This window comes from Pyrus communis, chromosome 17, assembly GCF_963583255.1.
Source record: "Pyrus communis chromosome 17, drPyrComm1.1, whole genome shotgun sequence".
In the NCBI taxonomy this organism is placed as follows: domain Eukaryota; kingdom Viridiplantae; phylum Streptophyta; class Magnoliopsida; order Rosales; family Rosaceae; genus Pyrus; species Pyrus communis.
In genome coordinates, this window is record NC_084819.1 from 15,908,339 (window position 1) to 15,978,736 (window position 70,398).

The 70,398-nt window shown below is 38.0% G+C and overlaps 7 protein-coding genes and 2 pseudogenes across 8 annotated transcripts; 7 read left to right on the plus strand and 2 right to left on the minus strand.

Annotated features, from left to right (window-relative positions):
* The first annotated feature begins 6,287 nt into the window (after positions 1–6,287).
* Positions 6,288–10,195, plus strand: LOC137722379 (chlorophyll synthase, chloroplastic-like). 2 transcript variants are annotated; one of them, XM_068461367.1, is made up of 15 exons: positions 6,288–6,497; positions 6,702–6,746; positions 6,844–6,935; positions 7,379–7,466; positions 7,746–7,831; positions 7,925–8,011; positions 8,100–8,165; positions 8,252–8,335; positions 8,439–8,500; positions 8,820–8,895; positions 8,984–9,046; positions 9,129–9,210; positions 9,382–9,458; positions 9,623–9,670; positions 9,886–10,195. In XM_068461367.1, the coding sequence occupies exons 1-15, from the start codon at positions 6,392–6,394 to the stop codon at positions 9,946–9,948; spliced, it is 1,125 nt and encodes a 374-aa protein (XP_068317468.1). In that variant the 5' UTR covers positions 6,288–6,391; the 3' UTR covers positions 9,949–10,195. The 2 variants fall into 2 exon arrangements, with proteins under 2 accessions (XP_068317468.1, XP_068317469.1); XM_068461368.1 differs by having other exon boundaries at positions 6,847–6,935.
* Positions 10,196–10,320: 125 nt separating this feature from the next.
* Positions 10,321–12,110, minus strand: LOC137722380 (em-like protein GEA1). The gene has a single exon (XM_068461369.1). It carries the CDS (start codon positions 10,937–10,939, stop codon positions 10,499–10,501), a length of 441 nt encoding a protein of 146 aa, XP_068317470.1. The 5' UTR covers positions 10,940–12,110; the 3' UTR covers positions 10,321–10,498.
* Positions 12,111–14,137: 2,027 nt separating this feature from the next.
* LOC137722381 (late embryogenesis abundant protein EMB564-like) lies at positions 14,138–14,926 on the minus strand. Its single transcript, XM_068461370.1, has 2 exons — positions 14,755–14,926; positions 14,138–14,497 (listed from the first exon to the last, which is right to left on the minus strand). Exons 1-2 carry the CDS (start codon positions 14,885–14,887, stop codon positions 14,331–14,333), a joined length of 300 nt encoding a protein of 99 aa, XP_068317471.1. The 5' UTR covers positions 14,888–14,926; the 3' UTR covers positions 14,138–14,330.
* A 1,707-nt stretch (positions 14,927–16,633) lies between these two features.
* Positions 16,634–18,779, plus strand: LOC137723416 (mitochondrial succinate-fumarate transporter 1-like). Its single transcript, XM_068462610.1, has 2 exons — positions 16,634–17,202; positions 17,940–18,779. Exons 1-2 carry the CDS (start codon positions 16,789–16,791, stop codon positions 18,477–18,479), a joined length of 954 nt encoding a protein of 317 aa, XP_068318711.1. The 5' UTR covers positions 16,634–16,788; the 3' UTR covers positions 18,480–18,779.
* A 2,821-nt stretch (positions 18,780–21,600) lies between these two features.
* LOC137722555 (ERBB-3 BINDING PROTEIN 1) lies at positions 21,601–25,744 on the plus strand. Its single transcript, XM_068461587.1, has 10 exons — positions 21,601–21,760; positions 21,869–21,996; positions 22,073–22,157; positions 22,326–22,475; positions 22,608–22,761; positions 24,087–24,302; positions 24,397–24,533; positions 24,625–24,716; positions 24,795–24,971; positions 25,072–25,744. The coding sequence occupies exons 2-10, from the start codon at positions 21,906–21,908 to the stop codon at positions 25,152–25,154; spliced, it is 1,185 nt and encodes a 394-aa protein (XP_068317688.1). The 5' UTR covers positions 21,601–21,760; positions 21,869–21,905; the 3' UTR covers positions 25,155–25,744.
* A 1,748-nt stretch (positions 25,745–27,492) lies between these two features.
* Positions 27,493–31,591, plus strand: LOC137723746 (dnaJ protein ERDJ3A-like). The gene is made up of 7 exons (XM_068462938.1): positions 27,493–27,695; positions 27,976–28,031; positions 29,018–29,091; positions 29,253–29,773; positions 29,858–30,193; positions 30,516–30,869; positions 30,997–31,591. Exons 1-7 carry the CDS (start codon positions 27,606–27,608, stop codon positions 31,279–31,281), a joined length of 1,716 nt encoding a protein of 571 aa, XP_068319039.1. The 5' UTR covers positions 27,493–27,605; the 3' UTR covers positions 31,282–31,591.
* Positions 31,592–34,655: 3,064 nt separating this feature from the next.
* Positions 34,656–39,703, plus strand: LOC137722092 (pyruvate decarboxylase 1-like; annotated as a pseudogene).
* Positions 39,704–51,808: 12,105 nt separating this feature from the next.
* LOC137723666 (pyruvate decarboxylase 2-like) lies at positions 51,809–54,664 on the plus strand. Its single transcript, XM_068462865.1, has 6 exons — positions 51,809–52,512; positions 52,697–52,860; positions 52,963–53,613; positions 53,701–53,818; positions 54,024–54,212; positions 54,318–54,664. Exons 1-6 carry the CDS (start codon positions 51,991–51,993, stop codon positions 54,486–54,488), a joined length of 1,815 nt encoding a protein of 604 aa, XP_068318966.1. The 5' UTR covers positions 51,809–51,990; the 3' UTR covers positions 54,489–54,664.
* A 3,483-nt stretch (positions 54,665–58,147) lies between these two features.
* Positions 58,148–69,260, plus strand: LOC137722093 (pyruvate decarboxylase 1-like; annotated as a pseudogene).
* Positions 69,261–70,398: the final 1,138 nt, after the last annotated feature.

Below are 70,398 nucleotides of genomic sequence, written 5' to 3' on the forward strand. Positions count from 1 at the left end.
AGTTGAAGAAGAAGAGAAAAAAGAAGTGGGGAATAGGAGAAGACAAGAAAGAGAGGCTAGTGCCCAATCAGAAAGAAGAGGGAGTGAGTGACTAACCAGAAGAAGGAGGTGAGGAGATGGCCAATCGGGAGAATGGAAGAGAAGGCCAAGGATGGAACGAAGAACAGGGGATCAAGAACCATTTCTCCTTGACTCGTTTCGGACCACGACTTGCATGTAGACCCGACGGCTCCAATCCAAATTCTAGGGTCCTCTAGCAATTTTTCAGGCAAAATTCACCGAGCTTTCACCTGGGAACTTGTTCAGGACCCCTCCTTTCCTATTTCTACCAAAAACCTGAGTCAATTGGGGCTCCAATTTGTAGAAATCGAACCGGGAACCCGATGGGTGCACAACGGCGAATCTGCCATTCCTACAACCATTTCCTTCGATGACCACCACAGTTAGCCTTCCCTTGGACCCAGGAATACGACCTAACCGGTGGTTGGGGCGGTGGAGCTTCGGAGACGACGAATTGACAACCACCATTTTCTAGGGTTTCGGTGGGTTTGAGCAAAATTGGAGCTTTTTCCGGCCAAATTAGACTTGGCCGCAGGTATAAATTTTACTTTACTCATTAAGATCTTCAATCCTATAAATTTTGGTAATTTTTGGAAATAGTTGGATTTTCCGGCGAGTCTGGGTGGCTGACCGCCACCCACCGCGGCGCATGGCCAAGGGGCCGTCGATGTTATTCTTAGGCTAAATTAGATGTCTTGAGTTCAGTTTTGGTAATTGTATAATGTAGGTTGATCGTTTGGACCTAAATTCATAAAGATACGTTACTTAGTAAAGATGTGAATCGACGATCTGACCGTTGGATTGTCACCAAACTTTAATACGTTATAGTACGTAATATTTGAAGACCATAGGAACTTACAGATCGGGAATCCGATATACGGATTTTCCTGAATTGGATTTGTAAGTTCATAAAATAACATATTAACCGCCACTTGGTTTTGGCAATTGGCAGAGATCTGACCTTTGGATCGTAATGGAACTTTAGGATGTTGTTCTAGAAGTATAATGTGGATCTTTGGAAGTAATGGATCGGAAATCCGTGATGCGGATCTTCCGAATCGAACTACATAGGGATGTGTGTTATGTAAGTTACGTATTTTATTGATAAGAATTCTAAGTTGTGATTTGATAATTGTTCTAGGCGCCAATCGTTCGTAACGCCTTTATGGTTATGCTAGGGAGTTGTAGCGTGAACTCCAGGTGAGTGGGCTTTTATTTTCAGTATATATATGTGGTAGTTTTAACGAAAAACCCGTTGTATTGTTCACTTTAACGAAAAATCACATTTTTACACTAAAAAGTCAATCCTGGTACTATTCACTTTACCCTTTATTTTGTCCTTATCGTTAAAACTCAAAGTTTTCAAGCTCTTTTCATTAGTTTTCCTTATATATGTATGCTTGGTATTTTTTCCAGAAAATGCGTTTAAATGGAATTATGTTTTGAAATGCTATGCCTGATGATTTATACTTAGATTATTAGTTAGTAAAGTATGCATATTGTGATTTGATGATGTGGACGCTCAGGTAAGTACCATGTGAGTTATAGATTGTTAATCTAAGTTGATGAGTATGTTGTGATGCATTGAGTGCTCATAAACTTGCATCTCGGTGTTAGTGCTCCTGCCCGTGGTTAAGGCACAGTCCTTCACGTGATGTTCACCTCCCGCACCATATGCTCACCTTGGATTCAAGTTAGGTGCACAGACCTATTGTACAGACCACTATAGGTGGTTCCGATTCATAGGTGATCCGCAATTATTCGCACAGTCTTCACGTGATCGTAGCACTTGAGCGTATTTATTTACACCTAGTCTTGTTGTACAGATCACTATAGGTGGTTCTGACTTGTGTACAAGCATACTTGATGAGCTATGGGTTCAACCGTACATGCCACAATAGGTGGATCCGGCTGACATATTACTTTCATTGATTTACTACACCTGGTTTACTCGTTATTGATGCTGAGATATTTGACATGGCATATATGTGGATTTTTCTAATTCGAGTATGGTTTCGATATATGTATATATTATATTTTCTGGGAAATTATACAGGTTTTATGGCGAGGGGTTACTAACTTTGATAATTGAAATGGTTTTTAAAAAGCTTTGTTTTTGCCCATTCACACTTTCTGTTTTGCGCCCCTCCAGGTTTTAATTGCTGAAAGTTCGTATCGACGAGGATTCTTGGCCAATCTCAGGATAAGTGGTTACTTTTGAGGGTATAATTCTTATCCATTCCACTGTACTTACTTATGCTTTAACGTCACGTGTAAAGTTGGTTCATTCTTGCTCTCCAACGCACTTTGGTATTTAGGCACTCTTAGGTTTAAATTTATTCACATTTTTCCACATCATCACACTTTATGGCTTCGACACCTTCCAGGTGTCGGCTAGCATAACTCGATTCGGAGTCTTAGCGGACATTCCGGGTCGGGGTGTGTCAATAGCCCCATGTTTTGGGTCGTCACTCATTCTTTTCACACATAGGTCCCGAAGCTATTCCCGTTCACTACATATGTATATTGTGTTTGTTTGCAGGTATCATGAACCTAGAGTTCGTACTTAAACTCAAACTTGAAGTTTTGAAAATAAGTGCCATAGAAATTCGAAGTTTCATACAACAATACACCCGTAAAAATCCGGAGTTCTTGTAGGTGATTTGTTAGGACTACATATAGATAATGCTTTTAAAAGCAACTGTAAAATTTAGTTTGTGCAAATTACTTTATTGTCCATAATTTTATTTTGTGATAGAAGACAAAAATGTTTTTTCACCCTCTTATAGTTGACAAAAAGAGTTTCATTAATATGTGGTTTAAATTAACTTCTTCCTTACAAATCTGTTATGTGTAAATAAACTAACTTGAAATAGGTCCAATTTTATGGAAAAAGATCATCTCCAAATCCATTCCACCAAATCCACCCAATCAATCAATTCATGCCTTTGAAATTTGATCCAACGACTACAAACATGGAGCCCTTTAAAAGTTATAATAACTTTAGCCGTTGGACTAAATTTCAAGGGTCCAAATTAGATGATTTTGTGGATTTGGTGGAAGAGATCCGGAAATGATCAATTTCCCAATTTTATGGCCTAACAATTAAATTAGTCCAATTTTTAGTTATTTTTTTTATTTAGGTCCATGAATAGGATTCCATGTGTCAGCACTTTTTGTTGTTAGGTTGATACTTTGCATTGTGATTACTATTTTACTCTACTATAGCTATTCAATGGAAAAAGAAAAAAAAGAAAAAAAAAAAAGAAAATGATACGATCGGTACTTTGCTAGCTATTCTACTTGAGAATAATCGGTAAAAAGATAGCGACCAGTACCCCAAAAAGTCGCTATCTTCATACCGATCCCTCCCTTTTCAATTTTTTTTTTTTAGTTTTTTATTTTTATTTTTTATTTTGTTAATGTTTCTTTTATTTCTCTTACCATAACAACAAACTATCATATTCGTGTTTTTCAAAATATATTTTTTCCGTGCAAAATATATTATAATTCATTTTTAAACACTTGTAATCAATGATTTAAAACCTATATTTAAAGATTTTTTTTCTCACTTTAAGAATCAATAAAAAATAGTTTCAGGACCTAATAATCGATATGATCACATCTAAAGGTTTTGCAATATTTTTCTTAACTCCAACGCAAAATATTTCTTAAAGCTAAAAATTTCAATTTTTTTTTTCACAAAAAACTGTGTGTTATAAGCCAAAGCTAGAGTTATTCTATTCGCACCACATATTTCCTAAAATTAATTTAGGACATTTCCAAAATTTCGGACACCTATGAATCTTTTGGGGGGCCTTGCTAATAGTTCTATTATTTTTCTATTTTTTTTTCAACTCAAGTACCCTATTAGTCGGTATAAACCCATATTTCAGCTGATCTTTTACAATCTAAATTACCTATCATATAAGTACTTTTACAGTCTGAACTACATGTCATATAAGTACTTGTACAAGCTAAACTACCTATCATATTATAATATTAGTTGGCATAAACTTAGATTTCAACTGATTTTTTATAATCTAAACTACCTATTATATAAGTACTTTTACAGTCTGAACTACATGCCATATAAGTACTTGTAGAAGCTAAACTACCTATCGTATTATAACTACCTATCATGGTGGAATAAGTAATTTTACATGATTCAAACAGTAAGATGTAGCCCTCCATCTTGGTAATGTTAAAAGCCCCCGAAGCTAACACAATCAATGTCAAAAACCTCTTGAGCAATTACTTACATAAGACAATCAATGTATAATGCTAGCAAATCATGTAACAAATACCAGCAAAAATGAAGCTTACTGTTGTAAATGACTCAACGAAAACATGTAAAATTACTTGTAGTTCTCATAGCTTTATATGAATTCAAATTCAAATTTGGATACTAATCTGCAGGAATCACGAGGAAAATTCAAAATAGGAGTCGGATAGAGTTTTTGATGAAACGACGAGATTTTATGAGTAACCTTTTTTTTTTTTTTTTTTTATAAATACAACGATATATTTTACACTAAAAAAGATGAGAGTTTTTTTTATTTTTTATTTTTATGAAATGATGAGATTTGATGTGTAACTTAAAGTTCCATGTTAATTCTAGAAGAGTCATGATAAAACATTCAACGACAGTCGGTGCAATTTTGTTTTCAAATTATGGACACTTTAATTGCTCTACTTATTAGACCCTACCTATGACTGTGCAATACATTAGACCCATACCAAAACATGCGGATCAGGATCCTCTTCTGAGCAAAAGGTGAGAATCCTCTTGACCAAGCCTATCGAACCGTTGAAATTTTATCCAATGGCTACAAACAGGGGGTCCCTCTAAAAGTTATAATAACTGTAGCCATTGGATAAAATTTCAACGGCACGATGAGCTTAGTCGGGATGATTCTCACTAGGGATGGACAAATACCCATTGGTTATGGGTAACCGCGGTTATCCGCCAATTTAAATTTGATGGTTATGGTTATAGGTAACCGTTTAGATAAATAAACGGTTATGGGTATAACTGTTTACCCGTGAAATTTAAATGGGCGATTATGGGTATTACCCGTAGTTATAAATGGGTACCCATTTAACCATTTATTTAAATATATGTAAAACTATAAAAATAAAAAAAAATTAGTTTCTAACTAGGGTTAGTATCCCAAGATATATTTGTTAGTTGATAGAACGGGCTAATGTTTAATGTATGTGATTGAATGTGCTAAAGCATTAGTGTTCGACAGTTTTGTTTTAGAGTCTTTTGGAGCTTTGACCAATTCGAGATAATGATTATCTTGAGCATTTAGAAACATGTTATTATTAAATGATGGGTACCTATATATATATTTAATTGGCCTCGAGTTTTCAATAAATATTTGACCTCAAAATTAGAAATCGATTAAATGGCTTGAATCGATGAACATATGTTTCTAAATAAAAATCCAAATATTTATCAAATTAGCCTATTACTAGACTGATGCGTACTTACATACATATATATATATATATATATATATTTGTGTATACAAGAGTATTAATTAACCTACAACCATGCATGATTCTTGTAATAGATTGATTGTCAAATAATTGGGGGCATATGTTCATAAATAATATTGCCGTTAATATAAAAATACATGTTAAATGTACTTATAACGATATTTAATAATTAGAAAAAAAGAAAATTATGACAAATTTCATTTTAATTTTCAAGTTCTTAAGAAAATAGGTAGACGGGTAAAAAAAAAAGAAAAAAAAAAAGTAAACGGGTGCGCGATTATGGGTAAATGGATATGGTTAACCATTTATAAATGGTATTAGTATGAGTATACCCATTTAAGTAAATACCGAATAGGTAAACGGTTATGTGGGTAAAAGTTTAAACGGTTATGGGTAAATAATCACGATTACTCGTCCGTTATAACCGTTGTCCATCCCTAGTTGCAACAGTAAATTATAATTTCAATCCAAGAATCCAGCATTGGGATTTACTCTTTTCTGGGATCTTTTCTCTTTTTATTTCCTTTTTATTGTTCTGGGAAAAATTGCTTTAACTATTAACTTTGAGACGACAGAGCGCATCAACGGTTATGGTACTTCGTCCAAGGATTTATTACATCAGCCTCGTTCGATCCGCCACGTGAGCAGTCACAGATAAAACTCCGTACACACATCACACCGGAACTACGCTCTTTTTCTCAGCTTCGACAAACATTTATCACAGGTAGGTAGTAGGTACTAGAGTTATCAGCTAGTCCGTGCAGTAGCTCGTCCGCTTCTTCTCTCTCCGTGCTCCGCCAGTAAGCTCCGTACAGCTCCATCAATGGCGTCCGTACTCAATATGGTGTCGTCTATTAGCCTATCGAACCTCAACGCCGACCGAGTTCGGACTCAGTCCGCCTTCCCGCCGGTTTCGGTTTCGTTTACCAGTGAGTCCACTTGCTATTACGCTTCGTTTGGTTGCCGAGAAATTCAAATTCCCCTATGAACAGCGTTCGAATTGCTTTTCTATCTTTCAATTCAATTGTTCCTAATTTGATTTAACTTCGGTTTATTTTTCCTTTAGCAATCTATTGACAAGTGAGATTTATTGGTTGAGATTTCTAAAATTTTGACATTTTTGAAATTTTCAGGAAGGAGGCTTACGGTTAGGGCTGCGGAGACCGATACCAACGAAGGTTTTTAATGATATTAAACTATTAAGATTCTACATTTCGATTTGTTTTAGTCAAATTTGATAGAATTAAAGTGGATTATAGTGAGATTTTGGTTTAGCAGTTGAATCTTCAGTGCCGGATAAGGCACCGGCTAAAGCCGGTTCGAGCGTCAATCAGCTTCTTGGGATTAAAGGAGCTTCTCAAGAAACTGTAAGTCATCACTGTTAGTTTAGTATACAAGTTCAAAGCTTGAGTCCCTTTTCTCTATGTGCGTTGGTGTTTTTGCATAATGTGGGTTTCCTCAGATGATGCTAGAAGCTTAACTTTGTTGAACCGAGCTCGAAAATAAATTCTTTTCGTTTTATGGTTGCGGTTGGAAATTCGTTTACATGCATTTTGTGTAAGAAGCGGGTGAATGTTTAGAATTTCTTTCGGAAAAGAAAAAAGAAAGTAGAATATGGGTTTTTTGGAATAGTTTGATTAATATTACACAATGGCATATTGTTTGCTGCAATTATGATATCGAATTAGTAAAGTGGATGGTTTGATTTCGGGTTTTAGTTAATGTGCTTTTTTTAGTGGATAGTAAGTTGATAGAATCATAGTGGCAAGAAATGTGAGACAGGAGTTGATCTGTGAGTTAAACTGTGCAGAACAAGTGGAAGATTCGTCTTCAGCTGACAAAGCCTGTAACTTGGCCTCCACTGGTATGGGGAGTAGTTTGCGGAGCTGCTGCTTCTGGTATGCTCGTCTGCAAAAGTGGTCAATGAAAATTTTTTCAGTCTTGTAAAATGTAGGAGATCCGAATCATGTTCTGAAAATTCTAAGATAAAACCAACTCCGAAATTTTCGATAAATTTCGATAATCCTAAATTCCAAAATTGGAACTAATATTTGATTCCGAAAGTTTTTCGGATTGGCATTGGAATGCTTGTTTCCGATCGGATCCGACCGAAAATCACGCCTATATGCTTATACTCTGTCCATGAATTACTTTTGAGAAAATATTTCACGTTGCAGGAAATTTTCATTGGACTTTTGGAGATGTTGCTAAATCAATAATGTGCATGTGTATGTCCGGCCCTTTACTCACTGGCTATACCCAGGTATGGTTTACTTGGGATGGAAAGTTCATTTCGGTTTTTGGTTTTGGTTGATGAGATCTTTATAGTCCAATAACTCCATGGCCTTTTCTTTAGACCCTAAATGACTGGTATGACCGAGAGATCGATGCAATTAATGAACCTTATCGTCCAATTCCCTCAGGGGCAATATCTGAGAATGAGGTAAGGGTACTAGCTGTATTTTGCTTTATTGTATAAAAATTCTTTCATGAAGATTGCATTTTTAATCTGGTTCTTTGTTTTTCTTCAGGTTATTACTCAAATCTGGGTGCTGCTTTTAGGAGGCCTTAGTTTCGCTGGCATATTAGATGTGTGGGTAAGTATTTGCATGATGGACTGGCTCTTTCTTACACCTTCAAATATTTAGATCAGATGTCAATCATGAATAGCTGTCCTTTTCAGGCAGGACATAAATTCCCAATATTATTTTACCTTGCTGTGGGTGGATCCTTGCTATCGTACATTTATTCCGCTCCACCTTTAAAGGTAGTTTTTTACCCCACCTATCAACAAATCAAACGATTTGCTTAGTTTGATGTTTGAGAAGAAACTTTGCTTAAGACTCTGCTTCATGAGTTATTGCTTGCAGCTGAAACAAAACGGATGGATTGGAAATTTTGCCCTGGGTGCAAGTTATATCAGCTTGCCATGGTGCGTATTCCCTGCCTTATCCTTCTTTTGTGAACTTACAAGAATTAGATCTTTCATATAAAGGGTCAAGAACTCTTGATTGAGGGATCCTTCTGTAATTCAGATTGATATTAATTGTATAAGAAATGCATTGACTTAATTGTTTATCATCTTTCCTCGCTCACGTAATTGGATACTTCTTAGGAGTCTTGTTATAACAGTCTTAAAGTCTATTCAAGAACCGTGACCAATAAATTCATATGATTTGGTTGAATGTTAGAAACTGTTTTGATGTCCATAGTGCTGGGTAATGGATTTCAGTTCAATCTCTTATTGATAGGTGGGCTGGTCAGGCATTATTTGGGACCCTTACGCCCGACATAATCGTCCTCACACTCTTGTACAGCATAGCTGGGGTATGTTTCTGAAAGAAGCATCTTAACATGTGCTTACATAGCATGCTCCAGTCCAACTGACTGCATATTTTTTCTTCCCACATTTCAGTTGGGAATTGCTATTGTAAACGACTTTAAAAGTGTTGAAGGAGATAGAGCAATGGGGCTTCAGGTTTTAGTCTTCTCTATTACAATATTGTTAACAATCTTAGTTGCAGCAAACGTAACATTATTTGTGGCAATCCTGTTTGCAGTCACTCCCTGTAGCTTTTGGTTCTGAAACTGCCAAATGGATTTGTGTTGGCGCCATTGACATCACTCAGTTATCGGTCGCTGGTATGTTATCTTCGTTAAGCAGACCGTTGAAGCTGATTGCTGTGACCATCAGACTTTTGGATTGTGTTGTTTATGATAGTTCCGATCGTCCTGTGATAGTTTTGAATACGAATTAGAGTTAATCGTACAAATGAAGACGATTCATCGTGCTGTCTATTGACTGGTTTGCAGGTTATCTGCTATGGGCTGGTAAACCATATTATGCATTAGCTCTCCTTGCTTTGATAGCTCCCCAAGTCTTTTTCCAGGTAGATCTCTTTTTCAAATACTCTTGATTCTGCTGAATGGTGAACGTAATCTTATGCTATTTTTATATTAAATCTTAAATGTTTCTTTTCCCGGTTTTATAAGACAGATTTTGATAGACATCATAGCTCATAAGTACTTTGTTTATGCAATTTGTGCTGTGCAGTTCAAGTACTTTCTCAAAGACCCTGTCAAGTACGATGTTAAATATCAGGTATTCTTTCAAGAGCTTACGTTGCCTTTTAAATGGCTCAGATTCATCCGTTATTTTCATTAGATTCTTGAGCGCATGTTCAGCCGTTAAATTCGACAATTTATGTTATCCATTGATATGTTCTAGGATTTTCATTCCTTCGAACCCCTACTTAAATATCCAATTTTGTACCATCGAAGAATGAGATATTCAAATTTGCTCTGCGTGTATTCCAGGCAAGTGCGCAGCCGTTTCTTGTGCTCGGTCTTTTAGTAACAGCGTTGGCGACAAGTCATTAACATTTTGAAGCACTTGGGCAAAAGATGTGAAGAAAAGAGAGAGAGATCGAAAATTACACGACCACCTGATGCAGTGCTATGCGAGTCAGGTAGAAGAATCAATGTCAAAGTATGTCTTCTTCACTTGTAGTAGCAAAGTTATGCTCACGCCGACGATTAAGAATTATCATCTGTTTTTCGTTACTGCCTTCTCAAATGGAGGTTGCTGCTGTAAATATCCCAAACACAACTTAGGCCTTCTTCGGTAGCACTCTCTTGCTTCTCCCAATCCCCCATGCGGCGCCGATGGTGCTAGCTGTATAGCTGGACAAGCCCAGGTTTAGACACAAAGAGGATGCGTCGTGTTGCATGATTTCCGACACTGAAAACATACTTGGACAACAATCACTCTTACTACAACCACATACGAAGGACAAAGACAGTAGACACCATGCACTCCTACAACCCTGGTGAAACCAAACTTCGTAACCCTAATAAAACTTAGAAACCCTAATAACAAAAACTACAAGTCGGATGCCTTGAGCTTGGAAGCACTGGTTAATGATCCATATTAGCGGCTCTTCGTTTTGTACTTGGGCTCGTTAATTTTGATGCCTTCCTCGGCAGCACGCTCTCCTCCCAACTTGTTCTTGGTGCTGAGCCCTCCCTTTTTGCCCATCCCCTGATACCCTTCCTGTCCAATCTGTCCGAGCTGCTTCTTCCTCGCCTCGCCTGCACGGTGGCCCTTCGCCTGGTACCTTTCATGACCGAGCTGCTCCTTCCTCATCTCGCCTCTGTGGTGACCCATCTCCCGGTACCCTTCATGACAGAGCTGCTCCTTCCTCGCCCCACCTCCGCGGTGGCCCATCTCCTGGTACCCTTCATGACCAAGCTGCTCCTTCCTTGCCTTGCCTCCACGGTGACCCATCTCCTCGTACCCTTCACTTCCCAGCTGCGCCTTCCTCGTCTTGCCTCCGCGGTGGCGTCCTTCAGGGCCATGCACACGCATCATTAGGCAGGTACAAAAAACTACACATAGTAAATGGTAATTTAGGGTGCATGTTTTAAGATTTACCTTCACCAAGGTGCTCCTGAGCGTTGAGGGTTTTGCCGCCGGATCCACCGGGGACAACGGTGGCTCCCTGCCTTGCCTTTTGGTCCAGTTCTTGCCTTATGAGTTAAATTGGATGGAAATGGTGGTTACGGCTGAGCCTAGTACTTCACCATTGGACCGAGCCTCGTAGCCTCATTTCTAGGTTGTTTGAAAGGCTGTCAACCAACTCGAACCAAATCCAGGCCTCAACAGTTTGATGAAATAAGAAGATCGATATATGAAAGATAGGATGTTGGATTCTGCGATTAGATTGTTTCCATTTAGATTTAGAGATTAGAATCTTTTGCTATTATCATAGATACAGATTGTACAACTTTGAACACCAACCCCAACAATCTAATTACACTCTTACGATGGATCGTTAGCTTGATTTAGATACAAAAGACGACGCAGTGGATGTATGATTTCTGGCGCTGGACATGCTTGGACAACCAGCATTCTTTCAACAACCACCTACGAAGAACAAAGACACTAAACGCCGTGCATCCTAAAAACCTAGTTAACCAAACTTAGAAACCCTAATACAAAAACTACAAGTAACGGACATGGAGCTAGAAAAACTGCTTAATGAATAATGATCCATATTAGCGGCTCTTCGTCGTGTAATTGGACTCGTCAATTTCGATGCCTTCCTCGGCAGCACGCGCTCCTCCGGACTTGTCCTGGTACCCTTCCTGTCCAATCTGCTTATTCCTCGCCTCGCCTCCACGGTGGCCCATCTCCTGGTACCCTTCACTTCCCAGCTGCTCCTTCCTTGCCTCGCCTCCACGGTGGCGTCCTTCAACACCATACACACACATCATTGCCCAGGTACAGAGGACTACATATAGTAAATGGAAATTGAGGATGCTTGTTTTTAAGATTTACCTTCAGCAAGGTGCTCCTGAGCGTCGAGGGACTTTTTGGTCCAGTTCTTTCCTTTTCTGAAGGTCTCGCCTTTCCTGTTCGGAGGCCATTACTCTAGTTCACTCTTTTCTTTTTGGTCTCACACTTTTAAGTTAAATTGGATGGCAATGGTGGTTTTTATAGGCGTAGGGATGGAAGGAGAGTGAGAAGGCCAAGGGAAGGAGGAAGTGACACGTAGTGGGGTAAATGCAGTTGATGGGGAGGTTCGGAGCTTTGGGTTTATGCCACGTAGGTGTTTTGGTCAGTGAAGAAGTTGCAGGGAGAATGCCACGATCCATGGCTTGATGGTCATCCCTGCTATAACTCTATATTTTCGTTTCACAGTAACCAATGTGCAGCTACAGTGCACCCACACGCTTGCCTATAGATTCCAAAATGATTATCGTTCTCTCTTTAACGTATCTAGTACTGAGTGAGTAGTAATATAAATAAATGACAGATTAAAAACAAAATATTCAGTTTGTGAATCAAATCTAATGAAGGAACCGAGTCGGCAAAAAATAGTCACGGATATTAGTGCGGATTCAATTTCAATCTGTTTTTTTAGTAACTTGTAAACCTTTATTTATCATCATCATAACAATCAAGCAATTAATCTACGTTTTCATATTCCAATAAACCCTAATTAGAGAAGAAATTAACTTGTAGTTGAAGACATCACAATAAGGTTGAGTGTTTGATCTTCCCTTCTCCAAAATTCTTTAGCATTCCTTGCTCTCAATAGAACTAACAATCATATGAGAACGACATTGATTTTAGAAGAGGGATCAAACTAGTTATACGATGCAACTGCTCTTTCTATTGTAGAGACAGTTGCCATCAGTTTTAGAGAGTTTGTAACCAACTCTAATTCTAAAAATTAATTATATTAATTCATTTTATTAAAACTTTTACATAACCATCTATCACTCTAGTTTAAAAACAAACAAAATTACATGTAACCCAAGTGTTACGTAGCATTGAAGTCATTTTTCAATTGAAACGAATCTGAATCTCCATAAGAACAAATGAAATCATAATCTCAAAACCTTAGACAACCAATAAATTACTTTAAAAAAGTAATTACCAACAACACGGTTCTTTTTATGGATATCGGTTTTCTGATGAATATGAGTAGAGATTTAACCATTTTTGTTCTCCCCCGGACCCCAACTAGTCGTATAGGGTGGGGTGCTTGTGGTAAGCTGCCTTGGATATGAGGAATTCTTAAAAAAGGTATGTGACGAAGATCTTTCTGCTCTCTCTAAAAAGAAAATGGTTAAATCTCTAAAAAGAATTTAGTGTTCGATACAAGGGAGAAGATCCATCTGCTCTCTCTAAAAAGAATGGATGGGCTCTTGATTAACCTTTTGAATGAAAAAAAAAAAAATTAAAAAAAGGTAATGGGCATTGATAAAGAAAATAAACATACAGGTTCATTGCAGATGTGAGTTAAATTTACTGGCTAGTATTTGTTTTCCTGAGCTCCAAGTTCTTTTTCTTCACAAAATAATTTAAAATATCTCATTGCTTTTTCAGAAAATTGAAAAAAATAAACATGTATACGACATAATCTGCAACATATTGTAGTCAACTAAAAGAAAATATCCCTGACATATACCTTTTTAAAGAAAAATTCTATTCGCACAGTCGTCACTATCAAATCCACACTTGTTTAAATAGTGTCGGTTCAATTCCTTTCATCTTCCTCAACGTAAGGATACGCTCTCATATCCATATTTTATGCTGTGTTCTGTGTCTTGTCGCCTGAGTTTGACGAGATAAGAAGAAAGATGTATGAAACATGGACTCATGTGTTCAAATTTCTTCTGCCTTGCCTTTGTAATGCGCTACAAAGGTTTCTTCATCTGCCCTGTACACGATAAATTTTTTGTTGTGACGGGAACATAAATAATACACTACGTGTTTTAATAATAAGAATGATGAGAAATTTTAATTTTTAAGTTATTAAAATTTTAGCACACATATCCCATCATTTGTTTAATGATACATGATATACTATCTCGTATAATGATCACACTGAAAAATCTCTCCTCATACACAATGTTCGTTCAAGAATTCCCCGACAGCTACAAACAAAATTTTGTTGCACACGAAAAAAGGCTCGGACGTATGAAGAAAACATATTATGAAACCATGGAAACATGCCATTAATTAAACAAGAAGGAGATTACAAGAGTGGTCTACTACAAGGGCAAAATAAGCAAAACACCGTTCCTAGCTACAACTTCATGCAAAAAGACACTATCGGTAACACTACTACAAGGGAAAAATAAGCAAAATAGTATAACTTTATGTTACAGACACTGACGCAGCAAGAAATATCAAAAACCAAAGAGGGTTTGGAGTTTTGGGAGCCACCCATGCTGCTCCAAAATCATGATCAGCGATTCTTGGTCTTGAACTTCGACTCGTCAATCTTGATGCCTTCCTCAGCAGCACGCTCTCCTCCGGGCTTGTCAGTGGTGCTCAGCCCGCCTTTCTTTCCCATCTCATGGTACCCCTCTTCCCCTATCTGTTCCTTCCTCGTCTGCCCTCCACGGCTCCGCCCTAATCACCGCACACAAAAAATTCCGACTACGTAACTAAAGTGTCAAAACTTACTTTCACCTGGAATGCAAAGGGAGCAGTACACACACACACACACACACACATAACCCTTATCACTCACTACCACGTAAATTACCATATGTTTTTTACTTTCAGGTCTCGAGATACTGCTACCCTTGCATATAACATACTATGTGCATGAAAAGTTCTCTCTCTCGGGAGAAGTCGAAAGACGAGTAATTTAATGAATTAGTTACCTTCAGCAAGGTGCTCCTGTGCTTCAAGGCTATGGCCACCAGTACCACCGGAAACGACGGTCTCTCCCCGCCTTGCCTTCTCGTCGAGCTCCTTTCTCTTCTGGGGGTCTTGTTTTTCCTGTTCCGATGCCATTTCTTAATTTCCAACCTCTAGTTGTTCTCACAAAGTTTGATGCAATGAAGTAAACACTCTTTTTGGTATTCGGTTTCTGTTTGGAGGGAAATCAGGGTTATATAGAGGGAGGGTTGGAAGGTGAATGAGGAGGCAGAGAGAGGAGGATGTGACATGTGATGGGGTGAACGTGGCTGATGGGGGACTCTAGAGGTTTGGCGTAATGCCACGCATCTGCTTTGCTATGTCAAAACGGTTGTTTAACTTGCAGTAAGAAGGACACGAGTCCATTGCTCAACTCGGTCGCACCGTTGCCAAGGAGATGATCATATGCAAAATCATCGTCTACATGCATATCCACTACACACCTTAAGAATACCAAAGTGATAGGGAGTTACAACAGTTATCCCCAATTCAATGAGTTTTTTTTTTTTAACATGATATTATCTTCATTAAGGAGGAGAGAGTGAGCTGAATCTCACAATAAATTAGTAATAATGTGGTTCAAACTCACATCTCTACTTATAAGAAGAATACCATTAGATTGTAGTACTAAGTGGCACTTAATTCAAATAAGTTTTGCAACAGCTTTGAATTTATGCTGTAATTAGTGTAGGGCTGTTACCATAGTTAAAAGCTGGTTAAGGATAGTTTAAAGTCAATGAATGCATGCATATATTATTTTGTCATTGATGTTGTTATAAGGCCATCATTGTATGTTTCCGTTATGTTGTAAATGTTGAGCCAAAATGCATATAGTTTTCTGTGTAATTTGTGCATCAATAGATTGTAATCTTACTTTGATAAAATATAACGAAAGTCAATTTCTACATAAATATTTAGTATTCTGTTAACGTGCCTTCATGTAGTGCTCGTCCATAGAGCACTATGCCTAACAATGCATGCACAGCACTGCATGCACAGTACTACATTCCTAGCACTGCATGCCTAATCTTCTGCTTAATATTGCGATCTGGTGGTCTAATTAGAGCACTCTTTTGGTGGTTGGTGGTCAAGTTAGAACACCCTTCCAGTGGTCTAGTAGTCTAATTAGAGCATCATTCTCTTGTCGTCTCGGTAGAGCATATCCTCGTCTACCTAGCACTGTGCGCCTAAACATTGTAAAGAAGCTCTATCATGTGCCAAAAGGGTCCCCTCGAACTCCTTCTTGGGCCTTGGTCCTTGGTCCTCCTTTCTTCCTTTGGGCCTTGGTCTTCCCTTCTTCACAAGTCATCAAGTTCTTTTTTGGGTTAACCATAAATCATGAAGTTTGAAAACTCTTGCAGGCTTTTATCATCGGGCCCTAAAACTTCCTGCACACCAAAACAAACGGGCCATCAGACCCAGAAACACAGAGGCGACCTGAATTTAGAGGGCTGCCGAATGTCAAAATATAAATAGTTCGAAACTTCGAAATACTTTTTCTCTTTTAAGGGCTTGTTTTTTTTTTTTTTTTTTTTACTAAACGGTAAATTTTATTAGATTAGAGATTAAGTTAGGGATCAATATGATTTGAATCCATACATTCCCACTATTATAGTAAATGGTCACTTGTGTTTCTCTTCAAATATTAAACCCTTTAGATATAACACTTATTTTTAGCACCCTAAAAAATATCTCATGCATTTGGTCAAATGACGTCTCCAAGTAAAAGATTCCACCCTTTTATTTGACATCTGTTTATGCAGAAAAACACGTGTTTATATTCTAATCCACGCACTTTAACTACTAATTAATTAGCCCCTAATTATTCTGACAATCCCTGCATGTTCACTTTGAAGAAGTGACGTTAGCGCTCATTAGTAAGAAGAAGAAGAAGAGAGGGGAAAGGACTAACTTCTCCTCCTCTTCTCCTTCTTCGCAAAACCCAGATTTCAATATCCAAATCCAGTTCGAAATTTGGAATCCAATTCCCGAAAAGCATGGATGAAAACCCCAACCCGACGAGTCCGCCACCGCCGCCCAAGAAGCCGCCCATTCCGCCGTATGTGAAGGCGCTGTCGGGCTCGCTCGGGGGCATCATGGAGGCCGCATGTCTTCAACCGATCGATGTAATCAAGACCAGGCTCCAGCTCGACCGGACCGGCACCTACAAGGGAATCGTCCACTGCGGCGCCACTGTCGCCCGCACCGAAGGCGTCAGGGCTCTCTGGAAGGGGCTCACCCCATTCGCCACCCACCTGACATTGAAGTACGCGCTCCGGATGGGCTCCAACGCCATGCTGCAGGGCGCGTTTAAGGACGCGAAGACCGGGAAGGTCAGCAACCACGGCCGGCTCATTTCTGGGTTCGGAGCTGGAGTTCTCGAAGCTCTAGTCATTGTTACTCCTTTTGAGGTCTGTGCATTGTTTTGAAGTGTTCAATTGAAAAAGTTGACAACTTTTCTGGAATTTCGTAACGTGGATTGGATTTGTATTTTGGATTTCAGCTGGTATTTTATTCATTTTATACGAGCGATATTCTACTTTAAACTAATCGTAAGTGGACGGGGATTCGGACTCAGGTGCATATGTAGCACATTTGCTAGAGCCATTGTAGCTATGTCAGAATGCCTAAATTTGATTTGTTACTACTTATGGATTTTGTCTACGATTGACAATGGGGTGGTTTAATTTAGTTAATGAAAAGCTAAATTTATAAATTTTGAAGCAAGGCAGTTGGGAGTGCGAGGAGTGCGAGGACTTTGAGATTTTAGTGACTGATAGAGAATTCGGGGAAGATACTGATTCAATTTGTTTACTTTGGGACCGAGCGTCTTTTATGTTTTCAATCGCACATTGCACTTAATTAAGTTGTACTGTTTGTTGTTAGTTTTTGTCCAAACATGTACGAACTCTAAGCATCGATCTGGTATTGTTTAAAATTGTGCTGTTAGGTGCATTTTATACTCGGTTTACAGCTGAAATGGTTGGCTGGTTATATGGCATTGTTGGCTTGAGTCGGTTAGTTATACTCTTGAGAGATCTCCTTTATGAATCTTCGTGTGCAGGCTAACATAGTTCATTCAATACAACAAAGATATCATGCGTGTTCATTGTCGGCATGGTCTTGATTTGGAATTTAATTGATGCAGGTGGTGAAAATTAGACTACAGCAACAAAAAGGATTGAGTCTTGGGCTTCTGAAGTATAAGGGTCCTATTCACTGTGCTCGTACAATCATCCGGGAGGAAGGTCTCCGTGGGCTCTGGTCAGGTGCGGCTCCAACTGTTATGCGCAATGGGACGAACCAGGCCGCAATGTTTACAGCCAAAAATGCGTTTGATGTCCTCTTGTGGAAGAAACATGAAGGAGATGGGAGAGTCCTGCTGCCATGGCAGTCCATGATATCGGGTTTCCTTGCAGGCACAGCCGGCCCAATTTGCACCGGTCCCTTTGATGTTGTGAAAACTAGGTTGATGGCTCAGAGCCGAGGTGTTGATGGCAAGATGAAATACAAGGGCATGGTCCATTGTATTAGGACAATATACGCAGAGGAAGGGCTTCTAGCTTTGTGGAAGGGACTGCTGCCTCGGCTCATGAGGATACCACCCGGGCAGGCCATTATGTGGACTGTGGCTGACCAAGTGATAGGACTGTATGAGAAACGATATCTTCCCAATGCATCCTTATAGGTATCATCATTTAATTGGTTTGCTTGTTCCGGTTTTCAATTCCATTGCAAGAACACATTCCTCAATCATCTTAATTTAGCAGTTAGCGTTTCTTCATTGTGTTTCTTCGGCTTCCCCAAATGTACACCGGTTCTTTAAGACCTTATCAATATTTTTGATGATCGGTAGGAGAATAGGCAACTTCTCATCTCAATAGAAATAAACTCCATATGTAGCAGATATGATTGCAAGGATGTCTCAACCGAATCACAATTTTTGTGTTCTCTGTTCAATTTTTATCAAGAATCGATTGTTATAGAACCATCATCTCCAAAACTTTAGAGAATGTTATGAAATTTTTAATGATTAAGTTCTCTTATTTTTTTGTAATCTTAAAGTAACTGTACTTAGAGTTGATGTGTCGGTGTTAGAGTGGGAGAAATTCTAGGGTTGGGGCATCTAGACCACGTGGCTATATGACCACATTTTTGGTGTCCCTAATCCTCGTTTGTTTTATAATTTATACTATATATAGGCGTCCGAACTCAAGAATTGCTCAATAAAGTAGAGAGTAGTAACTAGGGGAAATTTTCTAGTTGTGACACCTGTTAAATGTTCTCGGAGTAGATTATGAGCATGCGTTAAAGCCACAAAAGCTAAGCAGGAACGTGCTATGTCACATGCTACTTGTTTATATTGTAGCACAAACATGCTATGTATATAATTCACGAAAATGAAATTTCCAGCCTAGGATGGTTAAACGATAAAGTATGAAAGAAATTGGGAAATTGGAGTCCTTTTAATAGATTTCAATCCAATATCCAAGCAATTTTCTAAAATACTAGAGCTTAGGCCATCTCCAACCGAATACTGGTAAGATGGTTCGTTTTAGCCCTTTGGTCATTCAAGAAATTAATATTTTAATGAACAACACATGATCATATTTCTTACCATCTCCAACTAAGGGTCAAATGGCCATAGGGCTCGTTTTAGCCCTGTCACAAAAAATCATCTCCAACTGAGGGCCAAATATAATTTATTATTTAAAGACTACAACTTAAATTTAAATCCAACAGCTAAGTAACATCAGCTAGCCGTTGGATTTGAATTTTTTTGGGCTATAAATATGGTAGATATTGGGCTATAATTCACACACATTTGAATTCAATCTATTTCAAATCAATCTCTTTCAATTCAAGTTTACAATGAATTCCAACTTTGGATCATCTTTGGATTCCAACTGGGGGTCCTCATCCAATTCCAAATTGGAAGAATAATGGACACATATGAGATGAGAAGATAAGGAGTCTAATGAAGACGAGTACCTCCGCGAGCCAAATCAAGAAGATCTGGATCGACTCCTTCGCAAAGTTGAAGATTGTGGGTTTCCGAGCATAATAGGGTCATTACACTGCATGCAGTGGGATTGGAAGAACTGTCCCACTGGATGGCAATGAGGCTTATGCAGAAAGTCTAGAAAGTCAACTGTTGTGTTAGAGGCGGTTGCCTCGTACGACATATGGATATGAGATGCTTTCTTTGGAGTCTTTGGATCCCAAAATGACATTACAGTTCTTGGGCGTTCACCCCTCTTCAATAGTCTGACGGAAGGTAAAACACCTTAACTTAACTACTACATCAACAATTGTCAGTACAATATGGGGTATTACTTGGTATATGACATCTACCCAAAGTGGGCAACACTTGTCTAAGCAATTCCAAACCCTGCGAATGACGTCGAAAAGTTGTTTATTTACACCAAGAGGCATACTAGAAAGATGTTGAGAGAGCTTTCGGTATTCTACAAGCACGGTAGAAGATCATCAGCGAACCGGCAAGAGGGTGGAGTCAAGAAAATTTGGACTCTCATATTCTAAGATGAGAATATAAGCTTGTTTAGAGAATGTTTTAAATAATTGAAATATGGTTTTAGATAAAATATTTTTTGAAATCAATTCTTAGTGAAAATGAAAATTAATACTGAAAATACTTAAACTTCTTTTTGAAAGAAGCACACAAAAAACACTTCATGATACACCTCGACCCGATATCCAAGTGGACACCGATATTGAGGCATGATGGCTGACATCTAGGAGGTGACGAAACTATAACATGCAATGATGTGTAAAAAGTGAAAAAATTAAAACCAAAGTCTTAATCTAAGAGTGAGTATATCGCGAAGAACCATGATTACAAAAGCATGTAGTGTCATAGCACAGATAAAAGTACAATAAAGGTAGGAACATTCATATTTTGGGTAGAATGGATATTACACAACTAACAAGAAATGAATTTCCTGCATTATTAGAAGTAGATGCTAGAATTCGCCAATGAACCATTGCTTGCCACATAATATAGCTACTAAGTTGTGGAGGGGCAAGAAAAAGAAAGTGCGAGTGGACAAAAATACAAATTTATTAAAACCTTTGCTTTTTGTAACATGGTAACCCATCTTTGCAAAATTCAAATGGTTTCCAAAATATATTACAAATAAGTATGAACACTACAATAATAAATATAAAAACAGTTATGCTAAGAATACAATTAAATTACAAATATCTCAAGAAATGTGACACTCTATGCTCATAAAAAATGCAAACATACAACTCTCATGCAAAGAAAGTAGCTATATGAATAAGCTGAGAGTAATAATCTACGCTCGAGTACTACATAGACGTAAAATTAGTTAAGCTAATCAAATACGAGTCCTAAATGCAAAAACATCTAGTACAATACTTTAAAATCTGGAATGGATACACTTTGATTTCTATAGATTTTAACTCTTTTAAAATTTTAATTGAGTAACCATACACTTCTATAAATTTATTTAAAATCTTAATTGAATACAATGGACTTGTAAAGTTTTTTAAACTTCCAACTGAATGTTGCATGCTAAAGTAGGCCAAAAGTCTTTTGACTTTTTTTTTTTTCTAAACAAACAATATTAATTTACTGTAAGAGAGAAAAAGATATAAACTTAACATCATAGTAAACTAGTAATAATGTATTTCAAATTTATTTTTGATGAGAATCGAACTGAAACTCTCACATTACAAGTGGGTTACCCTTCTAAAAAAAGGCAATTTTCCGAGTTTTCCCAAAATAAAACCCTAACATTAGCTGCGACGCGAAATCGTATATAAACAAACGCAGCCGCACGTTGAAACCCTAGCTCTCTCTACCAAGCCACCTTCGTACCGGTTCTATTCGTCCTTTTCTCTGCTATATTAAACCCAAACCCCAAACACTCACCTCACCCCCTGTACTCCGCTCCATCGCACCTCAAATTTTCCCCCAATCAGGTCTCAGATTATCCAATCGGTTTTTTATTTTCGAATTGCCAATGCTAATTTCACAGCAGTTCTTCGACTATGGCTTCTCGATTTCTCATCGGATTTTTGATGTTGTAGGTTTTTGAAGTCGGAGAATTCACAGAGCTTCCGAACGATGTCGGACGATGAGAGAGAGGAGAAGGAGCTGGATCTCACATCTCCAGAAGTCGTTACCAAATACAAGAGCGCCGCTGAAATTGTTAACAGTAATTTTCTAGCTCTTTGTATATTCATGTGCTTTTGTGGATGAATGTATTGATTTGCATTTGGGAAAATTTGCAGAGGCTTTGCAGCTGGTAATATCCGAATGCAAACCGAAGGCGAAGATTGTGGAACTTTGTGAGAAAGGAGATTCATACATCAGAGAGTAAGTAATATATTTAATTTACAGTTTTTAAATAACCCCATAAGTTGATTTTTCTTGTTGGCATTGGAAGCTAATTGTTTTTCTTTTGGAAATTTGTGGGATTGTGCTTATTTTTCTCTCTATTGTAATGCGATGGTTTAATGGGTTGTGTTGTTTTTGTGTATGAAGGCAAACTGGTAACACGTACAAAAATGTGAAGAAGAAGATCGAGCGAGGCGTTGCCTTCCCGACTTGCATCTCTGTGAACAACACTGTTTGCCATTTCTCTCCTCTTGCTAGTGATGAGTCAGTGTTGGAAGAAGGCGATATTCTGAAGATGTAGGTTTTGACATATAACCTAACTTTTGTATGTTCTGACATTTTTGAAAGATAGCTTGTGGATTAGATAATTTGATTCGGACTTTTATATCCCAAGTACCAACATACCGATGGAGTTTTGTTCTCCTGCAGTGATTTGGGCTGTCATATTGATGGGTTCATTGCCATAGTCGCGCATACTCATGTTCTTCAAGCAGGGCCAGTCACAGGAAGGGCAGCTGATGTTATTGCAGCTGCTAATACTGCTGCTGAAGTTGCATTAAGGCTTGTTAGGCCAGGGAGGAAGGTAATTTCTTGGATGGAATTATTACACTTTTTCTGTAATAGGTTACTGGATTGTGTGAGGATGGTTAGTGATTGCATTATTGGTTTGCTTGAATCATTATTGATGTGAAATGGAGTTTATTGGTCATTAGTTAAGCGTTTTCGCTTTGTGGTCTTCTATTTGATGTTGTACACTTTTTTGTTTTCGTAACCTGAAAAGATGTGTTTTATGCTCGTTGCACCCCCTGATGATGAAATGTTAGTATAAGCTATGGACTTTCATCCAAATGAAGCTTTTTGTCATAGTTACACTGAAGGGGAAATCTATGTTATTTAATTGTCAAGTTGTCATAGTTCCACCACTTAGATATTTTATGTATTTTCTTTTTCAGTTTTTGCCTTGTCATATTCTCAGATGGTAGCTGGTAGGCTTAGATCTCCACTAGGTTTCCATCTGTCTTTTAGCTAGTGATGTCAAGTTGTTCTACTGCTGATGTGTGTCAATGTACGGTGATAATAACATGTCTTCCTTATGAATGAGGGTTTGAAGGCAACTTTGCCGAGGTGATCTATGATAATTTGATTTCCTCTTTTTCCCTGTTGCCTATATTATGCTTGGCCATAGATGGGCTGCTCTGGTTGGACATATCTACATTGTTCATCTAGTTGTCCTCTGAGCCTACACCACTTCAATCTCCTGGAATATACTTTCTTCACTTATGCATTTTTTATTGTGTTCCTTGCTTCTATATGATGAATACTTGTCGAAAGCTATGGGCTAACGTCCAAGTGAAGCTTCATGTCATAGTTACTCTGATAGGATTATTATGTGAGCATATTTGATAGTTGTAGGCAACTTTGTAGAGGGAGCGATTATCCTATCGGTTTCCTCCTTTCCTTGTTGCCTATATTGACTTGCTACATTTGGTGCGTAGTGCAGATGTATTTCTTGTCTGTGCAATCATCATTCAAATTAGCTTACATTTAAGGTGTGCCTTTCTTCGAATACTTTACTATATGAAGCAAAAAGAGAAACCTAATTGATCAATCCATTTTTGTAGGCAACTTTGCCGAGGAAATTGAATCTCATTGATTTCCTCTTTTTCCCTGTTGCCTAAACCAACTGGCTACATTTTGGTGCTAGTGCAGATGTATATTGTTGTCTGTGCAATTGTCATTCAACTGAGCCTACATGTCTTCCAATTCATACTGTTTGCAATACTTGTAGTCAATTTAAACATGTACATAGGATTGCTGTTTGGTGTTCAGAAAAGCATAATTTTTCATCTTCTAGTTCTTTTACTATACTATATGAATTTTTATGTTTTTTTCTTTTTGTGGCTGCAGAACAAAGATGTAACAGAAGCAATACAAAAGGTTGCAGCAGCTTACGACTGCAAAATTGTTGAAGGTGTTCTTAGCCATCAGCTCAAGCAGTTTGTGATAGACGGGAACAAGGTCATATTAAGTGCTTCTAATCCAGAGACAAGAGTTGACGAGGCAGAATTTGAGGAGAATGAAGTTTATGCGGTTGATATAGTTGCAAGCACAGGTGAAGGCAAGGTAATAAAGGAGTTACAAAAAGCAAGCCCAACTGTCATTGTTATGTTATATAATTATTTGACTTCTAAATCAACACATTTATGTCGATTTGCAGCCTAAGCTGCTGGATGAGAAGCAGACTACTATCTACAAGAGAGCTGTTGACAAGAGCTACCACTTGAAGATGAAAGCCTCTAGGTTTATTTTCAGCGAAATAAGCCAGAAATTTCCCATCATGCCATTCACTGCTAGGTTTGTTAACTTTATGTTATTTCGGTAATTATTTTGTCGTTAGGTCTTCAGCTTTTACTGGCTTTATTAAAGGTATTTTTCTTTGCATTAGAGCTTTGGAAGAGAAAAGGGCAAGGCTGGGCTTACTCGAATGCGTCAACCACGAGCTTTTGCAGCCATATCCGGTCCTGCATGAGAAGCCTGGTAACAATCTACCCGCTTGACTGGCTTTCAGGAAATCCTAGTTCTATCAGTCTGATTCTATGAATTTGTGATTTGCAGGTGATTTTGTTGCTCATATCAAGTTCACCGTCTTGCTAATGCCAAATGGATCGGACCGGATCACATCTCATCCTGTACAGGAGCTGCAGCCCACTAAACAAGTAGATGATCCCGAAATCAAAGCCTGGTTGTCTTTGGCCACAAAGAAGAAGAAAGGTGGTGGAAAGAAGAAGAAAGGTAAGCTAGATGAATCTATCGATCATGGTTTAAGTACGTCCTGGAGAGATCGTAGGGTCATTTTTTAGACTCTGGATTCTTATGTCTTTGCACGGTGCAGGTAAGAAGAGCGATAAGCCCGAGGAGTCTACGGAAGCTGAACCGATGGATGCAACAGCAAATGGTGCTGAATCTCAAGCATGAGCCTTTGTTTTGTGTTTCAATTTTGGTTCTCCCCACCCACTGTATCTGGTTGGAAGTTGGATATGAATGAATTTAATAGTGTTCAGACGTCGATTCTAGCCGGGTTTTCTCTAATATGCAATTCCGGAACTTGCGGTTTTTTGTATGTTAGATTTTGTAGTAGAGTAACGTCAAATTTAAAGTTACATAAAAATGTATGGCAATTTACGACATTTGGGAGTTTGGTTACCGCATGTTGTCCTCAACTTTGGAACACGCTTCATATCGATTGGGATCTTAATAATTGGCGTACGACATTAGGTAAAGCTTGTGAGTTCGAGGTTCTTTGTGGTTTTCCACTTTTTCAGAGGAAAAAAAAATGAAGATATTGGGGTCCTGTGTGGTTCTCTATTGCTTAGTTCTGAAGTATAATAGTAAAGTGATGAGGACAATATTTTGGGGTGGTGGTAGTCACACCTCTTTTTATGTTTTACAGTCTTCTTAATATTCGGATATCAGAGCGAATGAATTGTAAATCAAATGTTGGAAATTAACAAGGCATGTGTAAGAGGTAAAGATATGTGTGTGAACATCATTGTCCTATTTTTTAACTCTACATTAACTAATGGGAAAAGCATGAGGATGAGGTTTTATTAGCTTTTGAATACTATGAGAGCATGTTTGTTCAACAAAGGAGAGGGATGAAGAACTTAGAAATAGTTTGAACTGAGGAAAGCATGTCTGTTTAACAAAGGAGAAGCATGAAGAACTTAGAAATAGTTGGAACTAAAGAAAGAGAATCTGATCAACTAACTTCTTCTAATTTTTGGTATTTGATTATTTAACGGAGAAACGTACACGTTTCTTTTTGCATATGTTAGTAATACAAGAAATGTAAGTGAAAAATATTCATATTTTAATAAAAACAAGAAACTAAGGGGGCATTTGTTTGCCCTCACTAAGTTGGACTGGACTGGACTGGACTAACTATTAGTCTAATACTGTGTTTGTTCCATGCTGGGACTAACATTAATGAGACTAAAGGGGACTAGCATGGACAAAACCCTTCACTAAGAGGTCTTAGCGAGACCCCCCAATAACCATGGGACTAGCTAAGACTATCTTCTCTTTCTCGTCCTCGTCATGCTCAACGACCACTCTCGACAGACTCCTCGTCATCTCCGGTCACTAGATCAATCATTAACTTTCCGACTCTCTTTCAGATCCATTTCACAACCAACTTTCATACAAAATATACCAAATTGAAGCTGGGAGTGACAAAATTACAATTTTACTTGAATCGAGGCCAAAATGTGGTCGAATGTGGCTGGAAAATGACCTGGAAGTCTCGGCCTGTTTGGGCTTCTTCAAATCCATGACAGATTCGAGCATTCAAAGCTAAGATCTCGGTCCAGGGATGGTGATGAATTTTTTGGCGGTGCTAACTTCATCCAATTTAACGAGGAAATGGTAGGAAAAAATGAAGAAAAAGATAAGATCATAATAAAATATTAATAATTTATATATTAAATAATATAATATTATAATTTGTTATTATCCAGCTTCTTAGTCCAATACTGCACCAAACGCTTCACTAAGTTAGTCCAGTTTAGTCTAGTCTAAGCCAGTCCAGCTTAGTCTTTGAAGCTAATCCAGTCCGAGATAGTCCAGCGCAACAAACGCCCCCTAAAGAATTAAAATGATCTTGCAAGTAAATGTGTTGAAAGTGTTGATTTGATGTTTGCATTATCTTATGAAACGTATGAGATAATCTTGGGTCAACCTGCCTGACTTTATGAATATATACCCGTCTAGTATTTGACCTATTATCTATTTCTAACTTCATGTCTATATGATTGTTATGACTATGTTTGATTTATATTGTCGATATTTTTTTTTTGTGTGAAAATATTGTTGATACTTTAATTACACAGATGTTGATATTTTTTCAATCTATATGTTAACAATAATTAGTTATTCACAAAAACTTTGCAGTATAGCTCTTTGATATAATTTTATGTAAGTGAGTAGGTACAAATTCAACTCTTGTAAAAACCAAGTTAAATACATAAATAAGACTAACCTATTGTGTTTGTGACCCCGTGGTTAATTTCAAATAAAATTAGCCGCTAAAATTGTAAGGGCGCGTATGGCACTCCTCTCCGCTGAATCACCCAAACGCAGAGCGTGGAGAACAAAAGCGCGTGTAGGCGGTGCGTTTCCCTAACATTTAACGCAATCAAGAACGCTGAAATTCCATTGGTCAGTTTGCGTGGGAACAGGTCATACGGCCACGTGTACCTAACGGCCTTATAAACCCCGAAGAATCTGGATTCGTTTGGAACCCGCGAAGCACCTTTATAAGCCCTCCATTTCAATCTCCTCCTCCTCCCTCCGTCGCTCTCAGCCGAAAAATCCAACAAATCGCGAAGCTCGCAGCCGAAAAATCTTTGTAAAATTTCGGATTCTGAAATGGAGAACCGGTTTACAGTTTGGATCTTGGTGTCATTGCTGCTCTTCTTCCTCTTAACCATGGAAGCGAAAACGGTAGACCCTTACAAGGTACGGTTTCCGAAGTCTTCAAATTCTTCATTTTTCTTTGTAATTTGAAACTTTTCCTCATTTTCCCGTCAAATGTGAAAGAATTGAATGTAAATCAATCAGATTTAATTACGAAAAGTCCATATGGATTTTGAAATTGGAAGGAAAGGAAAATTTGACGAAACTGGGATGAAACGGTGCAAAAGGAGCAGAATTTGAAATTAGCTGTTAGTCTTAGCAGATGTTAGGGTTTGTACTTATCTACCCATTTTTTCTGAAATTGGTTTAAAATTGTTATCAGGTACTTGGAGTGGAGCGGAATGCAGGTCAGCGTGAAATTCAGAAAGCGTTCCACAAGTATGTTCCGGCAACTCTGTGTATAATGTACTTCATTAATTGTGCTAAACCAAACCACTGAGAAAGTGAAATATATTTTGTATTTTTTTTTTTTTGGGGTTTTGGGTGGGTATCGAAAGTATTAATAATCAGGCTCGTTTGGGATTGCTTCCGGAGGAAGTGCTTTGATTAGAAGCACGTTGACAGTTTCATTAAAAGTCAGTTCTTGGGCTTAAAAGTCCAAGTGCTTCCTGGAGAAGCATTCGGTTGGTGCTTCTAGGACCTAGGAACACTAGTCGCTTTTTCCGTCAAACGGAATACTTTAAGAGTACTGTTGATCTTCAGAAAGCGCTTTTCGCTCTTCCGAATGCGATCCATAATTGGACCTTATTGTGGCTTCCAAGCTCATTTATCATTTATGATATGTGGGCATATATCATTTAGGATGGATGGTATCTGCGAAGCTCTGTTATTGGTTTGGGACGAGTTGGGGTTGGTTCAAGTGACAAACTATAATTCTTCATGCCTAACATTGGCACTGTGGGCCAGTTTTCATCTGTGGTCTTGTTTGAATACATGGTTAATCGTTCTTAGCCATGAAGGCGCATTAATGGTGCTTTTGGGCTATCAAAAATAGTGGTAGTGAAGCTATTGAGCTGTTGTAGGACTTTAGCTTCAAGACTGACTTTTATTACAGCATTTAAGACTTGTCCTTGTGAGTAAGCAGTGTTTGTTTCCTTTTGTCTAATTTGATACTAGGAGACTAACATATGTTTCTCCTCATGCTATTAAAACGATTAAGAGTTTATCTTTGTAAGTTAGGGTTGCTTTTGCTTAAGGGCATTTTTATTGATTCACATTACGTAAGGTCCTGTTCTGGGATATATAATTGGCTCTCCAGTTGTGCCTGTCTATGTGTTTGTGCGTGTGCTTGTGCATTCGCAATGTAAATGCTGGTGTGACATGCTTTTTACCTTACTCATGCTAATGTGAATAATGCGCTCTAGGCTCTCTCTTCAATATCACCCAGACAAGAATAAAAGCAAGGGAGCTCAAGCAAAGTTTGCTGAGATAAACAACGGTATGACTTCTGCCTTCTCTAGTTTTTCTTCATTTTTTTTATTCCTTTCCTGTTTCATTTTTGGTTGAAGCTACTTCAATTCCTAAATACCTATCTTGTTGTAGTAGCCACATCCACAAAGTTTGTACTTAATGTTGGTTAATTTCTTCTTCTTTGATTAGCATATGAGATTTTATCTGATGAAGAGAAAAGGAAAAATTATGATACCTATGGAGATGAGAAGGGAAATCCTGGATTTGGAGGTGGTTCTCCTGGAGATCATGGTGGATATACCTACTTTACAAATGGTGGACCAGGACAGAACCACTTTACCTACGGACCTGGTGACTGGCAGAGCATGGGTGGGCAGGGAGGTTCCAAGTCATTCTCCTTTTCCTTTGGAGGTCCCAGTGGTCCAAGTTCATTTGGTTTTGGCATGGAAGACATCTTTTCAAACTTTTTTGGGGGTAAACCTGGAGGTGGGGGTCAGTTTGGTGGTTTCAGTGGTTCAACTGGGTCTCGACCCGGGTCTAAGACTTCTCCAGTGACCATTACGACCGTCAGTTCACAGGTGTATAAGAAAGAAATAGTTGACCGAGGGATGACTTGGCTACTGTTATCTTACACTCCTTCATTGAAGGGGAAGCAACACGTTGAAAATATCATGGAGGAAGTTGCTAGTTCCCTGCAGGGAGCCTTAAAGGTATTTTCAGATTCTTATTCATTCCTTACAATATGGCTGCTTTTGATCTCTAGATATACTTATTCTTTCCTTTTATTCTGTCAGGTTGGAAGCATAAACTGTGAGACAGAACCCTCTCTCTGTAAGGACCTTGGCATATATCCCAGCAGAATGCCCAGGGTATTTGTGTACAAAGTGAGTGGAAAGGGTTCTTTGGTTGAGTATGATGGGGATTGGGCTGCAAAACCTTTGAAGACATTTTGCCAAGACAATCTGCCAAGGTTTTCGAAACGGGTTGATTTGAACAGTGTTGAGTCTTCCACTTTCACAACCAATAAATTACGTAGTGTGGTGCTTCTTTCCACCAAGAAAGATACACCTGTTATCTGGCGTGTCCTTAGCGGATTGCATCACAATCACTTCATTTTCTATGATGCAGAGGTATATGGTGATTTTGGTTGGCATAATCTACTCAATTTTCCTTTTCTGAATCTTTTCGATGTATGAAGAATGTGTCTTTACCAATTTCTTGACATTCAACCTGAAAATCCGTTCGAGAGTACAAGGGCAATATGTGTGTGTGTGTGTGTATGAAAAGGGTAGGGTGTAATGACGACCCTGGTACTTCTATGACAAAGTGAATCATATACTTTTCAGTTTCCATGAAAAGATGCTATGGTTGTTTTCGTTCACCTTACGTTTTCTTCATTGATAAATATCTGGCATTTTTGTATTAAAAAATCATTTCACAATGATAATGCAGGTCCATGATGCTTCTGATCCAACAGTGAAGAAGCTGGGAGTTGGTGCACTTCCAGCTATAGTTGGTTGGCTTCCGAACGGGGAGAAGCATGTCTTAAAAGCAGGCATTACCCCCAAAGATATGAAGTTGGCGATTACAGAGCTTAGTGCTTTACTTGAAGGCTTCGAGAAAAAGAGCAAGAAAGCAGCTTCAAGTCAGGCCAAGAAAGAACCGACTGATGTGGGGCAGAATCAGATACCTCTATTGACAGAGTCTAATTTTGACGCTCTTTGTGGTGAGAAAACTCCAGTGTGCATCATTGGTGCATTCAGATCTTCCAAGGAAAGAAATAAGTTGGAATCAATTTTGACCGTGGTGAGTGTGCTTTCTCTTATATAGACTCACCACTACTGTAACGAACATCTGGTTTCTCACATGACAATGATATTCTTATGGAAGTTGAAAGATTAACATTCTGAGTTTTCTATATTTTTGTCTTCAGGTCTCTAGGAAATCGCTATCAAGGCGACAGAATTCAGCTCATGGCAAGGATTCTGTTTCCTACACTCTCTTGGATGCCACCAAGCAGGCGACCTTCTTAAATGCGTTTGAGAAAGCAGGATTCAAATCATCAGATAAGCTCTTGGTTGCCTACAAACCTCGGAGGGGGTCATTTGCATCATTTAATGGTGAAATGACTACAGAAGAAGTGGAGAGGTTCATTAGCTCTGTTCTTAACGGGGACATACGTTTTTCCAAAACACTGCAGAAACCCGTGCTCAGGTGAGAGGAAAGTCCGGATCACGTAGTTCCTGGCTTTCATGGACATAGCTTCACTCCTTTGACTATAGAAAAGATAAACAGTTTTGCGGCTACAGTTAAGAACGAGAATGTGAGTTTGGGTCACCATACATACTTGGAGGAGCATCCATTGTTTTGTAGTCTACAAGAAGTGTTCCTCCTTGAACCCTAGGAAAGTGGTTTTGTCTTTGTAATGCCATGGTAAACGTTTCATACCTTTTCGTTGTATGAATCGTGTAATGTATTTTTCTTTACTTGGTGTAAAAATTAAAGGCCAAATTTTTTTATGGAAATAAGATGGATGAGATTTGAAATTTTAGTTCTTGCTTTAGCACTTGCTACGTTTGTCTTGCTGATTTCTTTGCTTCAAGTCGATTTCATTTGTATATTGTAGCAAGTGGCGGCGATGGTTAGGGACTTCATCGTCTCGGGTTCAAACTTCCCCCACCTCTCAATGTGGAGATTGATGTAGAATGGGAGATTTGGCAGAATACTCTTTTTGAAGGTCTAAGAGCATCTTCAAAGGAGATGTTGAAATATTAAGTAAAATGTCACTGTGTATATTCAACCGAAGCGTTGCTTGCTAATTGAATTTGAAGACTTTTTGATTAGGAGTCAAATTTGACATCAATGTCAAATTTATTTTTAATTAATTTTGAATGGTGGGTCCCATAGTTCACTAATATTTTAACCAATAAAAATTTTGATTCAACCTTTTGGTAATAAATACAACCATTTAGAGCTCTATTTTAATAAGAAAATAACATTTGATAATCTGGTGGGAGAAGTATACAATTTGACATAAGAGCATCTTCAAAAGAGATGTCAAAAAGTCCATATCACCAATAACGGTAAAAAGAAGAAGAAGACATTACTAATGTTTTCCAACTAAAATGCCAATTCCTATGTAACATTACATGGAATGGCAACAAAAGGGAGTTGCTGTCAAATTTGACAGCATCTCCAAATCTATTTTTAGTGGATAATAAATGTTTTTTATAATTTTTGTTATTATCTTTTGTTTTAAAAATACTAAATACAATTATGAAAAGTAAATAATATAATTAATAATAGTTTAAATTTGATATATCGACAACAAAATTTACAAAAGAAAGATCAATGTGCCATATAAGCATTCAAACTTGAATTTTGTGTTTAAAACTTAACATTTCATTTGGAGATGATCTAAGATTTTAGATTACCACATAAGCAATCAATTTTAATTTGACCACTATAATTTGACATTTTCTTTATACATGGTCTAAAAAACTTCTACCTTTGTTTTAATTTTTTTACATTTTTGCTGCTTTTTACATGTAAAAAGACTAATTAACCCAATGGTTTTAATTCTCTGTTCCTTCTCCCTCGAAACCAACGTGGAGAATAACCACGTTCCTGCCATGAATAATGATTTGTATGAATTTGTAATGCGCCGATGTTGTGTGTATAACACAATCTTAAACAGAAGGTGCTCAACATAGAGTCAATTATAACCCTGTAAGATAGTCCTTCTTATTAAATAGAGTCAGGCCGTTTTTATATACCGTCTCTAACGGAAGGAGTTAAACAGCCCCTAGATAATTTATTATTTTAAATTTAATAATTAATTTAATTAAACTACTACTTACAATAGTAAAATAAGGTGATCCAGATATTTTTTGAGTTACACATGTTGCTAAATGGTAAGTCTCTAAATTTCTTAACTTTATGTAATGTCAATAATTTTTTTTTTTTTAATAAAATGTTTGAGAGATACGTGACGCTAAATGAGTAAGTCTCCAAATTTTGTACCCTTATGTAATCTCAATAACTTTTTAGATAGGATTTTCAAGGGACACGTGTTGAGATGTAATTGATTATGCAAATTTGTGATAAGATTCTTGTCAATGTGGCACGTCTTTATCTTCAACTTCCAATGTTAATAAATTGATTGGATATTGGTGTAGAATTCTCACACCTTCATCCTTGCCCTCTTGAATATCTATTTTTTTTTTTCTTTTTCAGGGAAGAACAACTCTCATGGTTTCTTGGGTTTGGCAAAGACGTGCATTCGTAAAACTCATAGTATTTTTTAGATGTACTAGTCTAAAAACTCACACTTGTTTGACTAATACTCTTGATACGATCTTTATCATCTATAAACCTTGCAAAAAACTTCAAATCTGGCCGTTAGATCCAATGGCAAATTGCAGCATCTGCTGTTGGGCCCCAGCAAATGGGCTGGGTATTAAGCCAAGTTTGGCCAGCTCGATGCCCTTTGGATCATCTTTTGGCTTGGTGGGCTCTGTTGATTTTTAGCCCAACTTTTGATTGAAGTTAAGAGTGTTGTCCAAATCAAGCCATTTTTGGAGAGATTTTTTAGCATGCAGAGAATACGGTTTGGTATGAAAAGTACCATAATGGAAGCACATATATCATGACACTTGATGCATCAGACAATGTTCTTGGCACACCAAAAAATTTCTCTCTTTTTAACCCTTTAGCCTTTTAGCCTTCTCCATTAGAGATAGCCCAAATATTAAGAAATTTGGCAAGGCGGTGCCATGGTTCACCGACCAATCTAAATAATAAGGTACTAATATAAATATGTAAACTACATCATAGGATAACTGATCACACAAAACCTATGACTATTGTTACAAATCAATGTATTAGCCAAATTTCCAGACGTGAGTCAGCTTAGCTGGGATGACTGCAAAGTACGTCCACCCACCAATCTCTAAACCATCAATCAAAATGCATAGCTAATTAGCAAAATTAACACAAAAACAGCTAGTTAATCACTGCGTCGTGATGTTTTCCTTTTGCATGTAAAGAGTTCTAACCAGTATATGATGTAAACCGACCCTTCGTTAATCTTGTACATCATAATTAACCACATTTGCGTAAACTTTACCTGAATACTTTATGTCCACAACTTGAGGATTTGGATCAACGTAGTGGAAACAATATTTCTGTTATTAACTGAAAAATTGTGTGTCCAAGTGGTGAATTGTTTTGTTAGTCAGTCTTTTTCTTCAACACATTGCATCATGAGTTCAAACTTCCAACCTCCCTCTTATTAGTGTAAAATATCCCTTCTTCTAAAAAAGAAACCCAATATTTTGTGTGTATATGTATAATCCTCCCTCTTCCGTTTTGTCTCAAAACAATTTTCATAACTAAATACTACTACATTATTTTTTGAGTCGTGATCAAATTTCAAATTAGTTTATTACTTTAAAACTGAACTATTGAATATTCCACGCCCCAATTTTCCAATCCAATTTCGAAACCCAAATCCATTTCCACAAAGATCCCATTTCGAGTTGGATGCAACTTGTAAGTCTCTCCCTAAAATTAGACGTCAGTTCCACCACCATGCAGAAATACTGGGGTCCGTCCAACTTGTCCGGTGCCACAATTGGGAGCTACCTCGCGCATCCAAATACGCTTTACGGACGTGCTCTCTGTGCCTGGTGACTTTAACTTAATCATACTGGACTATCTCATCACCGAGTCGGGGCTCACTAACATTGGCTAGTGCAACGATCTCAACACCGGCTATGCCACCGATGGCTATGCGCATTCACGAGGCGTGGGCGCGTGTTGGTACTTTCACTGTGGGTGGACAGAGTGTTCTGAATGCGATTGCTGGAGCCTGCAGTGATGATTTGCCTGTGATTTGTATGGTTGGAGCCTTGGAGGCCCCAACTCCAATGACCATGGAGCTCATAATAGGATTCTTCACCATACTATTGGGTTGCCTGATTTTAGCCAAGAGCTTAGGTGCTTTCAGAAAGTCACTTGTTATTAGGTAATTAGCATATATATATTTGAAAGCACTTTTAAAATTACTAAAAACGCTTTAACAAAAATACGTACTTGAAATATCGGCAACTTGGCTAAGAAGATTCTTTGAAAAACTAGGCATTTAAAAAAAAAAATGTATTAGTTAAAATAATTATTTATTTTTATTTCCAATAAAAAGTAAACATATGTATAGAATACATGAATTTAATGTGTATTATTGAAAAATGTGTCAAAATAACGTGTATTAAACGTGAAAATGTGTATACGTGTATTATATGTTGGAGTTTAAAACAAATGTGCAATTTAACGAATCATTAAAACATGTACGAAAAACGGAAATATTTTTAGAAAATACACACGTACGTATATAATATACGTATGATACGCGAATTTACTGATTGTCAAGTTAAATTAAAAACGTGTTTTTTCAAAGAGCACTTCAGATTTTATCAAGAACTTTTATGCACTTCTACGAAAAACGTTTATAATGCCTTTTTAACTGTTTCTCAAACAACTCTTAACCATGACATAAGTTTAAACAGAGACTGACATGATCAAATTAGTAACTCAATTTAGACTTTAAAATTGAGCATATATATGCAAATTTCACATCTTTTCTTATTTGGAGAGGGAAAAGATTTGAACTTGGGACATTTTCTTATATGTATTGTTGTACCGGTTGTACCGGAAAAAGGAAAAAAAATGTACAAAATTGTGAATGGTCTAAATATGTGAGAGTCTAACGCTATGCGGTAGGTGCTTACAAGTTTTTCTTTCTCCTTTGCTTTTGTAAATAAAAACTTTTTATTTTTTATTTTTTATTTTTATTTTGTGCAAGTACCCCTTTACCACAGTGGTGGAAAGATGTTGAGCTCTTGCATCACGGAGTGGGTTCAAATCTCGGCAGTGATTAATCTAACATCTAATCTAACCAAATTTATTGTTTGACCAAAAAAAAAAAAAACTTTTTTTTCTCTCCAAGGTTTGCTAATTTCGGTACGTTGGGTTTAATTGGTAGGCTGTGATAAATAATATAGAAGATGCACCTGAATTGATCGACAAGGCAATTTCAACAGCTTGGGAAGAAACGAAAGCAATCATGTTTACATCAGCATAAGTTGCAACTTGATTGGAATTCCTCATCTAGCTTTTATCGTGAGCCTATTCCAATTTCATTGCCTCCAAAGGTAATTTTGGCCTGCATTATATTAACAGTTAATTAGAGCTACGATTCTTTCTCATTTAGGACTACTTTCGTTGTAAGCGATTGTGTTGGAAGTGTTCTATTATAACCATGTTGGGTTTTTTTATTTATTAAAACTCCACGTTCTTAATGAAAAATCACTTGGAAGTGCTTCTACGACCTAGAAGCACTTTTAAGTTTTTCTGCAAAACGTGGCCTGCAGCACTTTTGTTTGTCAAAATATACTTTTAACCCTTATTACATTGTTTGTTCGTTCTGTGATACAGGTTGAGTAATCAAATAGCCTTAGAGGCAGCAGTGGGGCCAGCAGCGGACCAGGCAGTGAACCGGTTATGATAGACGGGCTAAAACTTCGATCTGCAGATGCAGCTGATGCCTTTGTTGAGCTAGCCGATGCTTGTGGTAATGCCCTTGCTGTGTTGCCCACGGCATAGGGAATTTTGCTGAAACACCACCCGCATTTCGTGGGGACATACTGGGTGGCCATAAGCACCGCATTTTGTGTTGGGATTGTGGAGATAGCAGATGCATACGTATTTGCTGGCCCAATTTTCAATGACTACACCGCTCTAGTACTCAACCCTAATCAACCAAGAGAAGGCGATTATTGTGCAACCCGATTGTGTGATCATAGGGAATGCCCCTGCATTCGGTAGTGTATTGCTTAAGAATTTCCTCAAAACTCTAGCGAAGCAGCTCAAGCGCAACACACCTGCTTATGAGAATTACGTACAGCAGGATACTTGTGCCCGATGGGAAGCCTGTGAAAAGTGGACCAAAAGAACATTGGGGGGGGGGGGGGGGGGGGTTAATGTTATGTTCCAACGTGTACAAAACATGTTGTCAAGGAAAGCAGCTGTGATTGCTGAGACTGGGGGACTCATGGTTTAACTGCCAAAAACTGAAATTGCCGCCGGGTTGCCAATAAGCCAGGGGAAAGTCTTGTGTTTGATGTTGTTTTTAGGGTTTGGTTTATGGATTGAACTGAAAAATTTGATGATGGGTTTGCAAGTATGAGTTTCAAATGCAATATGGATCAATTGGTTGGTCAGTTGGAGGAACTCTTGGGTATGCTCAAGCTGTTCCTACAAAGCGAGTGCTTGCTTTCATTGGTGATAGCAGCTTTCAGGTAGGTTTAATAAATTTGCTCCCTTTCCTCTAGCGCTTATTAGCATGCTCCTAAACAAACAATAAGCCGGTATATATAATACGATTAAATACATTTCTATTGTCTGCTTAGTGTTTGTTTAGGAGCGTGCAAATAAGTGCTAGAAAGGTATTTAATCATATTATATATACTAACTTATTGTCTGTTTAGGTGCGGGCAAATAAGTGTTAGAGGAAAGGGAGCAAATTATTAAACCTACCTGAAAGCTGCCATAAGCAATGAAAGCAAGCACTTGCATTGTAGGAACAGCTTGAGCATACCCAAGAGGTCCTCCAACTCACCGACCAATTGATCCACATTGCATTTGAAACGCATACCTGCAAACCCATCATCAAAATTTTCATTTCGACTCATAAACCAAACCCTAAAAACAACATCAAACACAAGATTTTTCACCTGGCTTATTGGCAACATGGAGGAAATTTCAGTTTTTGACAGTTAAACCATTAGTCCCCAGTCTCAGCGATCACATTTGTTTTCCTTGACAACATGTTTTGTACATGTTGGAACAGAACCTTAACCCCAAAAGGTTCGTTTGGTCCACATTTCACAGGCTTCCCATCAGGCACAAATATCCTTCTGTACGTAGTTCTCATAAACAGTTGTGTTGTGCTTGAGCCGCTTCGCTAGAGTTTTGAGGAAATCCTTAAGCAACACACTACCGAATGCAGGGCCATTCCCTATGATCACATGGTCGGGTTGCACAATAATCGCCTTCTCTTTGTTGATTAGAGAGGAGTGTCATTTTTCTGGTGAACAATGGTGGATACACAATTGTGGTTGAGATACATGATGGACCTTACAATGTGATAAAAAATTGGAACTACACTGGACTTTTGCATGCCATCCACAATGGGGAAGGCAAACGCTGGACAAACCAAGGTGATGAGTGAGTTAATCATTTGACCAATACTAATCATGTAGGGTTGTGTTTGACAAAACATAAGGGCACCCTTTTGATTTTCTTTCCCTCTTTTCTTGTAGTTCGTTGTGAAGAGGAGTTGATTGAAGCAATTGAGATTGCAAATGGTGATAAGAAGAATTGGTCGTTCTTCATTGACGTGATTGTTCACAGGGAAGATTGTAGCAAAGAGCTGCTTCAATTCGGCTCTAGGGTTGCCGTAGCTGGTGGCTGTCCACCCATACCTAAAGTAGTTTAGTAATTTTTTTTTTTTTTTTTGAAAGCAACGACAGTGAGTTTTAATTGATAAAACGCAATCAGTACAAGGGAGATGCTCGTAAGCACCATTCAGTCAACAACATTACAATCAGACAACAGAGAATGTAAGAGAAAGTATGGAGGCTCTTCGAACCAAGAGCAGGAGATCGAAACCATATGCAGAGCATGGCGGGCCAGCCGGTGGGCTATCGCATTTCCTTGTCGTCAAGTGTGAGTAACAGAGACTCCAGTGATCCTGAGAATAGCTGTTTTGGTGTCCTCAACAATAGGTCCAATAGTCGACATATTGAGAGTACTCTCAAGCAGAGCATTCACAATCTGGAGCGAATCAGCCTCAATAACAATATCTTTAAGACTCATTTCCGATGCCAGGAAAGCACCCACTCTGACAGCCAGGGCTTTCACATGTAGAAGGAAGAGACAAAGGGGAATCTGATGGCTCGAGTTGCCACAAACGCACCTTCATCCCGAATTATAGCACTCACTGCTCCCAATATATTTTTCTCATCCCAGGCACCATCCACATTTAACTTCAGGAAACCCGGCTGAGGGTAAGACCATCGGACGATCGGGGGCTCACTGGGAAGAGGGACTAGGTAGGAAGAGGCATTGAATTCTTGCCAATAGCTAATGGCACGAGCAGCTATAAGGTCGGGTCTCTCAGTTTTTCCATTCCATAGGAGATTGTTTCTGGAAGGCCAAATGGCCCACCATATCATGAGGATTAGCTCGAAGTTCTTCTTTGACAGTGAGGAGGCCAAGAAGAGACCCCAATCGGCTATTGATCAAACATGTGGTTCAGTAGGAAGAGGCCCCAAGGGAGTAGACAACCAGGTGTAGGCGGAGAACAGACACATATGCATAAGATGGAGTGTTGATTCATCGTCGGAATTACAGAAGACACAGGATGAGTCGTGCCCAATATACTTCCGAAGTAGATTAGCACGGGAGGGGATGATATCCCTGCAAATTCTCCAAGTGTAAACCTTGACTTTTAGGAGGACTTGGGCAGCCCAAATCATTTTCCAAAGTACACCAAGACTGCGTCTGAAGAGGAAGAAGATGCCTCATTGGATTTGGATAACACGTAGTTGACGGCTAGATGGTAGGCGCTTTTGACCGTGAATATACCTTTAGGGTCAAGGTGCAAAATCAGCACGGGATAGTAAGGAGAGGAGTAATGAGACATTCCACATGTGAACATCGATAAACTGGTCGACAAATTGGAGGTTGCATTCTGGAGGCTTAGGGGAAAAAATTTGAAATTTAGAAGGGAGGGGGATCTAGCGATCCTTCCAGATGTCGACTTTGTCCCTAGAGCCTATTTGCCAACGGGACCCCAATTTAATGATATGACGAGCAGAACATAAGCTACGCTAATAGGGCGAATGAGAGTTCCCTACCGGAGCCTTTAGAAAAGAGGAGTTCAGGAAGTACCTCGCTTTCAAGACACAGGCAACCAAAGAAGATTGGTCCTAAATGAGCCTCCATCCTTGCTTAGCCAATAAGCTAAGGTTGAAAGCGAAAAGATTTCTGAAACCCAAGCCACCCTCGCTATTCGGATAGTAAAGTTTGTCTTAAGCGATCCAATGTATCTTCCTAGCCTCGTTTGCCCCATTCCACCAAAATTTTGCCACCATACGGTTGAGATCGTTACAAAAGCATTTCGGAAGGAGAAAGCAACTCATGGTGTAAAGGGGGATGGCCTGAGCAACTACTTTGATGAGTAATTCACGCCCAGCCGTGCTTAAGAGTTTGCCTTTCCAGCTTTGTAGGCGTTTCCAAAGTCGCTCCTTTATGTGCCCAAAACAAGCTGTATGGTTCCGTCTGACTAGGGTGGGGAGGCTAAGGTACTTAGGTGTCTGTCTACCAGATCAACGCCTAGAGCAGCAACTATCCTATCTTGTTCTTCCCTTTTAACATTCCTACTAAAGCAAACAACACTCTTTCGGAGATTAACACGCTGGCCCGAGGCTTCCTTATAGTGGTTTAGAATCCGTTTAATCTCCGAGCAATCATTGACAGTGGCACGGGCAAATATCAAGCAATCATCCGCAAACATGAGGTGATGGATTGGCGGTACGTTTCGGCAAATGGAAATCCCTTGGATTAGCCCCATCATTATGGTTTTTCTCAATGATGGCAGAGAGACCTTCCGCAGAGAGTAGGAATAAAAATAGGGATAGGGGGTCTCCTTGTCAGAGACCACAAGAAAGGTAGATGTAGCCACATGGAGAGCCATTTACAATGACGGAATAAGAGACCGTCGAGACGCACGTCATGATCAGATTCACCCAACGGCTGGAGAAGCCCAGTTTAAGTAGTATCCTACATAGATACCCTCATTCGATCGGATCGTAGGCTTTACTCATGTCTAGTTTAATAGCCATCTGTCCTTGTTTGCCCTGTTTCCTCTTGAACAATGAATGGGCCACCTTCGATGCAAGGATGGTATTATCAGATATGAGGCGGTCAGAAATGAAGGCTCTTTGATTTGGTGATATGATCTGGGGCATTACATTTTTAAGACGGTTGACCAGAACTTTTGAAGCAATTTTGTAGATGACATTGCATAAGCTGATGGGGCGTAGCTGTGACATCTCCGTTGGAGTGCTTTGCTTAGGGATCAATGTGATGTGGGTGAAATTAATCTTTTGCAATATTCGTCCAGTCTCCAAGAAAGAAAAAACAGCCGCGGTTACATCGTTGCCGACGATATGCCAGAACCGTTGAAAAAAGATTGGGGGCATGCCGTTGGGTTTTGGAGATGTGGACGGTTTCATTTGGAACACTGCTGCTTTGACTTCCTCCTCTAAGAAAACAGAGTTGAAAGCCTCATTCATGTCGTCAGAGATTCTTTTATTAACAGCCCCAATGATATCATTGAGCTTTCTGCCTTCCCTAGAGAAGATTGATGAGAAGTAGTATGTGACTACTCATTATATTCTGCTCGCATCACTGTGCCATTGTCCCTGGTCATCTAATAGCCCACAGATCCGATTCTTGGACTTCTGGGCATTGGCACGCCTATGGAAGAATTTCGTGTTGCGATCTCATTCTTTCATCCATAGGGCTCTCGAACGTTGGCGCCAAAAGATCTCCTCTTGCGAGAGGAGATTGTCTAGTTCGTGAAGAAGGTTCACCCTTTCCGAGAGAAAGGCATCCGAATAAGGGTGGGCGAGAATGAAGCCAAGTCAATCATGAATCGCATCGATGGCTAGCTGGTGGACCTTGAAGGTGTCTTGATTCCACTTAAGAAGAGCCACACGAACGACCTTAATCTTCCCAGTTACTTGGAACATGGGGACTCCCGAGACTGAAGTGTTCCAAGCAGAGCGAATAACCTTTTCACGGTTTTCATGTCTAATACAGAATTCTTCAAAGCGGAATAGGCGCCTCCATCTGTGAGGAGAAGGCAGATATTCTCTCACATTGGTTTCTTTAACACTGTGAACTAGGGCTGGGCACGGGCCGGGTCGGGCCCAATTTTGAAGGAACCGGACCGGACCGGACCTAGGTTCAAAGGGAACGGGGCGGGCCAGGCCGGGGATTACATTTTCTAATATAAGAACCGGACATTACCCGGCCCGGTTGAAACGGGCTGGTTCGAGCCGGGTCCACAGGTCCTTTTTTTTTTTTTTTTTTTTTTTTGGTTGTTTGAAAAAAAAAAGAAAAAGAATTGTACGGATTGCAGATTGCACAGATTGCAATCTGCACAAAAACTGCACAGATTGCAATCTGCACAAAACTGCACAGATTGCAAAGTGCAAAGTGCAAACTGCACAGATTTGCACAGATTGCAATTGCAGAAAGTCACATACTGCATTTATGCAGATTTTGCACAAATTCACCATTATTCACATCCAATCTAAATACAAAGTCCAACATCCAAGTTCATAGATTAACAATACATCCAAAACAATAATATTACATCTTCCAACATCTAAAAATCAAATCAACATACAAAATAGTATTTGGAGAAATATGCATTTGGATTAGGCTCTGCTCAACCAAAGGCGATTGGATGCTAGGCTACCTCAAAGCTTGAACACAAACCAAGACATAAGATACTCACCAAACTTTTTAAATGGCTCAATTGTTTGCTTAACTTGACAACTTTTTCCTACAATTCATAAATAAGATCATTAGATGTAGTAAAGGGAAAATTAATTCATCTTAAGATTCAAGTGCTTGCATTGCTGATGGCTAAAGGGAAAATTAATAATTGTAATTAGATTCAAAGAAGGCTCCATAAAGATCTGGTAGAAATTGTTTAAGGTGGCTCATTCAAGTTAGGCGGTCCAAAACAAATGTTACGAGGGTCTTATGCAGCTTAAAATCTTGACAAAGACAACGTTGTAAAAAGAGTCAGATCTGCGCATTCAAACTTGATGGGATCAGTTCCTTTGCTGCAAAAAACCCATCCAATCAGAACAAAATCTCTAAACTTTATCCTTCCCAATTTCTCCTCCACCTCCAAACTCAAAACCTCATATTAATGACAACCTAATTAACACTAATTACAATAAAAGATGCTAAATTTAAGCTAAATCAAGATTAGACTGATGAGATGACCTAAAATCCTCCCAAGATGAAAGAGTTACACTTCACACACAAATCTGTTATGTGTAGAAGGGCATGACAGTTTTTTAGATCATATGGATGGAGTTAAACAGAATGAGTTTTTAGGATTATTCAGGGTAGATGAAGTTTTGGATCGATTTAGCTTTTGGTCCCCACCCCCACCCCCGGCGGATTCCTTTCTTGGTTATGCACAGAGTAATTGATTATGATATCCATTGTCACATTACACTTTCAACTTTTAAAACCTAGATATAAATTTGATTGGATAAGATTACCTTTGTTGTCTTTAGCAGAGATAGTCCTTGACCTTCAATCCCAGAAGTCACCCTTAGTGCACCAGATTTCTTTGCGATTTACCTCTGTTATATGCTTCTCAGATCCTAATTTGAAACCTTTAACAAATATGGCAATGAAAATAAATTAAAAATTGAAAAAATGAACAGAAATATAATGGATGTCTCCGGATTGCAAATCAATATGCTTGGAAATACTTCATAATATATGTGAAATACAAGGACTTCTACTCAACATTTGGATGCGAAAACAAGCTAAAAAAATCAGAAAATCCACCAAATCAGCAAGAACAAACATGAACATCCCAATATATTTATTGAGCACAGATTATATACATCAGAGGTTAAAGAACCTATATAAAAAAAATAAAAATAAAAAGGTTCAAGAATTCACCTGAACTGGCAACGGCGATGGAGTGTTGGTGATCGAGACGGCGGTGATGTCGTCAGGAAAGAGAGAACGAGAATCGGGAAGATGGGTGGTGCGAGACTGCGAGTGCCTGGCTCTAGGATGAGATGTCGAGGAGAACGAAGAAGATCAGCCGTGGTGGACCTGGTGGTCGTCACTCGTCAGGGCGAGGTCAGTCGGAAGAGGGGCTCAGGACGAGGTCAATCGGAAGGGAGGTCAGTCGGAAGGGGTGGTCGTCAGGGCGAGATCAGCCGTGGAAGGGAGGGGCTCAGGCCGAGGTCAGTCGGACTTCAGAGACGGAGAGGTCGAGCCGTCGAGGTTGAGGTCGAGTTTGTCGAGAGAGAGTAAAGACTCTCACTGAATCATATTCAATTAGGGTAAAAACCAACGGTCATGATTGGAAGATATGTTTATTTTCAATCTGGGCCGTCCATTTCAATTAAAAACGGGCCGGTTCGGGGCCCCGTTTTTCTATAAATCTGGAACCGGCCCGACCCTAAAATGCCATTACCTAGGCCCGCCCCGCCCCGTTTCCCCTATTTAAAAACAGGACCCGCCCCGTACCCACCCTGAACCGCCTATACCCGCCCCTACCCGCGGGCCCAGGACCTGTTTGCCCAGCCCTACTGTGAACATGTTTTATGTGATCAAGGAGTTTGTAATTTCATTGTCATATTTTCTTTAGATAAATTGCAAAGTCAATTCCCATCCAGCTATGCTATTATATTTGGAAAGTCGCTATGAGGTGAATTTATTATATTAATAGGAAAAAAAATATAATATGTTAAAGAAGACATAAAGTCAAACCCTGACCGTCAAAGAAGTCACAGGACAAGTCAAAACCACTTCTAGCAAAACTTATAACAAAGAAATTGAGAAAGAAATATACGAGGATACACAGCTGCAGAACCAAGAATTTATAATTTTATTTTCATGTTTTATAATGAATGGGTAATTGTTCTTACTTTCACATGCGCAAGTTTCAAAACCGTTGTTCATACTATTTTAACTTGAAATCTCCTACAAATTCAGGGTCGAGTACCATTATACAAAGGATCTTGAATTTTTTCGACTCTCCTTCTTATCCTTTTGTAAAGTTTCACGATGATCTAAACTTGCCTATATTTTATATCACTCTTCAAAAATTAACTAAACTCCAAATTGTTTAGCCATCGAATAATTATCTCAACAAATGGACAAACCGTGTCGTTTAATTAAATACTAATTTTTTAACAAAATTAATTGAACAGTTATGATTTCTAATTTGATTAATATTTTGTAAAACTATTTTTTAAATGGTGAGCTAAAAACTAAAGTGCTTGATTATCACAACAATAGAAGATAAAAGTGAAAAGTCCACGTGGTTGTGAGTTTGGACATGTTATGTACACTAACATTCCCTCGTAAAGAATGTAAAAAATGTTTCTCACACAGCAAATTAAGCAGCAAGTTCAGGAAAGTCATGTGTCTCGGATTGGCGGCAGTGGTGGCGCCACGCATTCTGACTCCCATGTCAAAGACGTGTAGCCTTCTCAATTTAAATAGATCTTTATTAGTATCAAATATTCAAGCGATATTTCACGTCATAATATAAGTAGAAAACGTGATATCATATTTTGCGTCTATACACATATTTTATGATATGTGAAGTATTAACTTTTTATGTGACAAATATGTGATGGATTTGGAGTGAATTTTTAGGAAGAGCATCTTGTGCTCAGACTTGAAAAGTCGTCTAATAAGAAGTTGTTATATTGGTACAAGTATGACGAGATTAATGAAAACATATTGTATGGAATTGTGAGATAATGTGGGACCAGAGAAATAACCTTGGGACCAAAGAAATAACCCTGTGGTTCAGTGTAATTTTTTCTCATTAACTTGAGATACTATCACGGTGCATTGCATGCAAGTTATTCTCATTGTAATGGACAACACATAGAATGCTTCACATAAGTTTTGGTCGTTAGGCTCTTAGCCAATAATCTAATAATCAAGATCTAACGACAAAAAATCTCGATGCCTAAGATAGATCATTCTAGAATCTTGCAGTACACATAATGCTCGGTACCCCAAAGAAATATGATAACCACACATTTTTATTTCTTTCTACACACTCTTAATTAACATATGAGTACGATATTGAATGAATCAAAAAAAAAAAAAAACTAAGATGAAATGTGACAATTTGAGAACAATGTCCCGTGTCAATAAAGAATCAAACCTTGCAAAACCTCAACTTGCTGACTAATTTTATAATAAAATCTCAACTTTAATCATTAATAAAAATAAAATAAGAACATAATGAGTGTTTTTCTCCTTTCTAAAATTTGATCACCTTCAAAGGTGATGTCAAATCTCAGTGGGAGATATGTCTGTGTATATTTGACATAAAAGATCATTTCAACCGAAGTGTTATTTGCTGACTGGATTTGAAGCTTTTCTATATAGGAGTCAAATTTGACATCAATGTCAAATATATTTTTGAGTAGTTCCCTTTATTCCACTAACATTTCAATTAATAAAATTCTATTTCAACAATTTTTTTAATAAAAACAACCATTTAAAGCTCTACATTATTAGTCATTTAGTACTACGGTCTAGTAGTATTCCTCTTCACATATAAGTGAGAGGTTTTAGATTTGATTCTTGCCAAAAGTAAATTTAAATCATATTATTGCTATCCCTCTATGCCTCTATGAGGGTAAGCTCACCATTTCTTCTTTAATATAGGTGATATCATTTCTTCAAAAAAGAAAAATTTTAAACTTGTTTGGAAAAAGATAAAATTTGATGTAAAACTTCACATTGTCACATTAGCTAACAATTATAATTTGATTCTAATAATTTAACATTTTCATTGAAAATAGTAGAACAAGAGCGTAGGGCCCCACAATTTACTACAGAAGAAAATGGCTGCCTGGTCTGTGATGTGACTATATAGTGGAAAAAGGCTCACATTCATGCCTGTGATTGCGTGCCACGTCACTACTATGACACGTTCATTGCGACGTATGTGTTCAATGTTGATTGCAATGTGCATGTATACAACTGGAAGAGGATCCTCTCCTGAGCATAGGATGGGGATCTTCTGACCACGAAATCTGGGTCGTTTAATTTTAATTTAACGGTTGTAATTATTATAACTTTTTAGGAAATCTTCTGTTTAGAGCTGTTGGATTAAAATTAAATGGTCCGGATTTCGTGGTTAGGAGAATCTTCATCCTGAGCTCAGGAGAGGATCCTCTTCCCATACAACTTACTTAATTTAATTAATTAAATCCAAATATCTTCGAGTTTGCAATTACCAGCGGACAAGGATTGACTGCCCTTCCACTTTCCGTGCTTTCTCGTGTTTTTCTATTTGTGTGATCATGATTAAGCTATGTTAATATTTTATATTACTATTTATTTTAATTTTATTATCTTTATAAAAAATAATATAAAATATTAACCCATGATTATACAAAACAAAAGAACACGAAAAATTACGAAAAATAGAAGGGCAGACAATTGTTGTCTATTACCAGCAACTCTTCCGGTTTCCACAAACTGTGGATTTCAGTCCTTTAAAACCTTTGCTCACGGAATTGTCTCCCCTAACAGCGCCGTTTACCCCGCCAACCTTGACGCGTGACGTGTCTTTTCCTTCTATTCTTGTCCTTGTGGTCGTCTTTGTGATTTGAACAATTACGCGCCACTAACCAGAAACCGACAACGCTAGGCTGAAGAGATTATGATTTTTTTTTTTTAACAAATAATATTATTTATATTAAAAGTGAGAAGGTGGGTTTAGCATCTTAGGGAGAAAAGGTATGCTTAGCGTCTTAGCTTTATAATGAATTAGTAATAATGTTGTTCAAATTCGTCTTTGGCGATAATCAAACTTAAGATTTCTTACTTCCAAGTGAAAAAGAATATTACTAGACTATAGTAGATTATGATTTAATTTTGTTGTTTTTGGGAATTAGGAAAAACTGGATTAAAGCTAATAATTAGTTGATGCTTTTTCTTCAAAACCAAGAAAATGCGTCCACTGCCGATTGTCGAATTTACCTTTTGAGAAATGCTAGGAAGACTCTTAAATGTGAAATGGTATAAATTATTATACTAAAAACATGAAGCGTCAGAGAGTTTTTGAAGAGTCCTATATTGAGAGTCTCCTTAACATTTCTCTTACCATTTTGAGCTAACGGTTACAATTACTACACTAATATTTTTTTTTTTTGTGAACAAAACTGCTCTAATGTTTTGAATTCCCTTTGCATGTTACATAATATTAAATGTAACAAGTATTGGATGGTCTGAATATATGGAGCCACAACAAAAATACCAATACAAATCAATTTAGGTAATCCAATGCTCTTAAGATTTTATTCTACATAGCACAAAAAAAATTTCTTAATATTTTTTTTGTTTACAGTACGTTCATCTTATTGATGCACGTTCTGAATATTGGTGTCCACAATATTAGAATTCAACGCAGTCCTGCTAATTTGACTTTGCCACTAAACTAAGCCACACAAAACTACGACATTTCCAACCCAAAACACAAAGGAAAAAAGAAAAGGAAGATTAGGACATGATGCCATGATGGTGATCATTTGACCTCAAAATACAAAGTGTTCAACTTATGTGATGAGAATCAAAACTACAATTTTGTAAATGGTTTCGAACATGGATTTGCCAAATCAAGAGTTTTTACGAAACATGATATAGTGCGTTCATTCCATATAATCAAACTATATATATTGGATTAGTTCCACATAAAAAAATAGAATATATCACACACATTACAAAAGTTGTATCTTATTTGCACAAAATAATTTTAGTAATATTAATATACTAAGCATAAAACACATCACACAATGTATATTTTATTTACGAAAATAATTTCTAGAAAATAAATCAAAATCAAGGATATGATACAACCAAAATCAAGAATTAGTAGGATCACTTAGGAAAAAAACAGGATTGTATTTTGAGTGTGTTGATTCTAAAAATTATAAAGCCTATATGGCGCGCAGTCCGAGTAACTACTGAGCTAACTATGTCATTTTGTTGATGCATGAGTGCCAATTCACAATTGAACTCGGTTGGGTGAATGAGATGAAAATGTGGTAGTGTACACTAGCGGAGCCACATTAAGGGCTACCATGGGCTACAACCTAGTTAGCTTTTGGGAAAAAATAAAATTTTACATGTACTCTTCATTGATTTCCGAATGTAGCTCACCATATATTTAGTCACTAATCTTAGTTGTCTCAGCTTAATTATATAAAATTATATAATACAATTTATAAATCATCTATTTTTCGTACATCCTTTTTCTCATGACTTCTTGTACATATATGTTTCAAGTTTGGATTTGTTTGAATTTTAACATGTATTTTTGAATAACAAAAAATTATTGGCTCACTTTGTGAAAATTTTCTTAAGCTAGCTGATACTATGAAAAATATAGTATCAAGTTTCTTTTGTTTATAAAGATTGCAATCTTTAAGCTAGCCCACCTTGTGAAAAGTTCCTTGCTCCGCTATTGGTGGTGTGGTGATGAAATTGACTATTGACTTATGCACTGAGCGACTTGGTTGAGGAAGGAACACTCTCGACCTTGGGTTCTGAAACATGAAGATAAAGTTATGCGTTATGGTTACAAAATTCAATCTTCTGCACGTGGTTCGACTGCTTCAACTATATTTGTGAAAATATAAGTTCGCCGAATTGGTATCAAGATGTAGGGACAATGATACTCAAAAGAAATGATTGTCTTTACGATGAAAGTAGTTCGACCATCTAAATGACGAACTCTGAAATGCAGTTGTTAATAACTAATCATAGAACACCTAACTTTACTAGGAATAGACCTGTTATTTTGGATCCGACCCGTTAACCCGACCCGTTAATATTGGTATTTGAATGGATGCTTAACGGGTCGGGTTGCTAATGGGTGAACCCGTTAACAACCCGTTAAATAACAGGTCACTTTGGGTAGACTCGTTATAACCCGTTATAAATTATATTGGAATGCTCCCACGAGCTGCTTTGGGTCACTTTGGGTTCTCCATTCCCTCCACCATCTCTCCTAAGAAATCTTCTCCCTCGAGCCGCTCCATGATCTGCAAGTCAACCCTCATCTCCATCATTTTCGAAGCCATTATCCGCAGCTCCACCACCGTCTTCTCCTACTCCACCATCCTTTGCTTCCAGGAGCTCTACATCCTGCTCCAGAGGATCCAGACCTTTCTGGAAGACTCCTCCAACCGCAACCGGATGTGGCTCCTCCTCCAGACCGAGTTTCTAGCGAACAACCTCCACGAGCTCACCCTCGACCTCTCCACCTTACTCGATTGACATCATTCCGTCAAGGAGCTACAATTAAATGACGACGTAGAAGAAGTCATCTCCCTTCTCCACACCCAGTGCTCCTGCAACACCATGACGTCTTTTGTCGATCCAAGAGACGACGGCCTCCGCCTCAAGGTCTGCTCCATACTCAACCGCCTTAGGAGTGAGATCATCCCAACCACTCCTAGCTCTCTGATATTTTCCTGCAATTAGGGATTGACGACGCTTCAAATTGCAGAGAGGAGCTTAAGAACCTCCATGAAGAGTTCCAGAACCAGACGGAGGAGAAATCCAAGTCTCAACTCCTTGTATTGGAAATTGGAATGCAAAAAAAGAACAAAAAAAAAAAAAAGGTTAACGGGTGACCTAGATTAACAGGTTGGGTTCGGGTGACTCGTTAGTTTAACGGGTTGGATTGAACTCGACCCAAACTCGATAAACCCGACCCGTTTACAGGTCTAACTAGGATTGATGAATCTTCGACGCTTGAATCTTGGTATAGATAATCAACTGAACTAGTAATAGTGTTGTTTAACCAAACTGAATATGTTGCTGGTTTGTTAACCCAGTGATGTTAAACTAAACTGAATATGTGCTGGCAGAGGGGTTAGTGGAGCAATTAGTTAGTATTTTCCTCAAGACATGAGAAGATTTCCTGTAGAGCAAGGATTCCACGTAAAGCGTTTGTTTGTGTGGGTTGAAGATTGCAAAACCACTTATATTTATAAAGGTGAGTTTCGTGATGTCCAAATTTGCCGAGTGGTATAATTTTGGTTACATTTCAATTCCTCAGTATATACTTCAAAATACAAAATTATCTTCACAATTTCCTTCACCAAAACTCATCACCACCAAGTTTCATTTGCACTAGGGTTCTTAATCTAGTTGCATGAAGTGATAAAGTCAACCCTGATTTAAAAACCAATCATGATTCTTAAATAAATAACTCAAACCTCATCAGAAACTGATTTTAATCTCAAGACAATCATACTTTGTCCAGTATCTAGTCGAATCATTAGCATCTCTCCACTGGATTGAGACTTGCAGGCACCCTTCTGAGCTAACTTCAATTAAGTCAAAAATGTGAATTTCAGGCCCAACAAAGTGATATCAATGTACTAAGCATAACACACATTACACAAGGTGTATTTTATAACAAAAATGACTTATTTCAGAATACAAACAAAATCAAGCCTTAGTAGGATCATCAAGGAAAAAAAATTAGGATTATAATTTGAGTAATATTAATATACTAAGCATAACACACATTACAAAAGGTTATATTTTATTAACAAAGTAATTTATTCCATAATACAAATCAACATCAAGGTTTAGTAAGTAGGATATTTAAGGAGAAAAAAAATTAGAGAGTTTTAATTGAGTAATTAGAAATATCTATGTCCTTTCCCATCTAAGATTTTTGAACCAAAAATTAATATTATAATACTTGCGCGCCACTCATTCACCCAGTATTTAGAATCGACTGCAACGGTCCAAACACCGTCTCTCATGAAAAAACGCCCCTAGTATCTTCCTCTCACTTCCCCTATAAAAACTCACCTCCTTCCAAACCATTTTCCCAAACCAAATTCCATAAACCCCAGAAAAACCCTAATACCAATTTTCAAATCCCATCGCGAAGTTCCCATCTTTTCTGTTTTCCGAGTAGTTTTCAAGTACGGTTTTTGAGTACGATCAAAACCCAGTTCAGAAACCCATGGACACCAAAATCGGTTCCCTCGACGTTTGCAAGCCGGCGTGCACCGACGTCGGCAGCCTCCCAAACGGCGCCGCTTCGGCAATCCAAAGCACTGCCCCCTCCACCGTCAATTCCTCTGACGCCACTCTGGGTCGCCACATCGCCCGCCGACTCGTCCAAATCGGCGTCACTGACGTGTTCACTGTCCCCGGTGACTTTAACTTGACCCTCCTCGACCACCTCATCGCCGAGCCCGGGCTCACCAACATCGGCTGCTGCAACGAACTCAACGCCGGGTACGCTGCTGACGGCTACGCTCGGTCGCGGGGAGTCGGGGCGTGTGCTGTTACTTTCACTGTGGGTGGGCTCAGTGTTCTCAATGCTATCGCCGGAGCTTACAGTGAGAATCTGCCATTGATTTGTATAGTTGGAGGACCCAACTCGAACGATCACGGGACGCACAGGATTCTTCACCACACTATTGGGTTACCGGATTTTAGCCAAGAGCTGAGATGCTTCCAGACCGTGACTTGCTATCAGGTTTGCATGAAATCAAGATTCTGGTTTTTTAATTTATTTTTTATGTTGAATTTTGATGTTGGGTTATTGATGGGTTTTGTGAAAGATTTGTAGTGAGTTTGGTTTTGCTAAATTTGGTATTGTTTTGCTCTTTTTTGGTTCGTTTTGAAAGTTTGCTAATTTTCATATGGTGGGTTTTTACTAGGCTGTGGTAAATAATCTGGAAGATGCTCATGAAATGATTGATACCGCAATTTCAACCGCCTTGAAAGAAAGCAAGCCTGTTTATATCAGCATAAGCTGCAACTTGGCTGGAATTCCTCATCCTACTTTTAGCCGGGATCCTGTTCCGTTCTCATTGTCTCCAAGGTACACATTTTTGGGTTTCTGTTCCATTTAGTTGAAGTGTCTGGAAATGTTTTGTAACTTTTTAGGTGTGAAATTTATATATTTGTTTGTTTTGGTCCGCAGATTGAGCAATCATTTGGGCTTAGAGGCTGCCGTGGAGGCGGCTGCAGAGTTCTTGAACAAGGCAGTGAAGCCGGTTATGGTAGGGGGGCCTAAACTTCGAGTTGCACATGCTGGCAATGCCTTTGTTGAACTAGCTGATGCTAGTGGTTATGCTCTTGCTGTCATGCCATCTGCAAAGGGCCTTGTGCCAGAGCACCACCCCCATTTCATTGGAACATACTGGGGTGCTGTGAGCACTGCCTTTTGCGCCGAGATTGTGGAGTCTGCAGATGCATACTTGTTTGCTGGACCGATTTTCAACGACTACAGCTCCGTTGGATACTCTCTGCTTCTCAAGAAAGAGAAGGCAATTGTGGTGCAGCCCGATCGCGTGACGATAGGAAATGGCCCTTCATTTGGTTGTGTTCTGATGAAGGATTTCCTCCGAGCTCTGGCAAAGAGGCTCAAGCACAACAAAACTGCTCATGAGAACTACAGCAGGATCTTTGTTCCCAATGGACACCCTCTAAAGTCTGCACCGAAAGAACCTTTGAGGGTTAATGTTCTGTTCCAACACATCCAGAATTTGCTGTCAAGTGAAACTGCTGTGATTGCTGAGACAGGGGACTCATGGTTTAACTGCCAGAAACTGAAATTGCCGGCTGGTTGCGGGTAAGCCAAGGAGAGAATGCGGTTTTTCATGTTTCTTTCTATGTTATGGTTTTTTATTCAATTGGGAAGTTGAAATCGGGTTTGCAGGTATGAGTTCCAGATGCAGTATGGATCAATTGGTTGGTCAGTTGGAGCAACTCTTGGGTATGCTCAAGCTGTTCCTGAGAAGCGTGTGATTGCTTTCATCGGCGATGGGAGTTTCCAGGTACATTTAGTTCTTTTCTCTAGCACGCTGTAAATTGTGAAGTACCCATTACGAACCTTATCAAATTTTCTCGGTTAACATTACCGGATTTGCAGCCTAACATTTCATAAATATCGCGAAACACCCATCTTTTGAATTTAATTTAAATTATGCGCTGTATTTGAAAGAGCTTGTTTGAACTTTTCCATTTTTCGCTCACTAATAGGTGACTGTTCAAGATGTGTCCACCATGATCCGAAATTGGCAGAAGAACATCATCTTCCTGATAAACAACGGCGGATACACAATTGAGGTGGAGATCCATGACGGACCCTACAATGTGATTAAGAACTGGAACTACACTGGACTAGTTGATGCCATCCACAACGGGGAGGGCAAGTGCTGGACAACCAAGGTAATTAGTTTGTTAATGCATTCTAATCTAATCTGTTCCAACTAATCAGTCAAAGGGTTTCCTGGATCGTGAAACTCCTTGTAACCGAATCTATCAATTCTGCAGGTCCGTTGCGAAGAGGAGCTGATTGAAGCGATTGAGACTGCAACCGGGGCGAAGAAGGATAGCTTGTGCTTCATTGAGGTGATAGCCCACAAGGACGATACCAGCAAAGAGTTGCTTGAGTGGGGGTCTAGGGTTTCTGCTGCCAACAGCCGCCCACCCAACCCTCAGTAAAGTCTTCCATCTCATTTCCTTTCATCAACGTAGCGTCATTCGATCTGGAAGAAAGAAAAAAAAATTAGTATTTGTTCCTTCTTGTGAAGGGTTTCTTATGTTTTGTATTTAATATTTTTCCATGAAAAAGGGTTTCTCAAGTACATTCCCCTTTGAATTACGAGTATCTTCTCATATTTTAATTAGTTTATGATCTAGTTTGTGTATTACATATTAATGCAAAAACTTGCATTTCAAGTCTGACTCTCAACGTATCCTTTTACATGTTGCGCATGAATATTTTTTACTTAACACGTGCATACTTTTATAAAATGTAATGTGAATATCCAACATTGCCTAAACTATTAATTTAATAATAAATATATTTTATTTTCCAACTGATATAATATATTGAAATGTCAAAGTCATATAATTTCTGGTTAAATTAATTGTCAATTTTGTACTTATGGAGTGGTCATAATCCGTCGTAGTACTTTGTCACTGCGTTATGAGAAGGAAGGACAAAAGAGGGCTATAACAAAATGAGCTCCGACATCATTGGTTTTTTCGCGATGTTGTTTGTCGATTTGATTGTATAACAAGAATATAAAACGACAGTTTACCTCTGAGCTTTCACCCCAAGTGAAATGGTTTTTTAAAGCGAAACTTTTTTGAACTATCTACAACTAAATATTTTTTGCATAATATTTTATGATGCGAGCACGAAAATTTTGTCAAAACATGAGGTATCGAAGAGTACATAGAATTCAACTTTCAAGAGAGTCTGCTTAATATTTCCCTTCGTCCTAATATTAATCCTAAACTTCAATCTAGTTTAGATTTAATTCATGATCACATATTTAGATATATGACACCTACGTGGATGGCGAATTATTATATTAAGAAATCTTAATGAAAATTAGCGACATGGACAAAAATAGTGCACATTTGTTAAATTCAACAACCTCAATCAAAAAAATTTTTGTTCACGAATCAGTTATATATTATAGCGAAAGTTCAAAGACAAAATATAAATTTTCCTATTGCAAACATGTTTCCCAATTTTAATTTTCTAGAGATACTAACAATCTTACGGTTGACAAGTTTGTGGAGAAACATTTTAGTATGCCCGTAACACGAGGCATTACATCCATGTCATCATACAATTAGAGGAAAGTTTAGGATAGCTTGTGCTTCATTGAGGTGATAGCCCACAAGGACCAGCAAAGAGTTGCTTGAGTGGGGGTCTAGGGTTTCTGCTGCCAACAGCCGCCCACCCAACCCTCAGTAAAGTCTTCCATTTCATTTCCTTTCATCAACGTAGCGTCTTTGGATCTGGAAGAAAAGAAAAAAAAAAAAATAGTATTTGTTCCTTCTTGTGAAGGGTTTCTTATGTTCTGTTTTTAATATTTTTCCATGAAAAAGGATTTCTCAAGGGAGACAGATTGTCTACCCTCCTATATGGGTGCCCTTCTCATTCCCTCATTTTTTTGCGGTTACGGTTAAGCCACGTCAACATTTTATCTTGATTTTTTTTTATAAAGATAATAAGACAAAAAAGCAATAGGAATATAAAATGTTGATATGACTTAACCGTAACCACACAAATAGGAGGGGATGGGAAGAACATCCAAACATGAGAGTAGACAATTTGCCTCCTTTCTCAAGTACATTCCCCTTTGAACTATGAGCATCTACTCATATTTTAATTAGTTTATGATCTAGTTTGCGTATTACATACTAATGGAAAAACTTGCAATTCAAGTCTTACTTTCAACATGTCTTTTTATGTGTTACGTGTGAATCTTTTTTACGTGACACATGCATACTTTTTATTGGATGATGCGGTACAATAATATTATTGGGCCCATTATGTGAATAGCATTCTTTACTACCATCTTATGGTGTGTATCTAATCAAAACTAACCGATCGAGAAAATAAGTATTCTTGACAAATCCGCTTGTTTGAGGAACAACGTTATTGATTGTAATTTGTAACTAAGCATAATGCTGGGTGGTCTAATTTTTTAAATCATGTTTACAAACTATGTGATGTACTAATAAAAAATAAACACATTAATTAATACATAAATAATAATTTGATTATTAACTATATTTATAATTTTAAAATGTAATGTGAATCAAGATTCTAAAAATCGCTAGGCGATAGTCGGGCGGTAGGTAGGGGCCTAGCGCCTAGGTTGCTAGGCAGGGGTCTAGACGGATTTGTATTTTTTTAAATAAATTTATTATATAACATATTAACATATATATATGTATACATATATTCACACTTAGAAAAACCATGTATAGAGAAATTAGAAGAAAAAAAATGTAAATTAAAAAAATACATAAAAAAATATTTATTATAAAGAATAGTGGGCTTAGTTTTAAATCAAAATGGACCTAACTTGAAAGAAAAACCCGTTTTTCAATTAAACCACCTCGATTCCTTCTCCACAGCTTTCTCTGAGGCCAAGGCCAGTCTCGACTCCCAAGTTCCCAACCATCATTTGGTTAGTGGAAAAGTGGCTCTAACATTTATGCCTTTTTTTCCTCCTTTTTCTTTTGACTCTCTCTCTCTCTCTCTCTCTCTCTCTCTTCTCTTCTCTGTAGCAGATCCCCTTTTCTCTGCAGCAAAACCCATAATCTTCTCAATCTACTTGAGGCGTCGTGAATTCTAGTTTTGTTCTTCATTTTTTTTTTCAATTTCAGTGGGTTTATCGATTGATTTTGGGTGTAGGAGTGCTAGTTTGAAGATTTGGGTTGTTGGTGATGGATCGTGTGAATGTGAGGCAAGATTTGCAGCGAGATTGGGAGTTGCTTCGACTGCCACCTAGGCAACCACTTAGGGCCGCCTAGACCACCTAGGCGGCTGCCTAAATTCTCCCTGCTTCACCTGAAAGCCTTAGCCTAAATTGGGTCGGGACTCCACCGCCGAGCGCCTAGGCACCACGTAGGCTGATTTTTAGAACATTGATGTGAATATCCAACATTGCCTAAACTATTAATTTAATAATAGATATGTTTTATTTTCCAACTGATATAATATATTGGAATGTCAATGTCATATAATTTCTGGTTAAATTAATTGTCAATTTTGTACTGATGGAGTGGTCATAATCTGTCGTGGTACCTTTTTACTGCATTATGAGAAGGAAGGGACAAAAGAGAACTGTAACAGAATGAGCACCGACATCGTTGGTTTTTTCACGATGTTGTTTGTCGTTTTGATTGTATGACAAGAATATAAACGATAGTTTACCTCTTAGCTTTCACCCTAAGGTCATCTCCAACCAAAGGCTGACCAGATGGCTCGTTTTCGCCCTTTGGCCCTCTAAGAAATTAATATTTTAATGAACAATGCATGGTCATATTTCTTACCATCTCCAACCGTGGGCCAAAGGGCCATAGGGCTCGTTTTAGCATTGTCACAAAAAACCATCTCTAACTGTGGGCCAAAGGGCCATAAAGCCAAACATAATTTATTATTTAAAAACTACAACTTAAATTCAAATCCAACGGCTAAATGACGTCAGCTAGCCATTGGATTTGATTTTTTTTTGGGGCTATAAATAGGGTGGATATTGGGTTATAATTCACACACCTTTGAATTCAATCTATTTCAATTCAAGTTTGCAAATCAACTTGACTACTATATCAATGGCCGTCAGTACAATATGGGGTATTACTTGGCAGATGACATCTACCCAAAGTGGGCGACACTTGTCCAAGCAATTCCAAACCCTGCGAATGACGCCGAAAAGTTGTTTACCTTACACCAAGAGGCATACCGGAAATATGTTGAGAGAGCTTTCGGTATTCTACAAGCATGGTGGAAGATCATTAACGAACCGGCAAGAGGGTGGAGTCGAGAAAATTTGGACTCCATCATGATGTCTTGCATCATATTACACAATATGATTGTGGAGGATGAGCGAGATGGGTATATTGATGGAGAGTCTAATGACGACCAAGGCAATCCAAATAGGTCAAGAAGGGCTCGTGCAAAAATATATGATGGGCCTAATTTGCCTTTCAATCCAAGAACTAATAGTATTTCTATAAATGAGTACATGAGGCGTTATAGAATGATACGTTCCCATGCCACAAACAAGTACCTACAACAGGATCTTGTTGCACATCTTTGGGCCAAAAATAGCATGGAGTGGGCGTTTAAGTTTTATGTTGTTATATGTTTTTGAAAATGTTGTTTAAGTTTCATGTTGTTAAATGTTTTTTTTTTTTGTTGTATAATTTTTACGTTGTTTAATGTTATTTAATATTGTTTAATATTGTTTAATGTTGTTTCATCTTATTAATGTTATGTAATGTTGAATGGTTTAGGAGGTATAGGGTAAAATAAAGAGTTTTTAAAATTTTTTAAACAAATTTTGTAAAAAAAAAAATGTTAAAAAAAAAACTGTAAAAATATAAAAAAATAAAAAATAACGGCTAGTTAATGTCAATATGACGTCTACTAGCTGACCGTTACTTTTGAATTCCAGCTTGATCTTGGGTCGGCTGACTATCTCATTTGGGCCGACCGGTTGGCTCTTTGGCCCTTTTTTGTCCAATGGGGCCCACGAGCCCTTTAGCCTGGCCTTCGGTTGAAGACGGTTTTAGGGCTATTTTCGGCCCTCTGGCCTTCTGGACCCTTCGATTGGAGATAGCCTTAGGGTCTTTCAAAGCAAAACTTTTTATGAACTATCTGCAACTAAATATTTTTGACATAATATTTTATGATATGGGTACGAAAATTTTGTCAAAACATGAGATGTTATAAAGTGCATATAATTCAACTTTTAAGAGAGTTTGCTTAATATTTCCCTTCACCCTAATATTGATACTAAACTTCAATCTAGTTAAATTTAATTCATGATCACATATTTATATATATGACACCCATGTGGATGGCAAATTATTATATCAAGAAATCTTAATGAAAATTAGCGATATGGACAAAAATAGTGCAAGTTGGTTAAATTCAAGGACCTCAATCAAGAAATTTTTCGTTCAGGAATCGGTTATATATTATAGCGAAAGTTCAAAGACAAAATATAAATTTTCCTATTGCAAACATGTTTCCCAATTTTAATTTTTTAGAGATACTAACGAGATTGATTGGGATCTTATTAGTATCAAAATTGGATTTGCATTTGGCTTGGCAGTTGATGTTGGGTCACTTGTGTTCTTCAAGAGATGGAGTAAATTGTATTACAGGGCTATGTATAAAATCCTCGTGAAGATATTCCCTCAACTTGAAGAAAGAATTGGTCCTCATCGAAGACATGTTCACATAAATCAGAGGTGGAGACGTTGAAATGGTTATGAGAAGCAATGCAGCTGGACTCCATGTTATGCTTAGGGTAAGATCTAACAAATAAAAACTATGCTTTATGGTTTCACATTTTAATTTATAACTTGTGTTGTAGTTAGTTTTGGAAGTTATTTTGTATCTTTCTGCGTTATGGTTAATAAATTTTCTTGTACCGTCGATGTTTCTTAAAATGGAATTCATTCTTATTGTTTTTTTAGCTCTGTTCTTAACGGGGACATACATTTTTCCAAAACACGGCAGAAACCCGTGCTCAGGTGAGAGTAAGGTCCAGATCACGTAGTTCCTGGCTTTAGTGTACATAGCTTCACTACTTTGACTATAGAAAAGATATACAGTTTTTCGGCTACAGTTAAGAAGGAGAATGAGAGTTTTGGCCCTGGTCGCGACATCGGGTCACCATACATACTTGGAGGAGCATCCATTGTTTCGTAGTCTACAAGAAGTGTTCCTCCTCGAACCCTAGGAAAGTGCTTTTGTCTTTGTAATGCCATGGTAAACTCATAACTTTTCGTTGTATGAATCGTGTAATGTATTTTCTTTACTCGGTGTAAAAGTTAGAGGCCAAATTTTTCTATGGAAATACGATGGATGAGATTTGAAATTTTAGTTCTTGCTTTAGCACTAGCTACGTTTGTCTTGCTGTTTTCTTTGCTTCAACTCGATTTCGTTTGTTGTATTGGAGGGAAAGAGATCATTTCCGGATCTCTTCCTCCAAAACCATCAATTCAAGTGATTTGGACCCTTGAAATTTGATCTAATGGCAAAAAATTATTATGACTTTTAAAAGTTTTTACTAATTTCTCTGTTTTTAGCCGTTTGATCAAATTTTAATTAAGGTCCTGGATTGCCTCGAGTTCAAACTTCCCCCACCTCTCAATGTGGAGATTGATGTAGAATGGGAGATTTGGCCGAATACTCTTTTTTGAAGGACTAAAAGCATCTTCAAATGAGATGTCAAAATACTAGATGGAATGTCACTGTGCATATTCAACTGAAGTGTTACTTGCTGACTGAATTTGAAGACTTTGTGATTTGTAGTCAAATTTGACATCAATGTCAAATTTATTTTGAATGATGGGTCCCAAATTTATTTTAACCAATAAATTTTGATTCAACCTTTTGGTAACAAATACAACCATTTAGAGCCCTATTTCAATAAGAAAATAATATTTGATAATTCGGTTGGAAAAGTATAAAATTTGACATAAGAGCATCTTCAAAGGAGATGTCAAAAAGTCAACATCGCCAATAACGGTAAAAAAAAAAAAAATCAGTTGTTTTTTTCCAACCAAAATGTCAATTTCTATGTGACATTACATGGAATGGCAACTAAGGGGAGTTGTTTTCAAATTTGACAGCATCTTCAAATCTATTTTTAGTGGATAATAAATGCTTTTTATAATTTTTTGTTATTATGTTTTGTTTTAAAAATACTAAATGCAATTATGAAAAGCAAATGATGCAATTAATAATAGTTTAAATTTGAAATATCGAAAACAAAATTTACAAAAAAGGTCAATGTGTGACACACCCCGTCCCGAAGGAGGGCATGCTGGCCGTCACGTGAGAGTGACGTAACCATTTGCACAGTTCGGAAGCTTTAAAAATATACAACTTCTAAAATGAAACACCCGAAGGTGAGTCCTTATTTGGTCCATTCTGCCAGAACACCGTTGAATTTCCTCGTAGTCACCACACCTTTGCAATTCTTGAACCTGGAGGGGCGCAAAACCAAAAGCGTGAGTGAGCAAAAACAAAGCTCTTTGAAAACTCTTTAGCAAAATACATTCTAACCCCTCGCCGTAAAACCTGTATACTTCCCAGAAAATGAACATATATACGTATGTATAGATATGCCAATCATGCTCCAAAATATGCCATTCATGCTCGAGAATATGCCACATCAGAATCTCATAATAAAATGTAAATGCTCAAGTATAACTCATAACAATAACATATAATCTGGCAGCCGGGAGTCACCTAACGTGACCTATACGGCTGCATATAAAGCTCCAATCTCAACTCAATATCTGAATCTGCACACGAGTCGGAACCACCTAACGTGGTCTGTACGACAGGACTGGGTGTAATATATACGCTCTAGTGCTACGATCACGTGAAGACTGTGCGAATAATCGCGGGTCACCTACGAGTCGGAACCACCTAATGTGGTCTGCACGACAAGGCTATGCACCTACTTGGATCCAAGACGAGCGTGTGGTGCGGGTGAACATCACGTGAAGGACTCTGCCCCTCTCTGGGCGGGAGCACTAACACCGGGGGTGCAGATTATGAGCTCTCTAAGCATCTCAAGCTACTACTGAAATACAAACATGAATACCACTTACCTGGCACTTACCTGTGCGTCCACAGCACCAAATACACATATATAAATGTATGCCGCTACTAATGCATGTGATGATGCATAAGCGATAATAATAAAGTGCATGGCATAAATCAATTACTCTTTTTAATCTATTTCTGGGAATTTAAATGTATATAGGTATATACGGAAAACAAAAGCCCACTCACAGATAAGTAGCCGGCTCGTAACCCTCACGCCTAGTTTGGTTACATTCGTCGTTCGTACAAGTTTCACCTATAACAGAATAATTATAAAATCATCATTTAAACGCACACACAAACATTCATCCATAACTTTTTCATACGTTACTCAAATTGGGTGTGTGAATATACAACGGTGATCTACACGACGTCACGAACACGTGACAATTTTCAGAACTCAATTTGGAGCTCTCACGCGCCCCCACGCGCCATGTTCACGCGCTGCCCACGCGCGCATCTTCTTCCTCGCGTCGCCGGACTGGTTTCGCCGGCGGTGGGTGTTTTGCCGGAATTTCTGGGTAAACTTCAAAGTGTCATAACTTCTTCATTTCTTAACCATTTTCGACGTACTATATATCAAAATGAAGGTATTGACGAGACGAACACATCCATACCTTCCTCGACCCCTAACTCACCGTGGATTCGCCGGAAAAAGCCTCGAAAGCTCCGGCCAAACTTTGAACTTGTCGTTCTCCGTGTTCCTACGTCCATTTTTCACGTAAATTATACCAAAATGAAGCCCTAATCATAATCTACCACGTTGGACTAGTTTTAGGGCCTAAAAACAACGGAATCAAACTTTTCCAAAAATACGAAAATTCGGCCGAACTTACAGTTCGTGATCCCGACGTCCAAATCCTTCAAACGAAGCACTCCGAGCTTCCTTAGGACCTCACCAAGCTTCCTACAAGCTTCAAAATCCCAAAAAACATCAAGTTTTACGTGTGCATGAACAGTGCACACGCACAGTGAAATTGAAATCCATGTTTTCCGAAGTGAAACTCACCTGAAATTGGTACCATCGTGTTCGTGTGGTCTTCAGGAGTACGATGGTGGTCTTAGATCCTTCGTTGGTATAGTTTTAGGGTGGTTTTGTGGGTGGTCCGTGTGAGTTCGAAGGAGAGAGAGAGAGAACTGACAGAGAGAATGAGAGATTTGTGAGGGAGGAGAGAGAGAGAGACAAGATGCAGAAATGGGAGAGAGATTTGAGGGATGTGGGGTTCCTACCCAATCCCCAAATCATAAGTTATAACATATAAACCTAGTTCTAAGTCTTAAATTTAAGTCCCTAAAACTAATGAATATTCCAATTAACATTAGTTTAGGAACTTCAGGTAAAAACCAATGCCAACTTTACGCCCCTTAGTCCCGTTTAAGGGCATCTTCGTAACTTCACGTCCTCGGAATTAAAAATTCCGGGACAGGTTGTGACAATGTGCCACATAAGCATTCAAACTTAAATTTTGTTTAAAACTTAACATTTCTTTTGGAGATGGTTTAAGGCTTTAGATTGCCACATAAGCAATCAATTTTAATTTAATTATTATAATTTGACATTTTCTTTGTAGATGGCCTAAAAAGACTTCTACCTTTGTTTTAATTTTTTTATTTATATCCCCTTTTTACATGTTAAAAGACTAATTAACCCAATGGTTTTAATTCTCTGTCCCTTCTCCCTCGAAACCAACGTGGAGAATAACCACGTTCGTGCCATGTGTAATGATTTGTATGAATTTGTAATGCGTCGATGTTGTGTGTATAACACAATCTTAAACAGAAAATGCTAAACATAGCTCTATTCAAAATTATAGTCCTTTAAGATAATCCTTTTAATTAAGGGATAGTTTAGTTGCGGTCCTTGGTCCCTAACTGTTATAGACTCAAACATTATGCATTTTAGTTTTTCGATTGAAGTCCCTCTCATGTCACATAGAATACATAATAAGAAAAGAGATGTAATAATACCAATAAATACTCAACCGTTTTTTTTTTTGCTTTCATTTACATTGCCAATTCAATTATTCAAGATTGCTTATGGGTTTTGATAATAATAATAATAATAATAATAATAATAATTGCTTATGAGTGCAATCTAGATTATAAAAAAAAAAAAAAAGCGATTTTATTTTATTTTTATAAAATATGAGTACATGTATATAATAAAAATTGGCTACATTTTACATACCAAATCGATACATTTAATACAAAAAATGGGTACATTATATATATATATATATATATAACAATGGTACATTTGAGATTAAAAAAATAAATGGATTTTACCTTAAAAAATAGGTACATTTACATAAAAAATGGTACTTAAAAAAAAAAAAAGATACATTTTGCATATAAAAAAGTGGTACATTGGTAAAGGAAAATGGGTACATTATAAATAAATTATGGGTACGAATAAAAGGTTAAAAATTATGAGTACAAATAAAAGTTTAAAAAATAAGGGACAAAAAGAAATTAATATATGGGTACAAATTAAAATTTAAAAGAAAATTGGTACAATTTAAAAAAAAGTTTGTAAATTAAAAATGAGTACAAACTAGAAATAGAAATATATGATGAAAAGTTTAGCCATAAATATAAATATACCAAATTTAACGGTTCTAACACTAAATGAATATATTTAAAAATAAAATTTAATTATCTTGACATGTAAATATTTTATTTTTGAAATAATTAATGACTATTAAAATCTAAGGACCTTGATCAAAAATTGAAAAGGAATAAGGTTTTAATCAATGTAAATCAAGGATGAGAGCCTAATTTCTCCTTTTATTAAATAGTGTCAGATTATTTTATATATTGTCTCCAACCAAAGGAGTTAAACAGCCCCTAAATAATTTATTATTTTAAATTTAATAGTTAATTTAATTAAACTACTACTTACAATAGTAAAATAAGGTGATCCAAACATTTTTTTGAGTTACATGTGTTGCTAAATGGTAAGTCTCCAGATTCTTAACTTTATGTAATCTCAATAATTTTTTTTGAATAGAATGTTTGAAAGATACGTGTCGCTAAATGAGTAAGTCTCCAAATTTTTTACCCTTATGTAATCTCAATAACTTTTTAGATAGAATTTTCGAGCATGTCGAGATGTAATTAATTATGCAAATTTTAGATAAGATTCTTGTGAATGTGGCACATCTTTATCTTCAGCTTCCAATGTTAATAAATTGATTGGATATTGGTGTAGAATTCTCACACCTTCATCTTTGCCCTCTTGAATATCTATTTTTTTTTTTAAGGGAAGAACAACTCTCATGGTTTCTTGGTTTGGTGAAGAGGTGCATTCTTAAAACTCATAGTATTTTTTAGAAGTACGAGTCCAAAAACTTTGACTTGTTTGACTAATACTCTTGATACAATATTTAGAGATCATCTATAAGCCTTGCAAAGAACTTCAAATCTAGCTGTTGGATCCAATGGCAAATTGCAACATCTGTTGCTGGGCCCAGCAAATGGGTTGGGTACTAAGCCAAGTTTGGCCAGCTCGATGCCATTTTGATCATGTTTTGGCCCGGTGGGCTCTGTTAATTTTTAGCCCAGCTTTTTATTGGAGTTAAGTTTTGTCCAAATCAAGCCATTTTTGGAGAGATAAACATGTAGGAAATACGGTCTAGTATACCAAGTGTCATAATGCAAGCACTTATATCATTATATTTGGTGTATCAGACAGTGTTCTCGGCACACTAAAAAATTTATCTATTTTTTTAACTCTTTAGCCTTTTAGCCTTTTAGCCTTTTCCATTAGAGAAACTATTAAGAAATTTGGCAAGGCGGTGCCATGGTTCACCGACCAAATTTATTTTTAACGCATAAATAATAAGGTACTAATATAAATCAGCGTATTAGCCAAAACCTATGACTAATAATAAGGTACTAATATAAATTTATTTTTAACGTCTAAATAATAAGGTACTACATCATAGGATAACTGATCAGACAAAACCTATGACTATTGTTACAAATCAACGTATTAGCCAAATTTCCAAACGTGAGTCAGCTTAGCTGGGATGACTGGCTTTTGGTGTAAGTAACCACCACACTAATTTTATGTTCCTTAGAACTACAAAGTACGTCTACCCACCAATCTCTGAACCATCAATCAAAATGCATAGCTAATTAGCAAAATTAACACAAAACAGCTAGTTAATCACTGCCTCATGATGTTTTCCTTTTGCATGTAAAGAGTTCTAACCAGTATGTGATGTAAGCCGACCCTTTGTTAATCTTTTACATCATAATTAACCACATTTGTGTAAACTTTACCTGAATACTTTATGTCCACAACTTTAGGATTTGGATAAACGTAGTGGAAATAATATTTCTATTATTAACTGAAAAAGTGTGGGTACAAGTGGTGAATTGTTCTGTTGGTCAGTTTTTTTCTTCAACAGATTGCATCATGAGTTCAAATTTCAAACCCCCCTCTTATTAGTGTAAAATATCGCTTCTTGTAAAAAAGAAACCTAACATTTTGTGTGTATATATATAATCCTCCCTCTTCCGTTTTGTCTCAAACAATTTTCATAACTAAATACTACTACATCATTTTTTGAGTCGTGATCAAATTTCAAATTAATTTATTACTTTAAAACACAACTATTGAATCCACGCCCCAATTTCCAATCCAATTTCAAAACCCAAATCCATTTCCACAAAGATCCCACTTCGAGTTGGATGCAAATTGTAAGTCTCTCCCTAAAATTAGACGTCAGTTCCACCACCATGCAGAAATACTGGGGTCCGTCCAACTTGTCCGGTGCCACAATTGGGAGCTACCTCGCGCGTCCAAATACGCTTGACGGACGTGTTCTCTGTGCCTGGTGACTTTAACTTAATCATGCTGGACTATCTCATCACCGAATCGCGGCTCACTAACATTGGTTGCTGCAACGAGCTCAACACCGGCTATGCCGCCGATGGCTATGCGCGCTCACGAGGCGTGGGTGCGTGTTCTGTTACTTTTCAATGTGGGTGGACACAGTGTTCTGAATGCGATTGCTGGAGCCAGCAGTGATGATTTGCCTGTGATTTGTATGGTTGGAGCGTTGGAGGCCCCAACTCCAATGACTATGGAGCTCATAATAGGATTCTTCACCATACTATTGGGTTGCCTGATTTTAGCCAAGAGCTTAGGTGCTTTCAGAAAGTCACTTGTTATTAGGTAATTAGCACATATTTGAAAGTACTTTTAAAATTGCTAAAAACACTTTCTTATATGTATTGTCGTACCAGAAAAAGGAAATGAATACATCTATAGAATTGTGAACGGTCTAAATGTGTGAGAGTCTAATGCTATGCAGTGGGTGCATACAAGTTTTTCTGTCTCCTTTGCTTTTGTAAATTTTTTTTTTTTTTGGTGTGCAAGTAGCCCTTTACCATATTGGTGGAAATATGTTAAGTTCTTGCACCACGACATGAGTTCAAACCTCGTCGGTGGCTAATGTAACAATTTTTCTCTCCAAGGTTTGCTAAGTTCAGTACGTTGGGTTTAATTGGTAGGCTGTGATAAATAATATAGAAGATGCACCTGAATTGATCGACAAGGCAATTTCAATAGCTTCGGATGGAGAAATTTTTAGTTGTGACGGGAATATGGATGGTACACCACGTGTTTTTATGCAAGTGGTGGAAAATTTTAATTTTTAAGTTATTAACTTTTTGGCACACTCTACCATTTATATAGGGACATGTGGTGTACCATTTCGTATGACGGTCACATTGAAAAATCTCTCATTGGGAAGAAAAGAAAGAAAGCATGTTTACATCAGCATAAGTTGCAACTTGGTTGGAATATTCCTCATCTAGCTTTTATCGTGACCCTATTCCAATTTCATTGCCTCCAAAGGTAATTTTGGCCTGCATTATATTAACAGTTAATTGAGCTACGATTCTGTCTCATTCAGGATTACTTTTGTTGTAAGCACTTGTGTTAGAAGTGTTTTATTATAACCATGTTGGATTTTTTTATTTATTAAAACTCCAAGTTCCTAATGAAAAATCACTTGGAAGTACTTCTACGACCTAATAAAGCACTTTTTAAATTTTTCTGCAAAACGTGCCCTGCAGCACTTTTGTTTGTCAAAAAATACTTTTAACCCTTATTAAATTGTTTGTTTGTTCTGCGATACAGGTTGAGTAATCAAATAGTCTTAGAGGCTGCAGTGGAACCAGCAGCGGACAAGGCAGTGAACCGGTTATGATAGACGGCCAAAAACTTCGATCTGCAGATGCAGCTGATGCCTTTGTTGAGCTAGCCGATGCTTGTGGTTATGCCCTTGCTGTGTTGCCCACGGCAAAGGGACTTTTGCCCTCGGCAAAGGGACTTTTGCCCTCGGCAAAAGGAATTTTGCCGAAACAGCACCCGCATTTCATGGGGACATACTGGGTGGCCATAAGCACTGATTTTGTGTTGCGATTGTGGAGATTGCAGATGCATAAGTATTTGCTGGCCCAGTTTTCAATGACTACACCGCTCTAGATACTCAACCCTAATCAATCAAGAGAAGGCGATTATTGTGCAACCCGATCGTATGATCATAGGGAATAGCCCTGCATTCGGTAGTGTCTTGCTTAAGATATTCCTCAAAACTCTAGCGAAGCGGCTCAAGCGCAACACGACTGCTTATGAGAACTACGTACAGCAGGATACTTGTGCCCGATGGGAAGCCTGCGAAATGTGGACCAAAAGAACATTTGGGGGGTTAATGTTATATTCCAACATGCACAAAACAAGTTATCAAGGAAAACAGCTGTGATTGCTGAGACCGGGGACTCATGGTTTAACTGTCAAAAGCTGAAATTGTCACCGGGTTGCCAATAAGCCAGGGGAAGGTCTTGTGTTTGATGTTGTTTTTAGGGTTTGGTTTATGGGTTGAACTGAAAAATTTGATGATGGGTTTGCAAGTATGAGTTTCAAATACAATATGGATCAATTGGTTGGTCAGTTGGAGGAACTCTTGGGTATGCTCAAGCTGTTCCTACAAAGCGAGTGCTTGATTTCATTGGTGATAGCAGCTTTCAGGTAGGTTTAATAAATTTGCTCCCTTTCCTCTAGCGCTTATTAGCATGCTCCTAAACAAACAATAAGCCGGTATATATAATATGATTAAACACATTTCTATTGTCTGCTTAGTGTTTGTTTAGGAGCGTTCGCGTAAGTGCTAGAAAGGTATTTAATCATATTATATATATTAACTTATTGTCTGTTTAGGTGCGTGCAAATAAGTGTTAGAGGAAAGGGAGCAAATTATTAAACCTACCCGAAAGCTGCCGTAAGCAATGAAAGCAAGCACTCGCATTGTAGGAACAGCTTGAGCATACCCAAGAGTTCCTCCAACTGACCAACCAATTGATCCATATTGCATTTGAAACTCATACCTGCAAACCCATCATCAAAATTTTCATTTCGACTCATAAACCAAACCCTAAAAACAACATCAAACACAAGATTTTTCACCTGGCTTATTGGCAACCCGGAGGAAATTTCAGTTTTTGACAGTTAAACCACGAGTCCCCAGTCTCACCGATCACAGTTGTTTTCCTTGACAACATGTTTTGTTCATGTTGGAACAGAACAACCCCCAAGGTTCGTTTGGTCCACATTTCACAGGCTTCCCATCAGGCACAAATATCCTGCTGTACGTAGTTCTCATAAGCAGTTGTGTTGCGCTTGAGTCACTTCGCTAGAGTTTTGAGGAAATCCTTAAGCAATACACTACCGAATACAGGGCCATTCCCTATGATCACACGGTCGGGTTGCACTATAATCGCCCTCTCTTTGTTGATTAGAGAGGAGCTTCGTTTTTCTGGTGAACAATGGTGGATACACAATTGAGGTTGAGATACATGATGGACCTTACAATGTCATAAAAAATTGGAACTACACTGGACTTGTACATGCCATCCACAATGGGGAAGGCAAATGTTGGACAACCCAAGGTGATGAGTCAGTTAATCATTTGATCAATACTAATTATGTAGGGTTGTGTTTGACAAAACATAAGGGCACCCTTTTTATTTTATTGCCCTCTTTTCTTGTAGTTTGTTGTGAAGCGGAGTTGATTGAAGCATTTGAGATTGCAAATGGTGATAAGAAGAAGTGGTTGTGCTTCATTGAGGTGCTTGTTCACAGGGAAGATTGTAGCAAAGAGCTGCTTCAATTCGGCTCTAGGGCTGCCGCAGCTGATGGCCGTCCGCCCAGACCTAAAGTAGCTTAGTTTGGTT

Bases quoted from the DNA above. Each gene is read 5' to 3' on its own strand.
- LOC137722555 (XM_068461587.1), top strand. From the start codon at position 21,906: ATGTCGGACGATGAGAGAGAGGAGAAGGAGCTGGATCTCACATCTCCA. The intron at 24,303-24,396 runs GTAATAAAGGAG...GTCGATTTGCAG, and splicing joins CAAGCACAGGTGAAGGCAAG to CCTAAGCTGCTGGATGAGAA. The intron at 24,534-24,624 runs GTTTGTTAACTT...TCTTTGCATTAG, and splicing joins ATCATGCCATTCACTGCTAG to AGCTTTGGAAGAGAAAAGGG.
- LOC137722381 (XM_068461370.1), bottom strand. From the start codon at position 14,887: ATGGCATCGGAACAGGAAAAACAAGACCCCCAGAAGAGAAAGGAGCTC. The intron at 14,498-14,754 runs GTAACTAATTCA...TGCGGTGATTAG, and splicing joins ACAGGAGCACCTTGCTGAAG to GGCGGAGCCGTGGAGGGCAG.
- LOC137722380 (XM_068461369.1), bottom strand. From the start codon at position 10,939: ATGATGCGTGTGCATGGCCCTGAAGGACGCCACCGCGGAGGCAAGACG.
- LOC137723746 (XM_068462938.1), top strand. From the start codon at position 27,606: ATGGAGAACCGGTTTACAGTTTGGATCTTGGTGTCATTGCTGCTCTTC. The intron at 28,032-29,017 runs GTATGTTCCGGC...AATGCGCTCTAG, and splicing joins ATTCAGAAAGCGTTCCACAA to GCTCTCTCTTCAATATCACC. The intron at 29,774-29,857 runs GTATTTTCAGAT...TTATTCTGTCAG, and splicing joins CCCTGCAGGGAGCCTTAAAG to GTTGGAAGCATAAACTGTGA.
- LOC137722379 (XM_068461367.1), top strand. From the start codon at position 6,392: ATGGCGTCCGTACTCAATATGGTGTCGTCTATTAGCCTATCGAACCTC. The intron at 9,459-9,622 runs GTAGATCTCTTT...TGTGCTGTGCAG, and splicing joins CTCCCCAAGTCTTTTTCCAG to TTCAAGTACTTTCTCAAAGA. The intron at 9,671-9,885 runs GTATTCTTTCAA...CGTGTATTCCAG, and splicing joins AGTACGATGTTAAATATCAG to GCAAGTGCGCAGCCGTTTCT.
- LOC137723416 (XM_068462610.1), top strand. From the start codon at position 16,789: ATGGATGAAAACCCCAACCCGACGAGTCCGCCACCGCCGCCCAAGAAG. The intron at 17,203-17,939 runs GTCTGTGCATTG...TAATTGATGCAG, and splicing joins TCATTGTTACTCCTTTTGAG to GTGGTGAAAATTAGACTACA.
- LOC137723666 (XM_068462865.1), top strand. From the start codon at position 51,991: ATGGACACCAAAATCGGTTCCCTCGACGTTTGCAAGCCGGCGTGCACC. The intron at 53,614-53,700 runs GTAAGCCAAGGA...TCGGGTTTGCAG, and splicing joins AAATTGCCGGCTGGTTGCGG to GTATGAGTTCCAGATGCAGT. The intron at 53,819-54,023 runs GTACATTTAGTT...GCTCACTAATAG, and splicing joins TCGGCGATGGGAGTTTCCAG to GTGACTGTTCAAGATGTGTC.